General features: G+C 47.3%; 3 protein-coding genes and 2 pseudogenes across 5 annotated transcripts; 2 read left to right on the forward strand and 3 right to left on the reverse strand.

Moving 5' to 3' along the window:
* Nucleotides 1–20946: 20946 nt before the first annotated feature.
* LOC117861227 (protein FAR1-RELATED SEQUENCE 5-like) lies at nucleotides 20947–24395 on the reverse strand. Of its 3 annotated transcripts, none has more exons than XM_034744750.2 (3): nucleotides 24083–24395; nucleotides 23438–23805; nucleotides 20947–23251 (listed from the first exon to the last, which is right to left on the reverse strand). In XM_034744750.2, exons 2-3 carry the CDS (start codon nucleotides 23476–23478, stop codon nucleotides 21298–21300), a joined length of 1995 nt encoding a protein of 664 aa, XP_034600641.1. In that variant the 5' UTR covers nucleotides 23479–23805; nucleotides 24083–24395; the 3' UTR covers nucleotides 20947–21297. The 3 variants fall into 3 exon arrangements, with proteins under 3 accessions (XP_034600641.1, XP_034600642.1, XP_034600643.1); XM_034744751.2 differs by having other exon boundaries at nucleotides 23438–23816; XM_034744752.2 differs by lacking the exon at nucleotides 24083–24395 and having other exon boundaries at nucleotides 23438–24058.
* Nucleotides 24396–27183: 2788 nt separating this feature from the next.
* Nucleotides 27184–36655, reverse strand: LOC117861850 (disease resistance protein RGA5). The gene is made up of 6 exons (XM_034745377.2): nucleotides 35890–36655; nucleotides 35469–35517; nucleotides 33013–34074; nucleotides 32706–32716; nucleotides 30343–30459; nucleotides 27184–27281 (listed from the first exon to the last, which is right to left on the reverse strand). The coding sequence occupies exons 1-6, from the start codon at nucleotides 36653–36655 to the stop codon at nucleotides 27184–27186; spliced, it is 2103 nt and encodes a 700-aa protein (XP_034601268.2).
* Nucleotides 36656–38476: 1821 nt separating this feature from the next.
* LOC140223225 (uncharacterized) lies at nucleotides 38477–46228 on the forward strand (annotated as a pseudogene).
* Nucleotides 46229–47343: 1115 nt separating this feature from the next.
* On the reverse strand, nucleotides 47344–50276 carry LOC117859548 (uncharacterized; annotated as a pseudogene).
* A 549-nt stretch (nucleotides 50277–50825) lies between these two features.
* Nucleotides 50826–53811, forward strand: LOC117861382 (5'-adenylylsulfate reductase-like 4). Its single transcript, XM_034744924.2, has 4 exons — nucleotides 50826–51147; nucleotides 52269–52456; nucleotides 52539–52663; nucleotides 52920–53811. The coding sequence occupies exons 1-4, from the start codon at nucleotides 50962–50964 to the stop codon at nucleotides 53198–53200; spliced, it is 780 nt and encodes a 259-aa protein (XP_034600815.1). The 5' UTR covers nucleotides 50826–50961; the 3' UTR covers nucleotides 53201–53811.
* Nucleotides 53812–60251: the final 6440 nt, after the last annotated feature.

The raw sequence follows: 60251 nt of genomic DNA on the forward strand, positions 1-60251 counted from the left end.
TCTTTCATGGGTAGATTATTCAGGTGGTTCCTTGTGTTGAAGGATCTTCCGAAGAAACTAACTTTTTGTGAATCAAGGCAAGCCGCGGTGCATCTACACCTCTATAATTTTAGAAATTACTATTCATGTGTCCAAATTATTGGTTATTTCCTTATTATGCATTAAGTCTAGGAGTTGATTGAAACCTACTCTTGTGCATAATCCAACCTTGTTTGTAGGACATCTTTGCCACCTGTTCAAATACTTAGTAACCATCCTATGCTTAGTAATGCTTAGATTCACCTTTGAGTAACTTTGTTAGTCAACCACTTAAGGTTAATATTGTCATGCATGTTGATCACAGAAATGGCTTTGAATTTTGAAGTGGTGGACCAAAGCTAGAGATGGTAGTTTTGTCCACTAAGATTAATCTGTTTGAGGCCCTTCGTTGTTTTAACCGCTGATCAAGTGATATTACCTGGTTGCTTACTGCCATTGGGAACCAACAAGCCTGGTAGGTTAGTTGGCTCTCTGATTGGAAATATTCTTACCCGTGCTTAGTGTGTAGCAGAAAGGTAGGGGCGTAGCCTGAAACTCACATGGAGATCAGGCCAGACGTGGGGTCCCATGTGGGGGTGCGTCCCTGGGTTTGGGTAATTATATTTCCGATCTTTGGGTACGACTAATCGAAAGGTCGTTATGTGCAACCCGATCAGTTGTGCATGCCTGGTGATTAGGTATCTCCTGCAGGATTTAAATCGGTCCGGATCGCCGCAATTCTCGGTTATGAATGCACTTGATCATTGCTTAAGCATTGTAGAGTAAACAAGTTGAATATAATATTTTCCTTGAATTAATATTGTTGTATGATGTTTAGTCCAACTTGAGTGAACAAAATATTGTATTCACCTTGACTGGTTAGGTAAGAACTAACCATGATTAAAATAATAAAACTAAGGTTCCACAAGTAGTAAGCTTTCTGCAAAAATGTGAGTCAGCTAGTACACTCAAAAGCTATCATATTACTTGCAACATTATTTTCAATCTACCTATACTGGTTACACGGGTCAGTCTTGCTGAGTACCTTCGTACTCAGGGGATCCCTTGTTGTTGTTTTCAGACGTGCAGCAGGGGTCTACTGAAGAGGAAGGCCTGAAGAACTAGGGTATTTTACAGGTTTCGTAATACCCTAGAGTTAAACCTAGTTGTTTAATTACCTTACTCCTCAGACTTGTGTTATATCTGAAACTCTTAGAACGGTCTAACTTGCACTCTAAGTTTATTTCAATCTATGGGTTGTAATAATTCGTACCTCCGGTATGTATGTAAAAATGTAATATTTGTTGATGCTTTCCCTTTGTGGAAGCGATCTTGATGTATGGCTGAGATTCAAGTCGTGGATGATTCGAGGCGTCCTAGGGACACTTGACGGAGTACCGGATTTAAACTGTTTTAAGTGCATTTTGAATAATTGTTGTTCCGATAGCGATTAGGCGCACTTAAGCTAGTTTAAGTCGAATGGTTCCGCCACACACTAAGCCCTAGGCCCCGTCTGTGGCAACCATCTCCCCCACTGAAGCCTCATCTGGGGCTGTAACTAACGACTCCTTGAGACAATCGCTGCTGACGTGGAGAAGCTCAAGGAGTGGCTGGAGGCAGAGATCCACGGCGGAAAGTAGAAGGAGCCAGCCCTGCCACTACCAGCACCTCTTCGCCCAGAGTTCCAAGTGAAAAAGAGCACACTGTGAGTATGGACGTGGTGTCATTTATTATTGGAAGTTTGTTTGTATACTACTTTGCTCCATGTGTGTGCCGCACTGACCGAGCAGGAAGGCAGTGACGGAGGATGAGCCAAGTTTGCAGGATGCAGGTGTTGGAAATTAGGCGGGAGGTCAGGTTCCTGAGGCGGCCCTGGGGGCTGCATCTGCTTCTTCTATCCAGGCCGGACACGATGGCCACCTGGTGGTGGAGCCTGAGAGGCCTGACCAGAAGTCTCTACCGTGCCAAGATGCTGCAGGAGATGTCGCCGCATCCGCGCCTAGGGCCGCAGATGCCAGGGTCGAGGTGCAGATGGAGGAGACCCCCAGGGATGCACTGGTTGACACTGAGACGGCAAGCTACGATGCTGACGTCGGTGCCCGTGTGAAAGATGATCACACCACGCTGGACTTCGCTGGGATGGCCTTGGCACAGGATGTTGCAGATGACAACAAGGACCTTTCCATCCTTAAGAAAGCTTCGGCCAAGGTCGGAGGTGTTATACATAAGTTGGCTGACTTATCTTGATGTTTACTTTTGTCCCTATCTTCCTTCTTTGAATTGTTGCAGTAACTTTTGTACAGAATCTGGCCGAGTGTGCGCACAAGAGGACGGATGCTATCCACCGTGTCGAGGAGTATCGCCTCATGGCTGAGCACTAGGAGGTTGAACTCAAGAACGTCAAGGAAGATGCCACATAGCAGCTCCGACAAAGAGATCGGGAGATCGAGGAGCAGAAGAAAATCACCAAGGAGGTCCAGGGAGACTTTGATGCCATGCTAAAGGGTATGTAGGTAGCTTATTCGTGATGGCCCCGATTTGGGAGGGTAATGTTGATTCTTCTATTCTTGATGTGTGCCTTGCAGATGCCGAAAAGAGGGAGGCAAGCCTTAAGAAAGACCTCAAGGAGTGTGAACCTACCAATGCCCGACTACAGCAAGACCGTGACATTGTCGTGCACCATGAGTATGTCATGTCACAAAAACATGCCTATGAGACTGGCTTGCGCAAGGATATGGACCGGTGCTTGATTGCAGCAATGCATAGTCTTCAGCGTGATCAGGTGGGCATTGCAGGGTTGAAGGTGGAGCTGGAAGACCTACGATCGGCCGCGGGTTATGTGATGAACATGGTTCAGCCCGAGGCCAACCCTGCCAAGCCGACGCTACTGCTCGACCATCTGAGCAATGCTCCTAGTCAGCTAAGAGCCTTAATGAAGGAGATCGCCATGGAATGCGCAAAGAATGTCATAGCGCTTCTGAAGATGCATTACCCCTGGCTGGCCGTGGAGCACGTTGGAGCGGGGGTTGCCAAGGACTTCGATCCTAGTAACCTTCTGGAGCTGGCCGACCAGTATCAGCAGGTTGCAAAGGATGTAGTCAAAGAGCTGGACCTGTAATGGAAAAACTATGATGTGTATCAATCTGTGTCATGAGACAAGTAAACTAGTCAATTAACGTATGCGAGTAGAAAGCCTCTATCCCTCCTTTGGTGTATATGACTAGAAATCGTGTAGCTTAGGTCTGTAGCCACTAAGCACCCATCCTTGCCTGGCTAGCACTCTGCTGAGGACGGATCTTGAGCTTGTAGAGGGGGTGAACGCAAGGTTATCTGGGTTTCGTGAGCTAGAACGTTGTCCACACGAGTTAGTTGTACTTGCCGTGAGAGGGGTAGGAGAAGAGGTGAGACCCAGATGTCGTCGCGTAATGGGGAAAGCCCCTGAGCGTGGCGACAAGCGTGTGGTCTGTCGATCAGGTCGGGCAGCCGTAAGAGCTCGGGTAAGAAAGCAAGAAGGTAGTAGGTATGCAAAGAACCTCTGAGGTTTTATTTATTCAATGTAAAATGTAAAGAGAGTACATAGCTTTAATGTCCTCAGGGTAGAAGCGTTGCAGGTGTTGGATGTTCCATGGGTTGGGGACGCTTGAGCCGCCTGCCCACTGTAACCGATATGTGTCGGGCTGGATAACCACTTTGACAATGAACGGGTCCTCCCAGGGGGCCGATAGCTTGTGCATGTCTTTGGTGAATTGGATCTGGCGGAGCATGAGGTTGCCAATGTTGAATGAGAGTTCTTGGACGTTCCTGTCATGGTAGCATCGGATCTGCTGCTCATGCCGCGCATGATGGATGAGGGCCGCCACGTGATGCTCTTCCTGGTTGTAAATGTCGACCTGCTGACTCTTTTCTGCTTCACCCTCCTCATAGTATTGGATCGGGGCGCCAAATGCCATATCTGTCGGCAACACAGCCTCGGAGTCGTATACCAGGAAGAAGGGAGTATAGCCGGTAGCCTGACTTTTTTGGGTTTGGAGGCCCTAGGGTAACTCGTGGAGCCATCTGGTAGCATATTTGGATACGTTGTCGAAGATGCGAGACTTGATTGACTAGAAGACCATCCCATTCGCATGTTCCAATTTGCCATTGCTGCATGGGTGAGCTACTGAAGAGTAGTACACGTCGATTAGATTGTCTTGGCAAAAATCCCAGAATTCGGATCTTGTGAATTGCTTGCCGAGGTCGGTGATGATCCTATTGGGGACCCCAAAGCAATTTGTGAGTTCTTCAATAAATTGGGAGCTTTGGCCAACTCTGTGCTGGTGACAACCTTAACCGAGATCCACTTGGTGAATTTGTCAACTGCCACAAAGATGTGGGTGTATCCGCCCGGAGCAGTCTTGAATGGGCCAACCATATCCAGCCCCTAGCATGCGAAGGGCCATGATGGTGCGTAGAGCTTGGGCTGGAAGGTGCTGCTGCTTGTAGAAGAACTAGCATCCTTTGCACCTTTGGATGAGCTCTTATGCATCGGCGATAGCGGTTGGCCAGTAAAAGCGTGAGTGGAACACTTTCCTGACTAGACTACCCAAGGCGGCATGGTTCCCGCACAAACCTGAGTGAATTTCATGGAGGAGTTCGAGGCCTTCATATCAGAGGATGCACTTCATTAGGATGCCCGTGGATGCAGCCTTCCTATACGATTCCCTGCTGATCACAACGTAGTTGGTGCTGAGTTGTGCGAGTTTTTTCGTGCTCGGCTTTGTCCTTTAGGGGACATGTTGTTGGTAATAAATATAATGAAGGGTGCTCGCCAGTCTTCCTCCGTCTCGATCATCAGGTCATCAGCGGACACTGGATCGGCCTGAGGCTGGGCGTTGCTGTCAGCCTGGTCTGGGTCAAGGATCTTGATGGAGGGTTTTCTGAGGTCCTGGACAAACACGCCGACCGGAACTTGGGCACGATTCAAGCCAAGCTTGGATAGGACATCGGCGGTGACGCTGTCTTCCCTGGTGACATGATGGAATTCAAGGCCATCCCTGGGGACATGATGGAATTCAAGGCCATCGAAGTGAGCCTCAAGTTTGCGGACCTCAGCATAGTAGGCATCTGTGGTGTGCTTGGTGCATTCCCAGGACTTGTTGACCTGCTCGATGACAACCTTGGAGTCGCCATATGTGAGGATGCGCTTGATGTCGAGAGAGGCGGTGATGCGGAGCCTGTGTATGAGGGCCTTGTACTCAGCGCCATTGTTGATAGCCTTGTGGTGGATCTGGAGGATGTACTTGAGCTGCTTGCCTATCGGGGATATGAAGAGGATCCCAGCACCAGCTCCTTCAAGGTTGAGGGCACCGTCAAAGTACATCGTCCAGTGCTCCGGCCTCTCCAGTCCATTCAGCGATGAAGTCAGCTTGGATCTGGGACTTGATCGCATGACGTGGGCAGAAGTTGATGTCGAATTCCTCGAGTTCCACGGACCATTTGACGACTCGGCCGTGGACATCCCTATTTTGTAGGATTTCACCAATTGGGTAGGAGGAAACCACTCGAATCTTGTGCGCTTGGAAGTAGTGGCGTAGTTTACGGGAGGTGATCAGGATTTCTGCACCTGCGCGTAATGGACCTTAGATTCACTTAGGACCTCGCTGACGTAATATACTAGCCTCTGCACCATGTGGGCGTGGCCAGGTTCTTCGTGTTCTACAACTAGCACCGTACTCACGACGTGTGTTGTCGCTAAAATGTACAGCTGCAGCGTTTCTTGGTCGGTCGGGGCCATCAAGACGGGAGGGGTGGAGAGGAATGTTTTGAGTTCCTCGAGAGTCTTGCGAGCCTTGTCATCCCACTCGAACTTGTCCGCCTTCTTGAGCAGCTTGACGAAGGGAAGTCCCTTTTCACCAAGCTTGCTGATGAAACGGCTGAGGGCCGCCATCATGCTTGTGAGCTTGATGACGTCCTTCTTGCCGGTGGGCTGCACCATGTTCCTGATGGCGTCTACTTTGATAGGGTTTGTTTCGATGCCGTGTTGGCTGACCATGAAGCCCAGGAGCATTCCAGACGGAACACTGAAGACGCATTTGCCCAGGTTGAGTTTCCATCGATAGACCTGGAGGCTGTCGAAGGTTTGGACAAGATCAGCAATGAAGTTTTCTTCGTCCTTGTCCTTGACGACCACATTGTCGACGTAGGCCTCTACATTTTTGCCAAGTTGTTTCTTGAGGCAACCCTGGATTGCCTTCTGGTAGGTGGCGCCGGTGTTTTTTAACCCAAAGGTCATCGTGTTGTAGTAGTAGATTCCACAGGGCGTTATGAACCTAGTCCTATCTTGGTCAGCGGGGTTGAGCGCGATGTGGTGATAGCTCGAGCAGCAATCGAGGAAGCATAGCAGGGTGCAGCCGGCCGTGGAGTCCACAACTTGGTCAATGCGAGGAAGAGGGAAGGGGTCCTTACGGTAGTGCCTGTTCAGATTGGTGTAATTGATACACATTCTCCATTCACCAGTTTTCTTTTTTACAAGGACTCGATTTGCTAACCAGTCGGGGTGCTTACATTCACAGATGAAACCAACTGCTAAGAGCTTATTTAATTCTACCCTAATGGCCTCCTTGCGATCTTAAGCGAAATAGAGAAGCTTCTACTTAACTGGCCTTGCTGTCTTGCTCAACTCCATGGAGTGCTCAGCCAGCTCCCGCGAGATGCTGGGCATATCGGATGGTTTCTATGCGAATATGTCCGAGTTATCCCGAAGGAAGCTGGTGAGAGTATATTCCTATTTGGGGGAGAGGCCGATCCCATTGAGGGCCGTCTTGGAGGGTTCTTCCAGGCTGAGGATGATCTTCTTGACTTGCGGGTCAGGCTGTAGCGCCAGGGGCATCAGGTCTGCCTATGGGATCATCAACTGGTTCTGGTCCACCTTCTTGGACTCGGCGAGCATCATGGTGGCATTGGCCGACTTTAGGGTCTCAGCAAGCTGCACAGCCTCCGTGTCACACTTGTAGGATGTCTCGACATCGCCGTAGATAGAGAGGGCACCGTTTGGAGCTGGCATCTTGAGGATGAGGTAGGTGTGGTTGGGAATCGCCATGAACCTATCCATCATTAGCCAACTGAAGATGGCATGGTAGGACATCTTGAAGTTGGCTCGGTGTGGTAGTTGTTGGGGGTGTCGAACATGACTAGCAGGACGACTCTCCCGATAGGATAGGATCCTTTGTCGGGTACGCTGCTGTAGAATGGGTCTTCACAGGGAAGGAGCCGGTCAAAGTTGAAGTTCATGCCCTTCCCTGCTCTGCAGCTTGTACTTGCGCCTACTATAGAAAGCCTTGGGGCCACCGTTGATGATGTTGACCTCCTGCTCAGCACGCTAAAACTCACCATTATCGTTTTCGACAACCTGGTTGGCGTCAAGGTTGTGCTGGTCACGGTGCTCTTCTCTGCATTAGTCATCACGGTCGTCACGGCAGCCGTTGTCATCGCGGCAATTGTTGTTATGGTCGTCATGGTGGCCGTTGTCGCAACGGTTGTCGTGGTGGTCATCCCGGTGTGGCCGCTTGTATTCTACTGGAGCACCGAGTTCTTTCTTCAGGACCAAGAAATCGAAGAGATTGTGGCATGCATCCTTGTGGAAGGGGCATAGAGCATTCAGCATATCATCGAACTCTTCCTGAAGGAAGGTTATTTGCCTTGCGGGGTCGGATTCAGCGGTGAGGACCTCAGGGGCCCTCTTCTGAGGTTGGGAAGGCTCCAGCCTGGATTGGCATTAGTAGTCTTGATGGCTCGACGGTTCGTCATCATCATTGTGGCGGTGTTTGCCATCATGGAATTGGACGTGCTCGGCCTCATCTGTGTCGGTGTGAAGGTTGACGATCTGCATCAAGTGTACGACCGTCTTTGGATCGACTTGGAACATGGTGCGGAACATTGATCTATTCTTGAGGTCGGTACGAAAGTACCAGATGACGTCGCGGTCTTCAATGCCGGCCAGCCTGTTGCGGTTGTTGAAGAAGCGATTGACGTACTCGCGGAGAGTTTAGTTTCTCCACTGGCGGACTTGGCCGAGGTCTTGCGTGCTACCAAGTCTGGCGTATGTAGCCTGATAGTTTTGGGTGAAGGCTTTGGCAAGCTGGCCCCATGTGTGGATGCAGCCTCGTGGGAGGCCTTCCAACCATAGGAGAGCTGCACTTCCCATCATCACCGGGAAGTAGGTTGCCATCTGGTCGTAGTGTCGTGCGTAGCCTTGACCGTAGTGCAGTATGTCTTCAGCCAGATCTTCGGGTCGGAGTGACCATCGTACATCTCATTGATGGCTGGCTTGAAGGTGGGTGGCCACTAGATAGCCCAGAGGCGAGGGGTGAATGCAGCCAACCCGTCGATGTCCATGTCGTCGTTTTCCATGAGACGGTAATGTATCGGCAGGGCCCTGGTTCATACGTTGTTTTCATGCTAGGGTGGGTTATTGAGAGACCAAGTTGAGAAGTGCCTTGGTCTATTTATGATGAGTGATTGACAAAATAATTTGAGGGTTTACCAGTTGAGTTCATATTTCATATGTGCATGATTATGCTAACGGCTAATCGGATGTGTTGCGTTGTGTGAGTTGTGTTGTGGTGTTTGAGTCATATGTTGTGTGTTGTGTCTCTTGGCTTGTGATGTGCAGGTGTAGGATGCGACATGGCGGTTGACAGCATGAGGTGAAGGTCAAGCCCAAAAGGTCCATGCCAATGTACTAGGGCTGTGAAGGGTGGACATGAGTAGGCTTGGATTGAGGGACTCGAGGAGTCCGGGTAGAGTCATGGGCGATCCACATGATACATGGAAGAGAAAGAGTACACGGATGGGATGGAGACGGCGTCGGTCGAGTCAAGTGGGACGGAGGCGAGTCGACTAGGCGGTCTGGGAGCCAGGAGTGAAAGACTTGGAGGCGTCGAAGGCTTGGCGGAGGCTGGAATCGCGTCGACATCGGTGAGTCACGCCTTGCGGGGCGTGCAAGAGGGTTTGACCGGTTTGACCTCAAAACCAGGGGTGAGTCACGCTAGGAGGGTGTGTAGAGGGTTTCACCTCAAAATCGGAGGTGAGTCACGCTAGGTGGGTGTGCAGAGGGTTTGGGTGGTTTGGGCCTCAAAACCACCGCGCAGTCAGATTTGCCAGTTTGGGCCACAAAACTTGGGGCGAGTTCGGTATGGCCGGACGGCGTCGAGTCGGAGGACGCGTGGCACCACCGCGAAGCTTGCGTTAAGGCGAACCGAAGTCGTGAAGGCGTCGGGTCCATCCGATGAACGAAGAAAAAGTTGGACGACTTTACCCCTAGGGGGTATTTGGGTTGTGTGCTTAATGAAAGGGCATTTTGGACATGTGCCAAATGCCTATATATGTATAGGAGGGCTGTTTGGGGTAGCCATCCCTTCGGTTGTTTTGGTGGGGGTTTTCTCATTTATTTTGTGAGAGCCTTTGGTAGAGGGAGAGAAGGAGAGAGGAGGGATATTTATGTTGATGTTTTTGCCGTCCTAACTTGGATTGTGCTCACGAGTAGCTTATAACCAGACTTGGTGAGGTAATCCAAGAATCAATTTCATGCTCAATTGCTTCTCCTTCTCAAGATCTGAAATTTATCTTTTTTCCTATTTTTGGAGCATTTTTTGGTGAATTTTTGGATCTCATGATTGGCAGTGTTTTGAGGTGTTTTTCTTGGGGCAAATTGGTTCTAGGACATGTGCAAGAACACCTAGGATGATCCTCTAGCAAATTCATGCACGAGCACCTTGGATTTTGAGATTTTCCGAAAATCCCCTTCTTGTGCCCTTCTCCAAATTTATGGAATCTTGTGACCAATTCATGAGCTTTTCGACTTGAAACTTTGGGAACACCTTTGGAATGTTGTTGTGAGGCTATGTTTCAAATTTCGTGATTTTTGGATGTCGTTTGATTGAGTTTCGGATTTTTCTTTCCTCCTCACGCAGGCTATTTTGGGATTCCGGAAATCTCCGGACCTAATTCCGGAAATCTCCAGGCCTCCAGAAATTTCCAAAGGTTTCTCCGGAAATCTCCGCACGTCTGGAATTTTTCAAAGGTTCTTCTAGATTTTTCCGCACAGAGGTGTTAGTTTTCAAATTTCCTCTTCCGAAGCTTGTTTGGACTCTTTCTTGCTTCCGCTTGTATCAAATTGGGTTCCTAGCATCATTCCTAGATCCATTGGCTCATTTATATCTAAGTGGACTTGATTTTGCTAGAAGAGAGGTTGGAGGATTTTAGTTGAGGTTTTTGAAGAAACTTTGAATTGGCTCCCATTCAAACCCCCCTCTGGTTGCCTTTCCGGTCCTTCAGTTGTACACGTGGCAAGGGATGCCGTAGCGACGGTCATACTCATCGCGGCAGCGTAGCTCCTCCTCCTGGCAGTTGCAAGCCTCTTGCTCCGCATCGTGGTTTGGATGGTTGCCAACCCCTGGAGCGCCAAAGTCGTGGTCGTACTGGCCACGTCGGTGGAGCTCCGCCTCGTCCCACTCCTGGTGGCAGTTGTTGAGCTCGCCATGGAGGTCGTGGTGGTCGCGGAGATTGTCGCGGAGCTGCATTCGTTGTCTCCTCTTCCGTCGTGGCAACGGTTGTCACGGTGGTGGTTATCTAGTCGGCGGTCCTCGTCATCAGGGTGGTGGTCTTTACTTTGGGACTGCTCCACCTCCTCCTCTTGAATGGGTTCCAGCCGATCTCCCCAGCGACGACCGTGATCAGCTCGGCTGCGATCAGATCTACTTTGAGTAGATCGGCTCCGGGAGTGCCAGGTAGATGTAGATCTAGAGTGTGACGACCGGCTTCTTGAGCGTGCTGGGGCCTGGGCCCTCTCCTGGATCTAGGCGTTGGCAACACGGATGCACGCCCGGATTCGCTGCAATTGCTCCGAGTTCGGTAGGTTCTTGAGTTCGATGAAAACAGCTCCAAGGTTGGCCTGGGGTGTGGCGAAAACGTCGTGGCCATTTTCCTCGAAGTCGTTCTGGAGGTTGCGTGCCCGCATGGGGTTAGGGCGCCTGCATCGACCTCCTACGTCATCCTGGTCCACATTGTCACCACCATTAGGTTGCACTAGCGGGATGAGTGGTTCCTAGTGTTGCGGCCTTCCTCCTGGGAGGAAGTTTCACCATCTTGTGGAGGTTCGTCGTTGGAGATGAAGACTTCCCGATCTTGCGAGGTGAAGCTTCCATCCTCACCCTCGCCGTAGGAGTTTGGAGTTAAGGTGAAGGGAAGGACCTGGAACTCACCGCAGTCCAGAAATTGGGTGGGTTCGGGTGGGTCATCGGATTAGATCTGGAATAACTATGCGAGTTTTTTGGAAAGCACGGCAGCCGAGTTCTTGCGAGTTTTTTGGAAAGCACGGCAGCCGAGTTCTTGAGGCCAAAAGGGGCATGAGAAGGGCCCTGGCCCGACCTCCCAGAGCGTAGAGCTAACTCGGGGAGGTTGATGCATTCAGCAATGGTGCTGCTGATACGATCTATCCCTGCGATTAGATTGGAGGGTGTGGGCGGGCGGGTTGCCACGAGGATGTGTGGGACCCTCTCCGTGAGAGAAAGGCCGCCAACCTGCTGGACGATCGGGGCGATGATCCTTGGGTGGAGACCTTGTGTTGCTGATGCAGATTCGACACAGGTCGAGCGGGCAGTGGACGCCGAGTCGGCGACGGAGGAGGAGTCAGAGTCCACCGGCATGCTTCCGAAGCAGAGCTGGATCGAATTGGCAAGGAAGTCCTTCATGCTCTCGGGAAAGATGACGCCAGGGTGAGACGCCATCAAGCTCGCTGGGGAGGATCTCACGATCACCACCCCTACCTAGTGCGCCAACTGTCGAATTTAGTGACCGACAATCCACCAGCGGTTACCCAAGTGGTAGATTTGACAAAGTGAATGTTAACTCAAGTTATGGCACAGTTAGTCTTTATGTATAGTTATTGAAATTAAACATCAAATCCTGGAGGTGATGCGGCAGCAGCAGCAGAGGCAGACTCAGCAGTGAAGGTGATACGTGACAGCAAAGGAGGATCGGCAAAAAGCCACAAACAACAACTATGCGGAGAGACCACGTGAGATCGTCGTTGGAGATGCATGGGTAGTTGGGTACCCCTCCACGCGGCGCACACCAGGTTGTTCCACATGTAGTACATCGATGGGTTGACTGGTGGTTCCACACGAATATCGATGGGTGACAGGTGCCGTTGTTGGAGAGGTACGCAAAGACAACGGTTGCAGGCGATGCGTACCGTCGTAGAACCAAATTTAAACATCGACCAGTAATCCTCGAGAGAGAGAGAAAATCGATCAATAGATGGGAAAAAAATAACTCTTGCATAGTTATTAGAACCGGATCGAACCAGCGGTCGGACCGGTAAAAGACCGAACCAAGCCTCCAGCGGCTTGGTTCACTTAAAAGACCATCTCCGCAATCGGATCGGTAAAACCAGACGAACCGGCCGGTTTTCTACTGAACTGGACGGTTTTGATTCGGTTCGAACCAAATGGCTTTTGGCCAGTGAGATGCGTTCCTATTTTAATCTGGTGGTCCCACGCGCTAACCTTATCTCTTTCTCTTTGACTTCTCACGGCAATCCTTCCCTTGAGCCTGGCAGCGTGGAGCAGGCGCCAATTCCTCTTCTTTGCCGATGCAAGCAAGGCGGCGGAGAGCGGCGCGACAGCACGGCCGTGAGCGGCGAAGGCAGCGGCGTGACGACGTGGCCGTGAGGAGCGAGTGAGGCAGCAGCCAGCGGCGCGACAAGCCGATGACGAGGCCCTGAGCAGTGAGTAGGGCTGCGGTGTGGCTGCTGCCATGAGTGGCAAGCGGGGCGCGGCATAGCAGCACTCGTGAGCAGGCATAGAAGGCAGTCTGCAGGCTGCAGCAGGGCCAGGCTGGGAATCGCTGCTGCGTGCTACCTACCTGACGCTACTGCTTTTTGCCAAGTTGCTATTGCTACAATGTAAATTCCATTTCCTGCTATCTGCTACGTATTTGTGATTGAAATTCCTACGATGATCTATAAATGGAATGCGTGTTATACTTGAAATTGCACGGGAATTGAATAATTTGCACTGAAAGATTTGAGACTTGATATAGCGGAGCTGTAAATCCTCAAGTGTTAAGAGAAAACAATTTTAGTTTACATGCGGACAGTGGTGTAAAGTGATTTCTTATAATCTACTGTTTTATTTGAGATTGACTATATAATGCTAATTGTTAACTGTATATATGCTCTGGTTCTTAAGTATTTGTGGGCGGTTCAATTAAACGGTCCAAGATTATTGAACCGGTGGTTCAACCGGCTCATAACAGTTGGACCAATGAACTAATGAACTGAAGCTCTCACCGGTTTGATGACCGATCCGGTTCTAATAACTATGCTCTAGGTAGCTGATCAATGCAATCGACAAAGCTAATCCTAGGTAATATGTATGTAGCCCCAAGATTATGGAGATCGATCTTCCTAGGAGTGCATGGAACCGAAGCGGCAAATGGCTAAATACAATGAAAAGGGACTAGAATTGGTTCAATGTGGTCAATATATTTCTTGAGTCCCATGGATTATATATGATGAATACATGCATAACTTGGAGGGAAAGGAGCCTCACCTAACAAAAGTTATCATGAGAATACAATCAATGCTAAACGAACCATATCTACTACATATGCCTAATTGTAACATCCTAACTTCTAGCCACATTTAAAATTACTAAAAATCTTTAACATTTTGAATTTTGGAACAAATCAAGAAAATGTGTCTATTTACTAAGTTTGGGAATAATTTAATATTTTCAAAATCAATCATTGCATTGGAAAAACACACATATGCTATGCCCATGCTTGCTCTAAATCCTAGCTAACCTAAACCTCCTTCAAATGTGAATAGAACCAGCCAATCAAAATAGTTTAAACATATAAAAAAATAGTTTCGGTTTGGACCAAATATATATCATCCCAGTTCCTGTAGGGGCTCCTATATAGCTTCAGCAAGCTAGCTAAGTCCCGTAACTTTAAAATCCATTAGACCTATCTAGCATAATCATTGCAGCCAATCGTTCTCCCTTCATGAATACTATTGAACATTTTCTTACAATTGATTCAACGATATGTTAACCCTATATATGTCAACATTTCGAATAGGTTAACTCAATATTGCACGGAAATCGGATATTATTTTTGACTCTCCCCCCACCTCACCCAATTTTTTCCACGTGTAATACACGCTTTAACATTTTCTTCCAACTGATTCAACAATCTGCAAACCCTGATTCAACATATTTCTAAGAGGTTAATTCAATATTTCATGTGGGTAATTCAACATTTCAAGGGATCTGATATGATTTATAGCTGCCTTGGGGGATAAGGTATTTATATATGGTTGGATTGCTCCCCACCTTATCTTAGTCATCCATCTACTGTAGCACAGATCTCAAACATGGGAAGTCATGTAACAAAAAAAAACTTGTGGTGGTTATATAGGTTTTCCGGTTCCTATACCCTTTTCTTAAGTTTTAGTCCTTTTCTTTTTGCCCAGACTGCTTCTGTTTCTAGCCTGTTTTGGCCCACCCAACAATCTTCCCCTTCCTCTCCTAGCCTTCCACCTCATTTTTCAGCCAATCATGGCTAGCTCACGTCACTTCCTCCCTGTACTATACATAAACATGGGGATTTTTTTTAAAAAAAGAATCCCACACAAATATACTTTAACAGTAACCTATGCCACTTTTTTTATAAATAACCTTTTCTATTCAAGAGGATGATCATCTTTGTGGTAAAAATATCTTTTACAAGAGTAATATTCTCGAGTATCACTATGAAGGGGTCGCACTAAGCATGTGTATGGTTCATGGGATGAAACACTACTAGAAAAACGACCTTTCATCCACTCCCTTTAATGAGGACATCATCTGCTCGGATACAACCACATTAGCAACTTTTGATTCAAAAGTGAAATAATTCTTTGTTATGATTGTATTTGATACATTTGATGAATTGATGTTGCACCATGATGTGTGTTCATTGTCATTTTTAGAAATACATACATGGATCAAAAAGAGTGTTAAACACACATGGAAGGCATGGAGGTCCAACGAAGATGATGGAACCAAGTCCAAGAATTCCCAGCATTCCCCACCAGGCCACACTAAATGAGAGGCCTTTAGACCCAGTTGGTTTTTCCAACCGGGACTAAACGCCCGCCCTATAAAAATCCCCTTCTTCCTCCCCGAGCCCGAGCCACTCATCAGACCGAGAGCTCGAGCTCTTTCTCCATGGCGATCAAACAAGCTTAGGGAGGTGCTGCCTGATTTTTTTTCTCATTTTCGTGGGGATTTCACTCATCCAAAGTGTTGTAAAGGCTAGCTACTTCATCCTCCCTTCATTTATTGTTATTATGCTTTGTTTTATGCTTTAGAAATAGAGAAAATTGAGATGAAAGTGCAATGGCACAAAGAAGAACGTAAGCAAGATGACATGCTGAGACACCCCGCTGATAGGGCCCAGTGGAGATCAGTTGATAGAGCATTTCCGGACTTTGAAAGCGATGCAAGAAATATAAGGTTTGGTTTAAGTACTGATGGATTCAATTCATTCGGTGAGTTGAGTAGTGGTCATAGTACTTGGCCTGTGACCCTATGTATGTGCAACCTTCCTCCTTGGTTGTGCATGAAATAGAAGTTCATTATGATGCCAGTGCTTATCCAAGACCCAAAATAACCCAACAACGACACTGACGTGTACTTAAGACCGTTGGTTGATGAACTTTTATTGCTATGGAAGGGAGAAGGTGTACGTGTGTGGGATGAGGATAAACAAGAGAGCTTTGACCTATGAACATTGTTGTTCATAACTATCAATGATTGGCCTGCACTGAGTAACCTTTCAGGACAGACAAACAAGGGATATTGGGCCTGCACCCACTGTTTAGACGATACAAACAACATGCATTTGAAACACTCTAGGAAGATCATGCATATAGATCATCATCAATTTCTTCTTACTAGCCACCCATTAAGAAAGAAAGGAATGCATTTCAAAGGGGCGGTAGACCATCATAAAAAACCTGCACACCGAGATGGAAAACGTGTATTTGAGATAATAAAGGATATAAGGGTAGTCTTTGGAAAGGGTCTTGTTAGCGAACCTGGTCCGAACGATGATAACGGGCATGCACCCATGTGGAAAAAAAAGTCTATATTTTGGGAGCTACCTTATTAGGAAATCCTAGAGGTCCGCAACGCAATTGACAGGATGCACCTAACGAAGAATATTTGCGTGAACGCGCTAGGCTTCCTAGGTTGTTATGGGAACTCAAAAGATACATTGGAAGCACGACAGGACTGAAGCAATGAGATGACCTACATTCAGAAAAGAGAGATAAAGGACAGCACTACTTACGTCCTGCCAGTTACACTCTCAGTAAGGAAGAAAATGATAGCATGTTTGATTGCATGAATAGTATCAAGGTTCCGTATGGGTACTCCTCGAATATAAAGGGAATAATTAATATAAAAAAAAAGTTCACAAATCTAAAGGTCTATGGCTGCTATATGTTGATGACCAATTGCTTCCGGTTGCACTTAGGTGTATTCTACCAGAGAATGTACGATTGGCGCTTGTAAAGCTATTATTTGATTGGTTGCACATGATTATTCGATCAACATAAACAACAATAAAAAGGTTAAAAAATATTATATGGTCAATATATTAACTTAATCACATAAGCTAATTGGATATATTTTTGTATGTTTAAAACATTGATTTTTTTTCATTTTTATTGATTAAGAAAAAGTATTAAATCAACTTAAAACATATTAGATTATAGTTTAGTATTTTTTTGATTACATCTTAAAACCAGTAATCTAAAAAATTTATTCAACATCTCATCTACTTTGGTACATTTATTTCATATTTATAAAATTTGTAGCATTTTGAGTAAACTGATTGTTGAAATAAAAGGGTGGAAATAATGGTTTGTGCGGGGAAGGTAAAGGGAAGGGACCCTTTAGTCCCGGTTGGAAATACCACCCTTTAGTCGCGCGCGCTGCCCCCCTTTAGTCCCGGGCGGGTGGTATTTCCAACCGGGACTAAAGGCCCCCCTACTCAAGGTTGGTAATACCACCTGGGACTAAACACTCTTTAGTCCAGGATGGTACTACCAACCGGGACTAAAAGGGTGGAAGTATAAATATCCAAGCCCTTTCCCCTCCTTGGGACATAACCGATTTCACGATCCTCGTCGCCTTCGTTGCCCGCACCGCCACCGGCGCCGCCGTCATCTCCTCTGTGGGCGTCCCCCTCGACCTCGTCGTTGCTCTGGCCGGCATCTTCTCCGCAGCACCACCCCGGTGCCTCCCTCGTCTCCTCGACGATGCTTCCAGTGCCCGCCAGCAGCAGCACCCCAGCCCTCCCCGCCGGCCACCGCTGCCGCCCCTTCTCCTATGCACCCTGGCTCCCCGGCAGCACCCTTCTCCTCTGCCCGACGTCGCAGAGAGTCGCCCGAACACCGCCGACCACCGTGCACCGCCGCCGGCCGAATCGAGCTCCATCGGCACCGTCCCACACACCGTCCCGCCGCACGCTGCCACGCTCATCCCCGGCGCCCCCCTTCCGACGAGGTATGGGTGCGCCGCATCCAACCGCAGCTTGCTGACGCAACCCGTGTTTTCAATTTCATAGAAAATTAGATAACTTAGAAGAATTGTATAAATTAGAATAAATCCATAGAAAATTAGTATAAATTATTTTAAATATTAAGAAAAACCATATAAATTAGTTAAATACTTAGAAAAATTGTATAAATTAGAAAAATAGTATAAATTAAGTATAAGTGCTTAGAAAAATGCTCAATATACTAGAATTAAAATTAGTGCAAATGCCCTAGACAATTAGTTGAAATTAGTGAAAGTGAGAAACTGCTATGGTTGGAATTTAAGGATATTTATGAAGTGTACCATCAAGATGCCCTTGATGTCTCTCTCATCAGTGCTTAGGTTCTGTAAGTGTGCGTTTATTTAGATGTTAATTTTGGCTCAAATAATTATTTTGTGTGTGTGTCATCCTACTAACTTTATCTTTTATTTTATTTTATGTAGGATGCAAATTCAGAGGTGCCGCTGAGAATCGTACTTCAATGGTGGCTTCATGGACCCAACACTTATTAACCAAGTCAGATTCGAGATCACCCAAAGGATACATTAGACGAATAGATAAATTGTTGGAGCAACAGAATTACAAGCAATACATACTACTGTATTACAACTTTAAGTAAGTGTGGGTACCGTCGATTTTTATTTTCCTTTTCCTTACCTAATTAATGTTAGTTAGTTCTAATATGAACATTTATGTATGCAGTTTCCACTGCATTCTCCTTATAATTATGATTGATTAAAGCAACGTTATTGTGTTTTCTTCATTGAGGAAACAAAGGACGAGTACCAAGACATTCAATACATGCTTAACTTGTAATAATTCTGGACCTTTATCTCTATGCAAAGTTTGATTCCTAAATTTTCACCTAACACTGTATCATTCATTATTTTAATTTGCAGCGCATGAAAATGATTCTGTAAGCATCACCGTGGTAATTTCAAAGAAAAACTTACATTTAGTACAATGTTCCCGATATGTATGAAGTTTGCACATTTTGTACATTCTATAACACGAATATTTCATAACTTATTTTTTTCACTAAAGTGCTTGAGATAGGAACAAGGGAATAATTTATGTGGATACTACGTATGTAAGCACATGTACCGTTTCATGAGGGACAAGGTGATATCGGACGATATAACTGTATGTAAAACAAACCTATTAATAATTAATCATTTTTTAGCTCCTTATATTTAATTGTTGGTGTAACATTCACATATTTTCAAATTACAGATGTGAGAAGAACTCTTGGAGAAGGAGAGACTTTTGGCAATCCAAGATGCTCCAATAGGATTTCTAGTGGACGAGGTGATAAATCCCATTGGAGAATTTTATTACGATGGACATTCAATAGCCGAACCAAGCAACACCACGACGGAAGGATCCTAAGAATGAACAGAACAAATTATTGTATATATAGTAATTGTATAAATACTAGTTTAATATGTATAAACTAGTAAGAATTGTATATATAGTAGTTATAATTAATATTATGCATATACTATCATGAAATATATATATATACGATATGCATACAATACGAGTGAATACATATAAGTAGTGTACGCTAAGTATGTATACGTATAACTATATATATAAGTGAAGCAACAATTAGCATTAATATGAAAAAGAATTTAGGGTAAAAAGAAAAAAAGTGCCACGTGACTAAAGGGACCACGTGAAGAGGGTCTTTAGTCTCGGGTGAGTGACCCGGGACTAAAGAGGGACCTTTAGTCTCGAAAAATTAGTCCCGGTTGGATATTCGAGATATATGAGGCTATCCAACCGGAACTTATGCTCACTTTTCCACCAGTGGAGATTATTTTGACGCATATTTTGCTGATCATGGCTGCTACTCCGTACTTAAACCATCATGTAAACCGTAGATGTAAGCAGTAGATACACTATAAATGGACTCTCTACTTAAACGCGCGCAAGAAACCAGTAGACTACTGCTCCAAATGTAAGGATGTGCTTGATGCATGCATCGATAATCCTGGATTGTGGGGTTCAACCAATTTACTTGTATCATACAGTTCACTCCTATTAGCAGAATAATGTATTAAAGTAGGATAGCTTCATCCTACATGGGATGGTGAATCATTTCAGACAGGAACCAAATGATACAAGCAAACCACGCTCTAAATAACAAGAAGTAACACACTCTAAATAACAAGAAGTAAACGGTACATGTAGCTACCGCAGACGCAGGTCACTAGAAGAAAGAATGAAGTGGAAGGAGTTTGTAATGATCCGATGCCTAATTAGGATTTTCCTCCTCCGAGGCTAAATCGCCTAAGGATATGCAAAAATCCATCAAGAAAGGAAGCCTATAAGCTCAGTCTTGCTTTTAACCCTTGGTTGGTTGAACTCATCAGCAGTTGAAAAGTTGAAACCGTCCCTGTTGACCCTGCCACGTCAGCCCCCGCTGACTTGGATCGACCATGATGGAGTATTCCTACAGGTTGGATTTAACTGGCACTTCCGACAGCAGGACAGAACTAATTGCAGGTCATTTTGATTGTCTGAAACGTCAACTGTATGTGTCAACTGGAGAAATAGGCAACCAAAGCGCGAATGTGCTGCTGACCTGGACTGATGGAAACTGGATACCAATCAGAGAAAGACTAAAGCAGTCAACGACACCTTTTAGCCTTACAGGTGATTCTGTCCTGAAAACCAAAGCAGAGTAGGGTGTTTGCAAATGGTTTCTGAAAAATTCTGAAACAGAATCCAACTTGTCAATAATCGTTGTCCGGCGGCCTATTTATACCTTGAAATAAAATGTGAAGAGTTAACAGATGCACATGAATGCGCGTAAAAGTACGAATATCTGACCATTTAACAGCGGAGAACTACTCCAAAAGAATTGAAAGCTCAATTTTCTTACAGTAGATTCGTATAAAAGAGGGGAGAGGGAAAGAGAGATGCTTCGATGGTGTTAAGTCACCTTACTTATGACTAGACAAATTCAAATATGATTGCAGGCTTGCAGCTAAACCTGAAGGGATCACGAGCGAAGATATTTGAACTGTCTGCACAGGTGAAGCTCTCTAAAAGAATAAATGTGGTGCCACCTAATCACTTTGAAACATTCCTATATTTCACCAACAACGGCGTGTAGTGCCATGCCACCCTCAGAACTAGCTTTACTGAATGTTCCGAACGTTAAATTGAAATTGTAAATTGAGATTATTCTAAATGCTCAAATAAATGCCTGAACGTTTATTGGATAGACTCTGAATGCAAATATTTATTGGATGGATTCTGAATGCTCAAACGAAGAATAAAAAATTCTGCAGGACAGTGAACACTGAATATTAGAATGTGCTGCTGCTACATTGAGCATTATTCTGAGATACTGCATAGCTATCAAAAATAAAGCTGAAAAGGGACCTGCAAAATGTGTAGCCATGCTCCCAGAATATTTGCATGCAGAACAGCAAAAGAAAGCTAAACTTATATACATCACTAAGTGCTGTCAATTTGAGGGTAGAACACTGAATGTTGTCAAATTGGTAATATAATTCTGGTGGCAAAAGAGAATGAGGTGTGGCATAATCCAGTGCCACCAGATGACCATGCTCCCAGCACTGAACAACAGAGTTGCATATTGCTCACTTGCAAAATGAGCTTTCGCTTGCTTCACCAGAACACAAGCTCTCCAGCAAAAAGGTCATCGGAGCGAACTGTGCATTCATTGATTTTGTCTTCAATTTGCTTACCAAGGATGTCAAGTGCACTATCTACTAAGACGAAGCATTCTGGAAAGGTGGCTGCTCGATGTGCCAAATTGAGAAATTTGTGAGACATAAATTTGTAGCGAAGCATAGCATCCATTGGATTCTCGGTTATATTTCTTCCTTGGTTGTCTTGTATAGTTTCCATCCATGCTTCCCATGTCCATCGCTTTAACACATATTGTGGTGGTAGTAATTTGATATTCATCAAATCAAGAACTTTAAGAGCATGGGCACATAATATCCCAGTTCTATCAAAGTGCCTGCAGCTGCATAAAACTGTTTGCTTCAAAGGATCACCAATAACTTTGTACTCCTCCTTAAAGGTAAAATCTCCTACTAGATATTCATTATCACCCTCCAATGCCTTGGTGCAAGCTGCCAAGGATTTTTCATATTCACCTTGAAAAGCTTCAAATATAATAGGTGTATACAGCTTGCTAGCCTGCACCAAAATAGGTGGTGGTCTCTTCATACATATTTTAGGCAAATTTTTCCTTGAATCAAATTCTGAATTCAATTCATTATCCCTTTTTCCTTGCACCACCCTTTCAAAATGCTTGAAAAACTTGATGATGTCAAAATCAGATTTGAAATGGATTTTCAAGTCATTGTTCAGACTCTCACTCTCATTCAACTGTGTTCTTCTCATTCCTAATGTGAATACATCCTTCATATAACATTCAGCCCATTTTTCTTTCAACTTGTATATACCATCCAACCAAGTTTGCTTGCTCACCTTTTTCCTCATGATGTCAAATTTATGTTCAAATTCTGCCATGTCCACATACTCGAACATGCATGCGCTAAAATCTGATAGAATACTTGTATCTTCATTCTTCTCTGCATGTAGATGTTTGGCAGCATTCTGCATAATGTGAAAGGTGCATAATCCATGCCATGCTTCCACAAACACTTCTGCAACTGCCTTTCCCATTGCAGAATCTTGATCCGTATAGATTGTTTTAGGTTGTTTCCCGTTATGAACTTTTAGAAAGGTCTCAAACAGCCACTTGAAGGACTCAAATGTTTCATCATACATAAGAGCAGCACCAAAAACTACAGTTTCTCTAAAATGATTGAATCCGACAAAGACACCAAAAGGCCTGTTCTCCTTGTCTGTTCCAAAAGTAGTGTCAAAACTAAAAACATCACCAAAATGTGCATAGTCCATTATCATTTTAGCATCAACCCAGAATATATTTGCTATTTGTTCTTCACAGTCCATTTGCAATACATATTGGAATGATGGGTTCTCAGCAATTTTGTCTTGAAAATACTTAAGCATGCTACCTGCTTGGCCATATGCCATCTCCCGTTGGCGCTTGGTCGGCAAATAGTTCGTGTGATCTTGAAGGGAGCTAAGACTGAGTGATCCACCAACTTGGCAACTAGCCAACTCATGTGCCACTTTCGGCCCAATTTCAGCATCATCTACCGCTTTCGGCTCAATTCTAGCATCACCTGCCACCTGTAAATCTGAAGTTTTCTTTTGTGACATCATCAAGCGTAAGATTTCTGGCAGGTGTAGTATGTGATTATGCTCCAAAACCAGCTCAGTCACTTTATAATTGCCCTTGTTCCGGTCCATTTTAAGACTCATGTGGACTTCACAATCAGTTCTAGTTTCAATTCGATGTCGCTTGATTAAATGATCCCTTTTGTCTTGCAATCGATGACCCTCCTTTGCACAAACAAATCTACATGATGTGACCGTGCCATCAGATGGCCTTTTGTTTGTATACCTTTTTCTCACCTCAAAGCCTTTCTGCCCACCATAACTAAGCCAAAATGCCCAAGCCTCATCTGAATTTCTAAACTCCATGCCAACATACGGTGCCAAACTAGGCAAGGTCTCACTGTATAAAAACCACAAAGTGTGAGACTAGTGCATAAATGCTTACCAAAAAAAATTATGTAATCTCTTACTAAAATTTGTGAGATCTCATGCCAGAGGGAACATCGAAGGAGTAGCAGTACTTAGGCACAACTAAAATTTGTCGGATGTTACTTAAGAAATAACAGGATGGGGTTGTATTACTTACATATTGGAATCATGGGGCACCGCTTTAACCTCCTCTTCCATCTCAGTAATACAGAAGTAAATTTGGCAGCAGCCAAGAACTTGATCTTCAACCAATTGCTTCTTCTTTACCTTTGGAAGTGCAAGGGAAAGCTAAAGGATCAGGGATATTGTTATTTTTTTGGCGAGAAAACCAGCAGCGATTGATGCTATTTTGTTGTCCCGCCATCAGCTACGCGTTTGCTGTAGTGCCAGCCAGGGCGCATCACGGCAGACAACTGACTGGGTACTCGCTGCTTCTGTGGGCGTTTGTTTCCTGCTGTCAGATGTTGAAAGAACGGCGATGCGGCATCAGACGTCCCCTCCGATGTAAATTCCCTATGTTTATGCCTATCCAAAAGCTCCAATACAGAATACAATAAAATCAATTCGGTAACACAAACTACAAAATTCTCCAACAATTAGGTATGTTGCAAGTATAAAATAATCAAAAGTACCACAATATATTCAAAAGTTCTCATAATATCTCGAACCAACAAATAGAAATATTGCCACATTCATATGTTAACGTACACACCAATTTCAGGGTAAGCTAAGCAAACCTGCACTTGAAATTGCCGAATTGGAGTAGACAGTAAAGTACAAGAGTAGTCTGTAGTCCACTCACCAGTCATGCAGAGAAGAGCAGGGCGCTGGACCGCTGGAGTTGGATGACAACGCGGGGGGTGCCGGTCGGGGAACAGGCGGCCAGTGCGGCCGCGACGGCGGCACGTCGGGCGGCGGCGGCCCGGCGCTCGGGCACTGCTGGAGGCTGGAGCCCTGGAGGAGTGGAGGACGGCTCCGCGGTGGGTGGCGGCCTGATGGCGCGGCTGGAGCCTGGATGCCGGGACTCGGGGTCGGGCGGGCGGCGCGTGGCGGCGTCGCCGTGGCTCCAGGCTGAGTTGGGGGACGGGGGCCTGGGCAGCGGCCGAGACGGCGAGTGTGGGGACGGGCGAACGGCACGGGCTGACGGGAGGATGTGCTATGTTAGTTTGAGCAGGCCGCTGCCGGGCCTATTCTTCGGTTTGGGCCTTCAAAATCTAAGCAGTAACAAAACTCAATAAATTCCAGGAGAGTACCCTGCCTGGGCCTATATGGACTACCTTCTTAGGCCACTGAAAGCAATTACACATGTTTACCACGCGATGAAAATTACCTAGGCTACTAGAGAAAACAGAACAATCAGCATCAAATGTAGGGGGAAAACCTAAGGCTTCACAGACCATGGCGTTGCAAGTAATTCGCTAGCATCCTCAGGCACCCTAAAAGTACTTATGAGTTCTTGCAACGATGGTGCCCATTCTTGACTCGCATAAAGGGAACAAGTAGTCGTTTCGTTTCTTGCTTTCGTTTTTACTCTTATCTCTTCTTCTTGTACAGTTCTTTGTACAGCTTCTTGTCCTATCCAAAGATTTAGGGTCTACTTGGTTTCTCTGCGAGGCTGGCCTTGCCTCGCCTTGCCTCGCAGGCACAAGCAACGAGGTTCTTGCCAAGCCAGGCTAGGCAAGTCGAAACGGCTCTCTTGCACTAGCAAGCCAATTCTTACCCGCAAGAGTATCCAGAGAATCTTGCTGCAAATCCAAACCCGTAGTCTCGTTGACTATTCTTAACAAGCAACGCCATACAGTGCTCAACAAAACATTATAGCCAAGACATCCAAGATATGACTTATGAGTGGTCAGCACTCAGCAGTCAGCACACATTATTCTGAAACATATTCTGAAACATGAAATCCATGGATGATCATGCCGTCAGGGATATGCTCCCAATCGGGAAGCGAGCGCGGTCCTATACTTGTCCCCTACGACCAAATTGTGCAAAGACGTCTGGCCGAGGGAGTCCAGCTTCGTGGCGCAGTGGTCGATCGCCGCCATGGCCTCACCGTACCCCCGGCCGAGGTGCGCGAACACGCAGCGGCCCAGCTGGCCCTCCACGGCGGCGACGGCCTCGTGCGCCCTGCGGAGGTCGCCATAGCAGCCGGACAGCATCGTCCTCTGCATGTTGGTTAGCGACCCGCCCTGCAGCAGGACGTTGACGGCCCTCGCCGTGCCGTCGCACGACAGAGCGGCCGCCTCGGCGGCGATGGCCGCGTAGGTCGAGACCTTGCTGTTGGGCGGCGAGGCGGTGCGCAGCGTCCGCAGGCAGAGGGCGTGCATGCGTGGGTCCGTGCTCGCCGCCGCGTGGCACGCGTCTTCGACGGACATCGATCGAACACCGTCGCAAGCGTCGCCGGTGGCGAAGAGCAACGCGGCGACAAGGGTCGCCGCAGCAAGGACAAGGGTGGCCGCTCTACAGTTCATGGTTCGTTTGTGCTAGTAGTATTTTTTTCTTTCTTTCTGTGGGATGGAAACTGCGCAAGTGACAACGAAGAGGGCGTGGCTTTTGTAGGGCATCTTCAATTTATGACAAGCTCGTAAATGCGATGAATCTCTCGTTCGGATATATCTTGCTCCATACATTAGTTTTCTATGGATGGGATTTTAATTACTTCTCCATAGGAATATAATGAATCGGGATACACTTTGTTGCGTTCAAACTTCTATGGATTTCATATGGTTCTTAAAAAATAGATGTGTTTTTAAACTGATGCTTCTATCTTTGGATTCGATATCTTGTTCATTTATCAGCAAATTAAGTGAGATCGGAGAGTAGAGGTAGCTAGGGTATATATCCATTTCGGATATCTCAGCGATGCTGAATTTCCATATAGGAAGAAGTCTATATTACCCCACACATCTCTTTAACGAGTCTAGAATTCAACCCTCGAACTACAAACCTGTCTAACTGACGCCCCCAAACTATGCAAAGTATGTGAACCCCTGAGCCCACTCCAAGCCAGTTTTGATCCATGTTAGTGTCCACATCGGCCAACACTCTGTCCACGTCGCCGCGGCCCACCCCCCCTCCGCACTCACCACGGCCACCAAGGGCCACCGCCAACGGGGCGCGTGCGCCGCCGCCGTTGCTCCTGATGTCGTCCACCGCCGCCATGGGCGGGCGGACGTGCGCTGCCGGCACTGCAGCCGCAGGGGCATGAGCGGGTGGGGGCTGCCGTCACTGCCTGCCGCAGCCGCAGGGGCGCTCGAGGCCGGACGCATTCCCTCTCCTCACTTCGTCGTGCTCGACTCCACGAGGCAGGCTGGCCGGCCGCAATGCCCCTCTTCAACTCCAACTTGTCGGCTCGGCTCCATGGGAGCCTAGGAGCTCGATTCACATCCCGTCGCCTCCCTGCTCCGGCCAGCAGAGGTCGATTTGCTGCTTGGTGAGGTCGATTTGTGGGAGGAGGAGCTCGATTTGCCTCTTCTCCACACACTCGCAGGAGCTGGAGCCACAAGAAGCCCTGCGGCTCCGGTGACGGCGTTGCGCGGGGGTGGTGAATCGAGGCGCAAGCGGGTGGCGCAGAGGGGGCGGTGCTCAATCGGCGTAGACCTTGGCGAGACGCGCGTCCCCGCGGAACACGGCGAGCCTGCCCTGCAACTTGTCCTGATCCTCGGCCGCCGCGTCCGGCCCGCCGACGGGAGGAAGAAGTAGGCCTGCCCAGACTACAGCTCCTCCCCGGTCGCCACGGGGGATCTTCTCCCTGATGAGCAGCGCGTCGGCGTGGCACACCAGGTGCCGCGGGTGCTGCTGCATCAGCTCCCGCGCCCTCACCGGCGGCGGGTACGCCCGCACCGGCTTGTCGCACCCTACCAGCCACACCACCCGCTGCTTCTGCTTCTCCTCCTGCTTCTACTGCTCCGGCGGAGAAGGAGGGAGGTCCTCCCGGGGCGGCGAGGGGCAGGGCGACGGCGACGGCGGCTGCGGGAAGCAGGATGCCGCGGAGGGGGCTGAGAGTGAGAAACAGAGACAGGGGAGTCAGACAGAGAGAGAAACAGCGTGAAGGCCTTTGCTGGCGTGGAAGGACGGTGGGTCGACGTGGACGCCAGCGCGGGTTGAAACCGGTGTGGAGCGGGCTCGGGGGGTTTGTGCGCGTGGTTTGCACAGTTCGGGCGCAATGTTGATCCTACACGCGCGTGCTACTTTTCAAACCAACCATCGATCCGCCCGCCCGCTCGCAGAACGGCAGCGCGCGCTTTTCAAACTAACCATAGATCCGCCCGCCCGCCCGCATAACGGCAGCGCCCATGTGTGCGTGTCGCACACCAGTGAAGAGCCCAGGTATTAATTACTTTCCCTTTTCATTTTCCTTTCTGTTTTTTCTTCACATTCTGTAATACCAAGTTTTATCTTTTTTCGGTTGTTTACCTTTTTCTGATGATGTAGGGTGAACTTATGTATAAAGTTGTACAATAAGTCTTTTCTAAAAATGTTCTTATGAAAATTATGCTCAAAAGTTATCATACGATAAGGTGTTTGAAAAAAATTATGCATAAAAGTTGTAAGTATCGTGAAGTTTATGCTAAAAAATTATCATATAAAAACTCCACTAGAAGAAGTTATGTGCAAAAGTTATACTTATTGCGAAAGTTGTGTTAATAAATTATCCTATAAGAAATTATCTTAAAAAATTATACGTACAAGTTATGTGTATCACGAAAGTTGTGTCAAAGAGTTGTTCTATTGAGATCTGAAAAAAATTATACATAAAATTATATATATAAGTTATAGCTTTCAAAATGTAGAAAGTTGTGGGAAATTTATTTTACTATAAAGGGAAAGTTGTTGGCTGTGTGAGATCGCACGTTGGCTGATCCCCTGGCGAACGCGTGTGGACTAGCGATCCCCCAGTTTGGGAGGAGGGGTCAATTAGACGGATTAGTAGTTCGAGGTGTAATCTAGAACTTCTTGGTAGCCTACCACTATAGTTAGTTTCCACTGGTTCTATCATGTTTCTATTGGTGAGTTCTTTTATGTAGTTTTCTGTAGTATCATCCAAACATTTCCCTCGTTGTTCAACAATAAATCATTCGCATTAGGGTGATAGCCATCATAATGCGACTGCCCACCTTCGCATTAGGTTCAATTGTGTGATAGCCATCGGATTTAATTTGTTATTAATTATCCACCTCCGTTATTATGAAAGGCACCTGAAGTAAACCCCAAAAACATGCATCTAAATTACACAAATATGCTATTATGAAACATAATTTATAGTAGCTCCCTTCATTTATGAAAAATTACCAAAACATAATAGCTCATCATTTGTGCAATATAAAAAACCTTAGCTACTATTTGTTTGACTGTTTCTCCTAACCCATTCCAGGACTAAAATTACTAGTCCATTTCTTTCATACATTTGCAAAGTAACGACTGTCAAGTAATACTCATGGATTTATCTGCACAGTACTTAATCATGTTTGATAGCTCATCGTGAAAAGAGTAGCAAGATGCTTTGCTCCCGCCATCATCCATCCATTTGCCGCCTCCTGGACACGAGCCATCACTGAGCTGCTGGATGATTCCTGTCGCTTAAAAACTCTTGCATCACGTTCTTTTCAAATTACCCACGTGGCAAGCACTATTAGGGAGCGTAGACCCTTCCTCATTGCACATGCCGATGTCGCTAAGTTGGACCACCAGTGGTGTACCGAGTCTGCTTGAGGCCATTCCCTTGGATGTATTGCCTGATTTGTCGCCCAAACCAAAATGTTCTCCCATATTCTTCTAGTGAATCTACATCCGGATCATTCTGAAACTTAATCACACACAGCATTGTTTGGTTTCTCAAGAAAGAGGTAAGGCCAACGCATAACATGTTCCAGAATAGAGAGCATGCACTTTGTCATGTAGAGTTGGAAATGCCGCAGAGAGCATGTTCATTTTCCCTTCTTTTTTCTCTTTTTTGTTTCTCTCAGAAAAATGAACAGATCAATCAACAACCCTGTTGATAACAAGGACATCATCGTGCTTCGGTTGTAACCTAAACAAGAGACTTAAGAAAAGTACAGAAAAATTAGTACAGCAGCAACAGGCATGTGTTAGAAGCTAGCACATCTCAAAAGGAAGAATATTAGAGGCGATGATAGCCTAAATATATATTACCTTGCAGTTAATGCTAAGTTCCAAAACTGCTGATCCGAATCTTCTTCTGCTTGCACCTGCTACCGTCCAGTTGTTGGGCAAGATGGTCTGTGCTATCTATATGCTCCTCCTGTACCATTGCTCCTTCATGTGCCCGAAAAATCCCTGGCAGTGGATGGTTGGGAAGGAGAGCAGCTGCATTTCTGATGGCAGCTTCAGCGGCATCCACCTCCCGAGGATTCACACCCCGGCAATTAATAAACACCCGCAAATGCCTGAGAGAAATGAGGTGGCTGATGCCGAAATCAAAGCTACCATGTGCAGCAAATCTAAAATGAAGCAGCTCAAGCCTTGGCATTGCCCCTGCTTCAAACGTAAGGCTCAATCTTTCCTTTCTGTTTCTTGGATTGAGAGAAGCCAAATTACCATCCAATGGGTAAAAACAGAGCTCCTTCAGAAACTGGAATCCAACAGGACTGATCCTGAGTGTTTCCTGTGGGGATTCTTTTAGGTAAATTCGGAGGCAGAGCAAGGAAGGAAAATCTCTGAGAACCTGCAGATCCCCTAATCTCAATTGTTCTATAAAAATCTCTAAGCAGGTGAGTTCGACAAGGGATGATATCCACTTGGGGAGTCTAAAGAAACTGGGGACAGTAAGACCGCACATGAACAGTGTCTGTAGATGACGTGGAGGAGGGCACCATGAATCAGCCAAGAAATCTACAGAAGAACCACTATTACTTGTAAAACTTAGAAACTGGAGGTTTCTTTCTCCTAGCCTGCACAACGATGAGATCAAAGATTGCTTGAACCTTCCTTTGTCGATAACTGATCCATCCAGATACCACACAATCCCAAGCACCTTCATTTTAGTTAGGTTCCCTAGCTCTAGCATAATTTCTGGGGAATTCCTACTGACATCTAAACCTGACAGCTCTTCTAGAGCTTCCAAATTACTGAAACCATTTGGGAGTCTAACACCAGTAGGCAGAAATAGGCGCACTAATTCGCGGAGTTCAGCAACAGTTGCTGGCAATTCTTCCACTGGTAGAGAATTGGCCTTTAGTCCCGGTTGGTAGGGTGCATATCTCTCAGATATCCATCCGGGATAAACCAACCGGGACAAAAGGGGGGGTCTTTAGTCCCGGGTCTTTTAACCGGGAGTAAAGGACCCCCTTTAGTCCCGGTTGGTGTCACCAACCGGGACTAAAAGGCCTGCCACGCCAGGCGCGGGACAGGCCCTTTAGTCCCGGTTGGTGACACCAACCGGGACTAAAGGGGTCCCCTTTAGTCCCGGCTCGATTCCAACCGGGACTAAAGGGGTCCCCTTTAGTCCCGGCTCGATTCCAACCGGGACTAAATGGCGCTTGCATGGCACTGCCGTGACGCCTGAATTTTTCATGCATGCATCACGTATACGTAGTACCGCGGCCCTTTTAATTTGTTAACCTTGTAGTTGAGATTTTTTTAGAACGAAATCAACTAGTATTTAAACGAATGGGATTTGTAATTATACAATTACTATATATATACACAATCCTTGTACACAATTCAACTAGCTTAGTACAAATCGATCATAATTAGCGCGTATTATATATACAAATAAATCAAAGTATCTTCCTACGATCTTCCCGTCGTGGTGTTGCTGATCGGAGTGTCTAATTGTCGTCCATCGTAATAAAATTCTCCTCTTGGATTTACCACCTCGTCCATTATGAATCCAATGAGACCTTCACATATTGCCGCTACTCTTTCTTCCTTCAAGAGTCCTTGTTGAATATTTAACATCTATAATTTGGAAATTTGTGAATGTTACATGAACAAATACATATAAGGAGCTAGAAAATAATTAACTAGTAATATATTTATTTTACGTACTTTAAAGTTGTGCGGCGTCATCTTCGGTCCCTTGGGTCCCAAAAAACTGTGCATGTGCTCACAGATATAGTAGCCACATAGATTATTCCCGGGTTCCTGTCTTAAGCACTTCAGTGCGGAAAAAAATAAGTTATGAAATATTCGTGTTATACAATGTAATAAATGTGCAAACTGCATACGTACCGGGAAGTCTGTGTTCCATGTAAGATTTTCTTTGAATGAAGTCTGTGTTCCATGCGCTGCGGATTAGAATAATGAATGACATAGTGTAACAGGGGTTAGATGCTACGGAAAAGGGGACACGGTCACGATGTCCGTATCCACTCTTTCTCGTAGAATCGAACCTCCTTTTTGACATACGTTGCTGCTCGGCGGAGAACATCCTCGGCGAGATGAACACGGTATGCAAGTTCAACAAGTAGCAGAAGTCATCTATGTACAAAAATTCTTTCCTTACCACTACAGAAGTTGTTGAACTTGAAGACCGTGTTCATTTCGCGAGGATGTCCTCAGCTGGGCGGCACCGCACTTCGTCATGAAAGAGGTTAGATGCTACGGAAAAGGGGACACGGTCACGATGTCCGTATCCACTCTTTCTCGTAGAATCGAACCTCCTTCTTGACATACGTTGCTACTCGGTGGAGAACATCTTAGCAGAAATGAACACGGTATGCAAGTTCAACAAGTAGCAGAAGTCATCTATGTACAAAAATTCTTTCATTACCACTACAGAAGTTGTTGAACTTGAAGACCATGTTCATTTCGCGAGGATGTCCTCAGCTGGGCGGCACCGCACTTCGTCATGAAAGAGGTTAGATGCTACGGAAAAGGGGACACGGTCACGATGTCCGTATCCACTCTTTCTCGTAGAATCGAACCTCCTTCTTGACATACGTTGCTGCTCGGCGGAGAACATTCTCGCCGAAATGAACACGGTATGCAAGTTCAACAAGTATATGGATTTAAAAAACCATATTGAATTTGATAAGATAAACCATCTAGACAAGGTAGCATCATTTTTAAACCACTGAAATAATGCATACTATATATGACACATCAATCTCCCTCACATTCTAGCTCAAAATACCTCTCCATTTTTCTACTTCATCATCACATTGTAGCAAATAATCTTTCCATCTCCAAAGCATAAATCAAAGCATAACACGAGGATGAAGTAGCAAACCTTCGCAACACTTGTGTTGGCTGAGTCAAATTCCCACGAAAATGAGGGAAAAAACTTCGGGCAGCACCTCCCTTGCTTTGGCACCACCGGAGAGTAGGTGAAGCTCAGCTCTCTATCAATGTGCTGGACTGGCTCGGGCTGGAGGAAGAAGAAAGTCTCTGTCTCGGGATATAGTGGGGGATGAGTTTTTATCCCGGTTAAAAACTCCAACCGAGACAAAAGGAAACACCTTTTGTCCCGGTTGGAAGTTTAGTCCCGGTTGGTGCCTCCAACCGGGATAAAAGGGTCCCTTTTATCCCGGTTGGAGGATCCAACCGGGATAAAAGGGTCCCGCCACCGACGCCCCCCAGCTAGCCGTTGCAACCGGGACTAAAGGGGGGCCTTTAGTCCCGGTTGCAATTACCAACCGGGAGTAATGCTCCCCTCCAATTTTCCCCACCCCGGCGCACCCCCTTTTGTCCCGGGCCAACTTTAAACCGGGACAAAAGAGGTCGGATCGAAAGCCAATTCTCTACTAGTGTTCTATTCTGGTACATCTCAGGTCCAGTGTCTGCAAATGTTGTAGCCTCTCAATTTGTCGTGGGACCTTGCTAATGTTACTATTGGAGAGACTTAGATACCTCAGATGGATTAAATTTCCAACATTCCCAATGTCTCCATCCTCCAAATTAGAGCAATCATGCAGATCTAAGACTCGTAAAACTTGAAAATCCATGATAGAGGGCATCTTCTTAACATCACCAAAGACACTAAATGACCGAACATGAGACAAGATGTTACTTCCCTGCCATAGATTTTGCTCTTCACAATTGCCCACGAGGGTGAGGCGTCGAATCTTGTAAGCCAAAGGTGATAGCTTATGATCATCTACTATGGTAGCAAAATTTTCTTTCAATGATATTGATATAATAAGATCATGCATTATATCATGTACCCGACAAGCTCTTGGTCTACCACTATAGTTAATGTCCACTGGTTGGATCATGTTTCTGTTGATAAGCTCATTGATGTAGTTTTCTCCGGTATCCTCCAAATATTGTCCTCGTTGATGAACAATAAATCCTTCAGCCATCCATATCCTGATCAAACGCAGTCGATCAATCTCATGATCCTCTGGGAACATGCTTAGATCCAACAAACATATCTTTAAATGGTGAGGTAGGTCGTAATAACTAAGAAGCAAAATCCTTTTTACCACTTCCAGCTCATGATGCTGTTTAAGTGCAGATAAAAGAGAATTCCGTACCTTCTCCCACTGTTTCTTTGAGGCTGGTATGGTTGCTAATAGACTAGCTATGTTAACTATAGCAAGTGGCAACCCATCACACTTTCTCAGTATATCATCAACAACTTCCTTCAATTCAAGAGGACAATCACCTTCACAAAAAACCCTTTTCAAGAACAATCTTCTTGAGTCATCATTGTCAAGGGGCTTCATCAGATAAACATAATTTCTGTGTGGAGAGCTACAGTTCTCAGCAACATCTTGAATTCGTGTGGTTGTTATTATTCTACTCGCACTATTATTGTGGGGGAAAGCACATTCGATGTCTTTCCAAGCTTGTTTGCTCCATATGTCATCGATTATGACAAAGTACCTATTAAACAATTTGTGAACAAACTTGAAGTAAAATAAAATGAATTATGTACCCAAGAAATATTTCATACATGAGAATCCAACGACAAACTGGGCTTTCTTCTAAAACCTTAACAACAGAGCATTCATATAGGTAGAGGTAGGGATGGCAATCGGGCGGGGCTGGACCCGAGACCTGCGGGTTTCAGACCCAACGGGGCGAGGGCAGGTCCGGAATTCCCCCCGCGGGTCTCGGGTTCGGGAACCCGACACATGGTGGGTGCAGGGCTGGGTTAAAAATTTCCCCTGCGGGGGCCCATGGAGCCCCGAATTTGGCCCACAAAGCACACCTCCCACACCTTAGCTCAGCAGCCCTCCACCCGTCCACCATGCAACAGACGACTCCACCCCATCCCCACCTCCATCCACCCCATCCCCACATACCCACCCTGCCAGCCTCCATCCACCCCATCCACCCCATCCCCGGCGGCGGCGACCGCCTCGCTGCCGGGTCGCCCCTCGCCCTCGCCCTCACCCCTCGCCCTCGCCCTCGCCGGCGCCGAGTCGCCCCTCACCCTCGCCCTCGCCCTCGCCGGCACCGGGTCGCCCCTCGCTCTCACCACCGCTGACGACGGGGAGCTCGGGGGCGGCGCGGCCCCCACGAGCCGACGGCTCGGGTGTCGGGGGACCCACCGGGTTTCGAGCACCCGCGGGTTTCGGGGTCGGGGCAGGATTTCCACCGAATGGGGTTTCGGGTTCAGGGCGGGTTTACTGTTCGGGTTTCGGGGGTGGGTCCGCGGAAGCTTCACCTGGCCCCGACCTGCCCCGTTACCATCCCTACGTATAGTTCAATTTTTTGTTACTGTTATGATAGTTACAACATTGATGAGCAGATGCTGATCCAAAAACGTTCTGCATAATATGAGATATAATTCAATCTTAGTTATTAGCTCCCACAGGGAAGGGCAGGTCCCTGTTTTGAGTAAAATCTAGCAGATTAAGGAACTAAGTGCTAGGTGGTGTATATTAAATAACCCGCATCAAGCAAGAGCTTCATGAAAAAAAGAAAATCAGTATAGACACTAAATTCCCAATATATACAGTATATCTTACAATGTTTCAGATTATCAGACAATCAAAAGCAAATAAGTATTGGACAGGAATATTAGTTAGGTAATATCTATCATAAAGGAAGAAGATAATCAAAAGACAAATAGGATAGATTGTGTATCAGTGTCATACATCCAATAATTCACTTAAATTTGTCGATTTGAATTGCCACAAGTTCCTGATAAGGTGATAATGGTTTTATAACATCTAAAAATATGGTAAAGGTTGTGCTCCCTTCAAAACTGGCCCTGAAACTTTGCAGAATGTAGTCAAATTTAGTATGCCGGCATTTGCAGTGTTTCATACCTTTTATTTTGAAGATGCTCTCTAATCATGTTGACAAGTTCTAGATATCCTAATGTTCTGAGGGGGTGTTTGGGAGGAGGGGGCTAAATTTTAGCCCCCATCACATCGAATGTTTGGACACTAATTATGAGTATTAAATCTAGACTAATTACAAAACTAATTACACAACCCCTAGGCTAAATCGCGAGACGAATCTATTAAGCCTAATTAGTCCATGATTTGACATTGTGGTGCTACAGTAACCATTCACTAATGATGGATTAATTAGGCTTAATAGATTCGTCTTGCAATTTAGCCTAGGGGTTCTGCAATTAGTTTTATAATTAGCTTATATTTAGTCCTCCTAATTAGTATCCGAATATCCGATGTGACAGGGCTAAAGTTTAGCCCCCTCCTCCCAAACACCCCTTGAAATAGAGACCTTTATTTTGATCCTCTGTAATTGAGCTACTTCTCTTAAGAACTTGCAATAGCACATCTGCAAGGATCTTGTTAACGTTAGGACATCGGGATACAGACACAAAAGCCATGCAATCAAACTGACTTCTAATCCTTCGGAAGACACAATTAACAAGGGTTGTCTTTCCTAATCCGCCAAATCCAACAACTGAGACAACCTTGCGCTGCGGGTGTGAATCACTGCTATCAGTAAGCCACTTGACAAGTATGTCCCTTTGGCTGTCAATACCCACAAATGTATCTCCCTCTTCAAAGAGCGCAGGCAACCTGGGGTCAATTACCACAGACTTTGAACACTGGCCAGATAAATCGAGCTCATACCTTTTATGCCTATCGCTAACCTCCAATGCACGCTCCTTGAGCTCATTAATCTGATCACCTATCTGATAGCAAGCTTTCAAGGTGATGATCTTGCTTATCATCTTGTGGATGAAGCTGTTGCAGGCACCATCACGGTTGAGATGGTGCATGAAGATTTCGATGCAATCTTCAATATCGTAGGCCAGCTCTCTCAGCTGACACATCCACTCCTTCATCAGTGGATTTACTTCATCCGACTCTGAAACCATCGCCAGCACAGTGTTCATGCTGCTTAGCTCATCTCGCAGAAAGGCAATATTCTGGCTCACACCTTTGAGCTTGGCATGATCTTTCTGCAGCACTGCAGAGAGCTTGTCAAGGAGGGGGTCTATCACCCCCATCAAAGCGCTTGCCGTCACTTCAATCATATTGGTCTCTGGATGACCTAATCCTCTCAAAGTCTTCAGTGCTTCTCTGTTCTCACAAAATCTTCACTCTTCACTTAGGAGCCTCTTGTTGCCTCTCTATGACAGGACCGTCCTGTTCCTGGCAAGGAACCTGTTCAAGAACAAAAACATTGGATCCACAATTCAAAGATAATATTTTGATGGGGTGAAATCATTAGATAAGTTTGCCTCATTTCAACATACTTGCAACACCCGAGATATTAACAATATGAATCATTTTGACTATTTGTCTTCCATTTGAAAAGTATATAAAATTCTTCCACCGGATGTTAAGTGGAGCTACATTTCGGGTCAAGTGAAATGGTTAAAAAGCGAAGAGGGCTTTCCACAACATGTGTACACAAGTAAATCTACATATACAGAAGGAAGTCTAAAATTCCAATAGATGCTGCCTTGTATCTTTAACATTACTTGGATTTTTCTTAGCGAATTACAGTTGGTGAAAAAGAGGGCCGCAAAAAAAATATCCAACACATATGCTCTAGCTCATAGTGAAGAAAGCACATAGCTGATATTCGCGAGGTGTTTAACCATGTGTTGTGCCGTATTGCAGCTTGTACCAAATCTATTGCATATCTGCACCTACAGTCTTAGTATTTCCTAACAATATTACCCAAGCTTCAGGGCGGGCTTAATTAAGGTTTTGAGAATATCCAGTGCTGTGGAAAACTGCAGTTGGGCATAATTAGCAGGGGAAGCTAGTGACGTTGCAAGTGGTGATCTGAGGAGGGAACGACGGAGCCAGACGTTGCTAGGAAAACTAGGCCCTTGTTTACTTCCCTCCAAACTCCCAACTTTGACACTATGCAAAAAGAAGATTCCCCATCACATCAAACTTGCGGTACATGCATGGAGTACTAAATGTAGACGAAATCAAAAACTAATTGCACAGTTTTGTTGTACTTTTGCGAGACGAATCTTTTGAGCCTAATTAGTCAATATTTGGACAATAATTCACAAATACAAACGAAACGCTACAGTGTCGCATTTATGGCAAAATGTCAATTTGGCACCTCCCAACTTGGGAAGTAAACAAGGGCTAGAGGGGGAGCTTACACAGTTCGATCTTCGATGGAGTAGTACGCGCTCCGGCACGCCGCCCGCCTGCTGGCCTCACGCACTCCGGCCGTGTTCTGACGCGCTGCCCACGACTCGGATCTGGCCGGCGTTTGGGCGGAGAATGCGGTGTCGGCTAGAGAGTTTTTCTTGGATAAGGAGTGTCGGCCAGAGAGTTAGGTCTTGGGATGCGGTGAAGAGAGATGTGTCGCGGCCAGCGTTGCCCACTGAAAAAGGCTTTGACTTTCGACCCGGCCGTCCATAACTCGCCACTTGCCAGCATACGTGGAGTGCGGCAACCAAGGCCACCGGAACACATTTACCGGCGACGGAGTCCTCACCACTCCCCCGAGAAATTTGGAATTTTGCCATTTCGCCGGTTTACGCGTTTCGCTAGTTTTCCATTATATATTTTTCTCTCGATTTTGTATTTTTTTCCTCCACGATCTGGCTATGATACCCTTGAGGGCCTCTTCTCCTTATCCATTCTCCCGATCTCTCGTTTCCTCCCCGAGACTCTATCCACTGGTTTGCTCGGTTCTTCCCGTCGCCGCCCCTTCGCCGCCCCAAGCACCCGTCGCCGCCCCTTCGCCACCCCAAGCACCCGTCGCCACCCCTTCCTGTCCTAGCCACCAGCCGTCGCCCCTTCCTACCCTAGCCACCCGCCGCCGCCTCCTAGGTTCTATAGCAGCCGCCCAAGCCTGCTGCCACCATCCAAGTTCCCCGATGAACCATGCTCCTAGGGCACACCCTCCCATCCTATTCTGCCACCAGGAACTAGTTTTAGGCTTGGAAGAGGTCTGGTTCAAAGGGCATTGTGGATCTACGCCATGAACTGCGATTGGATTGATCTCCTTCTCGTGCTTGTCGTGATGCCATACACTATCCTAACTCGAATGCGCTGAACGTAGTTGGTTTCCCCATCTAACTGATTTTTTTTCATCGAGCCTGAGCTTAGTGTAGCAGTAGTAGAACCTCCTGAGGCTGTTGATGAAGCTTTACCTCATCCAGAAGTGGAAGTAGCACCAAATGTTGATTGGAATACGCTGCAAATCAACGAAATATATGTAGAGTATGAAGGAAGGTTAGAATTTATAGAGGACGAACATGTGTGGGAACTGTTGGGTTTGAAAGATGAGGAAGAGAAGGCTAGAAAAGTTGCAGGGGTAGCTGCTAAGTCTGCTGACAAAGGAAAAGGTCATGTTGAGAATACTGATGGTGCATCCCTACCTGTTGATGATAGCATACCAGGGGAAAGGGTGATAGTGTACGATCCAGACAAGCCATGCATGAATCTTGGATCTGTTTACCCTGACATGAAAGAATTCAGATTGGCTATGAGACAATTTGCCATAAATGAGGAGTTTGAACTAGACATCGAGAAAACTGACCCAACTAGATTTATAGGCAATTGTAAGGCAGAGGACTGCCCTTGGCACATTGTTGAGAGAAGACAACGCAATAAGAAGACTATTATGGTATTAACTTGGTAGCTAACAATGTCATATGTATTTGTTCAAAATATTTCTTATTATTGGCAGCTAACAATGTTACAGTATTGATTGATGAGCAGACGTGCATGTCCAGTAGTAGGAGAAGGGCTACTACACCAACACGTGCTTGGGTTGCTTCAAATGCAGTTCATATTCTCATGAAGAAGCCAATGGGTACTAAAAGAGTTGCTACTGAAATTGCAAGATGACCACAAATGCACAATTCATTATGACACAGTATGGAAGGGGAGACCTTGTTGGCAATGGCTGAGCTTACTCTCCAACACACACACACTTGAGCTAGAGATAGAAGAAGGTGAGAAAGAGCACAGCACACACACACAATTCTCTGTTGCTGCTGAACTACTTGTGTTGCAGCTGCTCATCCACTCTTTATAGAGCAAAAGTCAAAGTAGAGTACACAATCCTATGAGTGTATCTATCAATTACTAGTACTATATACATGACAGGGCTTACTGCCCACTACTCATGGTACTGCTGCCTCACACGGCGGACAGTGGCCATTCAGGCCATTCAGCCGGCCAAGGAGCTCTACCTGCTCCATTGACTTTGCAAAAGGAAGAGAGAAGCAAGGAGCTGAGCAATTAACTAACAATCCTTCCTCTAATTGTGATGCTCCTGCTTGATCTCCTCAACCCTAATCTTCTTCCTCAACTCCTGGAGCCGAAGATGCCCCACGGCTTGGTGAGGATGTCCCCGAGCTGTTGAGTGGTCTCAACATACTCGAGCTTGATGCGTCTTCCATCAGCACAGTCATAGATGAAGTGGAACTTGGTGTCGATGTGCTTGCTGCGGTTGTGGAGGATGGGATTCTTTGCCAATGCAATGGCAGACTTGTTGTCCACCAGAAGGACCGACGTGCGGAGCTCCTCGCTGATGAGCTCAAGCAGCAGTCTTCCTAGCCAAATCCCTTGGCAGCACGTGGTGGCGGCTGCTATATACTCTGCTTCACAGGTAGATAGCGCCACCACCTTCTGCTTCTGGGATTGCCAGGAGACTGGGCACGACCTGAGGAAGAAGATGATCCCCGTCGTGCTACACCGGCCGTCGATGTCACCCGTCATGTCACTGTCGCTGAACCCGGTCAGCTCCAGCTGCACTCCTCCCTGCCTAGGGTAGGTGATCCCAAGCTCTGTCGTCCCGACGATGTAGTGGAGGAGATGCTTGATCGCGGCGAGGTGGGCCTCCTGCGGATCCTCCATGAATCGGCTCACATAGCCCACAGCAAAGGAGATGTCTGGCCGCATGTGCATCAGGTACCTCAGCCCACCCATGATGCTCCGACATCGTGTGGCGTCGACCTTTGCCGTGGTGCTGTCCTTTGGCAGCTTTAGCTTCTCCTCCATTGGCGCCTGGCATGGCTTGTAATCCCCCATGTTGCTCTACTCCAGGAGCTTCCTCGCGTACGCGCTCTGGCATAGGGTGATGGCGCCGCTGCTCTGCTCTACCTCGATTCCAAGATAGTAGCTGAGCAAGCCCAAATCACTCATGCGAAACATCGCCGTCATCTCCCTCTTGAATGCGTCAATGTCTCCTTACTCCTGGCCGATGATGATTAGGTCGTCGACATAGACGTCGACGATCAGGGTCTTCCACGTCGTTCGCCGGATGTAGAGCGTGTGCTCGGTGGCGCACTTGGTGAAGCGGAGGGACATCCAGCTCTCATCGAGCTTGGTGTTCCAGGCATGTGGGGCCTGCCACAGGCCGTAGAGTGCCTTGCGCAGGCGGAGGACCTTGTGTTGTTCTCCGGCGATGGCAAACCTTGGCGGCGGCTGCACGTACACTTCTTCTTGGAGCTGGCTGCTTCACGTACACTTCTTCTTGGAGCTCGCCATTCAGGAAGGCGGACTTGACATCCATGTGGTGTACCCGCCAGTCCTTCGTTGCCGCCAACACCAACAGCAGCCGGACGGACTCCATGCACACCACCGGGGCAAAGACATCCCTGAAGTCGATCCCCTCGCGCTGCACAAATCCTTTGGCCACCAGCCTCACCTTGTGCTTCACGATGTTGCCCAGCTCGTCATGCTTCACCTTGTAGACCCATTTGAGCCTAATCGGCCAGCAATTTGCCGGTGAATCGACGAGCGCCCATGTCTCATTCTCCTTGAATGAGTTCATCTCCTAATCATCGCCCGCCACTACTGAGGGTCCTGCTCCGCCTCCTTGAATGTGGCTAGCTCCTCTACGCTGCCTAAGTGCAGCTCCTGCTCCCCCAGCTCACGCGCCGCCAAGCCAAGAGCTTCTGTGCCACCGATGTAGTTGTCCAGGGAGCGGAACCGGAGCGGCTCGCCGTCGTAGCTAGCATTGACGTGCGGGGACACCACGGGCGGAGTGACGTATTGTGCTCCTTCGGCGGGTGTTGCCGGCGAGGCGCCTCCCTCCACCTACCCTCCTGCAACTTCCCCTTCTCCTGGAACAGGGGATCCTCCCGCCGGGGAAGGTGGCGGCGTGGCTTCCCCTACTCCCGGAACAGGGGATCCTCCTACTTGATCTTCCGCCGCCACTCCTTCACCGCCGACGTGGTATTCTTCATACTCTATGGTGAAGTGGCTGCCTCCGCTGCCCACCACTCCTTCTCCTCCATTGGACTCCCAGTCCCAGCTAGCTGCCTCGTCGAAGACCATGTCCCGTGACACCACAACCCGCCGTGCTCGCGGACTGTAGAGCATGTAGGCCTTGCTGCCCTACTCATGGCCTAGGAAGACCATCAGCTTGCTCCTATCATCGAGCTTCTTCAACCCCGGCCTTGTCTCCTTCACGTGCCTGACGCAGCTGAAGTTCCGGAGGAAGGACATGTCCGGCTTGCGCCCATGCCATGCTTCAAACGGCGTCGTCCCCTTCAAGATTTTTGTCGGCAAGTGGTTCAAGATGAACACCACCGTGCTCACTGCCTCACCCCAGAACGCCACCGGCATCTTCTTGGCCTTGAGCATGCTGCGCGTCGTCCCCACAATGGTCTGGTTCCTCCTCTCCACCACAACATTCTGCTAAGGGGAGTATGGCGCGGTGAGGTGGTGCTGGACGCCTTGTTCTGCACAGTAGAGGCCAAACTCGATGGAGTTGAACTCCCCGCCATGATTCGTCCTTAGCACGCGAAGCTTCTTCCCGGTCTCCGCCTCAACGCGTACCTTGAAGTGCTTGATCGCTGTTGCCGCCTCGTCTTTGCTCCTCAGGAGGTGCAGCCACATGTAGCGGCTGTAATCATCGACCAGGAGGAGGAAGAAGCGCCGCTCGCCGTGCGCCGCCGGCGAGATTGGTCCACAGAGGTCCCCATGGACTAGCTGCAGAAGGTCCTCGGCGTGGAAGTTGGTCATCTTGGGGAAGGCACTCCTCCTCTGCTTTCCGGCGAGGCAGCTGTCGTAGAGCTCGCCGGTGTGCTCGAAACTAGGTAGGCCACGCACCATCTCCTGGCACACCAACCACGCCAGCGTGTCAAAGCTCAGGTGCCCTAAGCGGGCATGCCAGAGCCACGCCTGGTCATTGTGGTGCGCCACTAGGTAGACGAGCCGCCCAATCTTAAGGTCCAATGTGTAGAGGCGGTTTGAGGATCTCTTCACCTTGGCGAGGAGGCGACGATCGCGGTCACGGATTCGTAGGATGCCGCCTCAGGATGAAGTAGACGTCGGTGAGGGTGCGGTGCTTGCCATTCTAGCACTTGAAGATGACCATGCCGCGCTCGTGAATCTCCACGCGCGAGCCGTCGCCAAACTTGACTGTTCCGACGACGCCCGTGTCAAGCTCGGAGAAGGCCTCGCTGTCCCCCGCCATGTGGTTGCTAGCAATGGAGTCCAGGTACCACCGCTGCTTCTCCTCTCTGCTGTCGCCGCCTTCCTTCCCGAGGTGGACTTGCGCTCGTGTCTCATTGAGTCGCACAAGGGCGCGCGGTGCGTCTTCTTCCTCAGTGTCGTTGAGAGCGTACACCTATGCCATTAGGAGGACGGGCTTGTCGTCCTCACCTTGTGCGAGGTGCGCCTGCTCCTGGCGATGCGGGGCCTTGCAATCCTGGGCCCAATGCTCGGTCCTGCCACAATTGTGGCATTTGTCCTTGGCTGAGGCACGGCCGCCATTGCCAATGCCGCCACCGCCGCGCTTCTTCCTAGTCCTGCTGCGCCCCCTTCCTCTTCCGCCAACGCCACTGCCGCTCGTGACAGAGGGTCACTCCCCTGTCTTCCGCTCCCGTGCTCGTGCCGCCCACTGCTCCTCAATGAGCAGTAGTTGGCCACCGGCGGATGCATGCACCGGCGTGTCCACGACGCGGTCCTCCACCACCTTCAGCCATCCCGCGATGTCCTCAATTGTGAGCTCGCTCAATTCGAGTAGAGTCCCAATGGACATCGCGATTTGGGCGAAGCGCGAGGGAACGACATGGAGAAACTTGGCGATGGCCTCCTCCTCGGTGATAGTGTCACCCAGCGACCCTAATTGGCTCACCATCGTTGTGAGCTGAAGCGCGAAGTCCTCGATTGCCTTGCCGTCGCGGAAGGTGATGGCCTCGTATTCCCGGCGGAGCTGCTACGCCTTCGCCTTGCGCACGCGGTCGTTGCCGAGGCGCATCGTCTTCAAGCTGTCCCACGCCTCCTTCACCGTCTCCTTGGAGCCAAGCGAGACGGAGAACTCCGGCGGGACGCCCTTCAGGATGGCCTCCATGGCCATCTGGTCCTCCTGCTCGTCGTCGGTGCTGACACTCACAGACAGCCAAAGGCCCCTGGCATAGTTGCTGCGGGTGAGGAGGGGGTACAGCACGCCGCCGATGTCCAGCACCATCTTCTTCACCATGAATGTTGCCCCGCGGTGTTCCGGTGACAGAGATAGACGGCGCCCTCATCCTCACTCAGCCATCGCCGCTGCTGATCGCTCAACCACGGCTCCCCCCCCCCCCCCCACACACACACACTCGAGCTAGAGGTAGAAGAAGGTGAGAAAGAGCACAGCCCAGAAACACAATTCTCTGTTGCTGCTGAACTACTTGTGCTGCAGCTGCTCATCCACTCTTTATAGAGCAAAAGTCAAAGTAGAGTACACAATGCTATGAGTGTATCTACCAACTACTAGTACTATATACATGACAGGGCTTACTGCCCACTACTCATGGCACTACTGCCTCACACGGCAGACAGTGGCCATTCAGGCCATTCAGCCGGCCAAGGAGCTCTACTTGCTCCATTGACTTTGCAAAAGGAAGAGAGAAGCAAGGAGCTGAGCAATTAACTAACAGACAAAAGGCTCTGACACGGTTGTATGGAACCTGGGAAGAGAGTTTTCAGCTGCTATTCAGATGGAAGGAAGAGGTTCTGAAGCGGACACCAGGTAGTGTTATTGAGATTGACACCAAGGTTGTTGATGGTCAGGTGTACTTTCATAGGTTTTTTGTGCATTAAGTCCTTGCATTGAAGGTTTCAAAGAGGGATGTAGGCCATATCTTAGTGTAGATTCGACTGCACTTAATGGTAGGTGGAATGGGCATTTAGCTGCAGCCATAGCACTTGATGGTCACAATTAGATGTATCCTGTTGCCTTTGGATTTATAGATGCTGAAACAACTGACAATTGGATTTTGTTTATGGAGATGCTACATAAGGCTGTAGGAGATTTGCCTACTCTTGCTGTTTGTACAGATGCATGCAAAGGGTTGGAGAATGCTGTGAAGGCTATGTTCCCTCAAGCTTAACAAAGGGAATGCTTTAGGCATCTCATGCAAAACTATATCAAGAAGTTTGGTAGTGACACTCATTCTAAGATGTACCCTGCAGCAAGAGCATATCGACAGGAAGTGTTTCAGCAGCACATGAAGCCAATTGTGGAGGCATCCAGGGAAGTGTTAGAATGGCTGCATAATTATCATTTCTTGAAGTGGATGAGATGTGCCTTCAACCAAGATATTAAGTGTGATTATATCACTAACAATCTTGCAGAATGTTTTAATAATTGGATCAAAGAGATAAAGGACCTACCTGTTTGTGAGCTAGCAGACAAGCTGAGAGAAATGATAATGGTGCTCTGGGACAAAAGGAGAAGTATTGGTTAAAGGTTGACTGGCAAGATCCTACCAGCTATCATACAACAACTAAAAGCAAAGACTAAGGGATTAGGATACTTGACAGTTGTGAAAGGTGACTGTGTTCAAGGTGAGATATGGAACAATAGTAGTGGGTCCAGGAATGTTGTTAAGGCAAATTTGCACGATTGTACATGCCTGGAGTGGCAGCACACAGGTAAGCCGTGCCATCATGCTTTGGCATTGCTAACAGCACAACAGAATGGTGATGTCAACCTAGAGGACTATGTTCATGAGTACTACTCTGTGGAGAGGTTTCAGAATGCATACAAGAGGCTGATCGAGCCACTGCCTGACAAGTCACACTGGCCACATGTGGTTGCAGCACCACTTGTTCCAGGAGGTGTAGGAAGGCAAAGAAAGTTGAGGATCAAAAGCTTCCTTGAAGGTGGTAGTGGCAAATCTAAGGCAAAATCTGATGCTAACAGTTCTGAACAAGCTGGTGACAATGACAAGGTTAAGAAACAGACGATCAGAGGCAAAAGGAAGTGCCAAAGATGTGGAGAGTTGGGCCATGGTGAAACCAGCTATAAATGTGCACTGAATGGAACAAAGAAAAGGAAGAGAAAGCCAAGAAAGAATACTACAAAGGAGTCTACCAAGAAAGATGCAAAGAAAAATACTAAGAAAATTACCAAGGAGACAAAACTGCAGAACAGTCCTGTTAGAGTGACTAGAAGGTAAAAAAAAATTAATTGTAACTAAAGTAGCTATAATTGCTCTGTTGCTCATGATGCATCTTTTTTTGTTTGCAGCCGACTTGCTATGCTGTTGGGAGAAGGTACCAGTTCCCAGGCCATGGAAGACTCACCCACCAGGAACCTTCAGACCATGCCTCATGCTGTCCCTGCTGTCAAAACAACACCTCCAAGGAAGCTGACACCTAAAAGGCTGAAGACCAATTGAATTGTGACCTCCAAATTTATGTATCTCTGAACCATGTCATGTAACTGAGATGTGAACTCAGTATCTTTGAACCTATCATGTGTTTGCCATGTTTTATGTAACTGAGATGAGAACTCATTACCTCTGAACCTATCAGTGATTTTGATCCTGTCATGAATTTGCCTTTTTTAATTGATATGAACATGTCATAAATTTGCTATGTTATATTGGTCTAAATCTGAATTTTCATTTGTTAAACATCTGGATGCTTGGAAGGGCCGCGGGAAGGGCCGGCGAGGGCAGAGCCGAGTGAGCTGGCGGAGGAAACGAGACAACGAGAGAATGGATAAGGAGAAGAGACCCTCAAGGGCATTATGGTCAGATCATGAAGGAAAAAACATAAAATCTAGGGGAAAATGGTGAAAAGGCATTGTAGCGGCGCGCCACCGTTTCACAATGGTAAACTAGCGAAACCCATTTGCGGGATGGCAAACTGGCGAAACCCACTTTTGAGAATGGCAGAATTCTAAATTTCTCCCAATCCTAGAGGTGGCATGAATACACACCCACTTTTGAGAATGGCAGAATTCCAAATTTCTTCCAATCCCAGAGGCAGCATGAATGCGTTCCTGCTCCCTAGATCAGCCCCGTGCAGACGTGGGGGACGACTCCACCGTCCTAAATTAAAATTAAAATTAATCAGATGGTACCGTCCTAAATTAAAATTAGAGAGGGCTCTCAATATAGTTTTTCTGGTTGACTTTATATCTGTTAAAATTGCGCAAACTTGATCACCGAATGCCAATTTGCACCTAGTAAGTAGAGGGAATTTAGAGGCATGAACGTGCTTCTACCATTTTTTATACCAGAATAAAATCCAAGGAGTATCGATCATGACTTCAATCTGATTCATGGACAGGCGCGCAGCAATAGCGTAAATTAGAACCTATGGAACCTTTTAAGGTTTAAATTAATTAAGAAGCATACATTGCAAACAAATGTTCCCATTGCGCTTTCATGCGCGTAACATTGTGTCAATGTGCCATTCATTAAAGCAGCTAGCAAAACCAAGTGCATAGTTAATTGCCGTCCCCTCAGATCTACAATTAACTGATCTTGCTTAACTGTCCTGTAAGCTACTGATCCTCATCAAAATTGTTCTTTTTTGCTGCAGGCTGATTGCTCCCTAACTGTGTACAATCAAGAAAACAATACATGATTAGCATCCAGGGAGAATCTATCGCATCTGCCACGAACTAATAAAAAATAACTCCAGAAATGGCCATATTTTCTATTTGCAATTTATAAGAAACCTAGAACATATGGCAAATAGCATCGAGTTTATATCATTTTTGTGCCTCAAAGTTGCGTATGGGTTCTAGGCATATGATTTATCAGGTGACTTTCAGCATTTCTCAGGGGTGTCCCTCTTTATTGCAGTTGTGCCACCCAACAATTGGCTTTGGATAGATCAGAAATCATGTGCCCTGCTTTGGCCCTAAATTTGTAATCACCAAATCATAGTGAAATAATTTGGAATTCAGAACCAGTAAGTGCCGAAATCACATCATCGTATCAGGGACATAGATCCATTAAGAGATTACAATCTCATTTAGTCACTCCACAAAGTGCTACAGTTGCTAACAATCAAGTCAATCTGCTACTTAGTTAACAAAAAACCTTTTTCACCTGTTTCGTGTGAGTGGGAGCAAGAATCTACACGAAAAAAATTCTGTTTGCCTAATAGAGTTTGTGTGGGCAATTAATGTCGAGCATACGATGATGCCACCCATTTTCATTTCGTGAAAGTCCTCGGCAGAGGAAAGGGTTGTAGGTGATGGCGTTTTTCCAGCGATATGTACATATCTAAGTAATTAGCGTTTTGTCAGACCATAATGAAAACACAATTTTTATTTTTCTTGAAGACTAATATGATATTGCTCTTTTTTGATGAGGGGTCTTCCCCGTAAAGATAGATTAGTACTGGAAGGTTCAGATGAAGGAAGGGCTGAAACAAGGCAAAAACATTAAAATGGGGTAAATAAATATGAGCCGGGGCCCGTTGGAAAGTATGCATTAGATAGCTAGGTGGCACGTATCCTATAAAAGCTGTCACAATCATTAATAGGAATAAGATAACTCCGAGACACCCTATTTTTACTGCTACTAAGGTTCCGGATCACATTTAGGTCACAACGTGCCTCACTCTGACTAGGGTTTTCCAAAACCATCAGTAGGAATGATATGGACAAGGAGATTCAGATAAGTTGGTGAAAGAAAGAAGAATGGGTTTTCCTAATTCTCCTAGTCAATTATGAAACAATTTTCCTTAACCAACTTTCCATCTGAGAGTCAAAAGCCAAAACTAGCACATACGAGTAACACAAAAGCATCATATTTGTATCTCTAATAAATAGATGTCACAAATTAACTGAGTAAAGGTTTACTTACAAGTCCTGGGCACTCGTATTCAATACCAGCAGCCTTGATTCTTTTGCGATGCTTTTCATCCCGATTTACAATTCCTTCAACCATCTTTTTGTGCTCTTCTGTAGTTTTATCCTGGTAACAACACATATATTTAGTACAATGCACATAATATGCTGCAGCTGTAGTTAGCAATGATTTACCTTGTTGTGTCTCTTCCGTCAATTGCTACTCGATCAATTGGCATGAATCCCAGTAGCACCCCTTTCCATCTGAACAAAATTCATAATAAGACATGAAAATTGCACATTACATTCCCATTTTAATCAAAAAACAAGAAACTGACAGTATGCACAACTACTGAGCTACTGATACAGCACACATAGACAGCTACAAACGCTTTACTGATAACGACTAAAGCGTGAGTTCCCTGTCAAGCACATAAAAGAACAAGGATACAACTATAAAAGAACACTGTTTCTTAACAATTCAAGAGATTATGCCCTCGGCCTAAGATCTTTCTGGGCAAGTTTTTATTTCAAGTTGCATTGCCCTTGACCTAAACATGTGAAGTCCATTTTCAATACAAATACATCACCAACTCACCAAGTCCTTACAAAGTTACAACCCAAACACATGATCTGTGCACTAACCATGCAAAGGCATAAATTCAGTGTAACAAATTCAACCTTAATTATATTAAGTAAAATAGAACTATTAACAATGGTTCTCATCATTTCAATAAATTCTTATTTCAGCACACTGATGCGTGCTTATTGAAACAGTTAAAAGTCACTTTTCATATACAATCATAGATCAGGTCAGGTGTATTTTTGTTCACAGCCATAAAATTTTCAAGCATGTGACGCATATGTGCTAATTAAAAATCCAGACTACTTGGAATATCATAGCTACTTTTCCTTTCTTCTAACAAGTGTGACGGCAAACAGAATCAGTGGAACATCTAATAGGCAGCATGTTTGTATAGGCTTACAATTTTGGATGAACTTTCTCTGGTGGAACAAGTGCAACTCGCAAGGTGTGCTCAAACAATAGATAGTTATTCATCTCATCGGCTACAACCTTCGCGACGTGATACACTAAAGCACATCCCAAAACCGTAAGCAACAGGCAAACAACATACATTGCTGCAGTGGTACCTAAAAAAAAAACTTACAGCAGGGCTCTTAAATTCAATGAATCCATAGTGCTACTGCTTCAACTTTCATGTCTGAAAATATCACCAAACCACAAGTTAGAGGCTTACAAACAATGCACAGTATACAATATACCTTGCAGTTCCGAGCAATCCTAAGCCTCTTAATATCCCCCAAACTGCTTAAAGAATCCTGCAACAACACCAAAGAGAACACTAAAACAACGGCACTTGCATCCAGTGAACTTTATTGTCCCCAAATTCAATTGATGCCTCATCATCGTCGCACGGAAACACACCTTGCATCTGCTCCTCGTAGAAGCCATGGGGGATGTGCCCGGTGTAGACAACAGTGGCGGTGTTCTCCGGCTCCTCAGGCTGCTGCAGCTGCTTCGGGATCCTCTTTCCCCGCCCGGCTTCCAGCGGCTGCACCGAATCGCAGCACGACAAAACAACACCAGGCTTATCCGGGCTCTTGACCCCCATGGGACGCGCCGGACTCACCAAAATCAGGCAGAGCTGCGGCGGAGGCTTTGGGCCTTGGCCCAATACTAGAAAGGCCTACCTGGGCCATTTACACCAGCAGCGTTCCAATGAAGGCCCATATGTCGTATGCTGTCTGCTTACGCAGCTCTGAATATACAAGTTTTTTCAACTGTGTTACGTACTTACGTTAGCTATTCGTGCTGTAGTTAGTGTCATGTGTTCTTCAACAGGTTAGGATTTTCAATATGTTTAGTTGAAATTTGCTCTAATCTTCCATTACCATGGGTGCCCCTCCTCCAAAACAAGCTACTAGAGGTGTTTGACTTTTTCTAAATTGCCCTCCATTTGATTTTCCTAGTACACGAACACCATGACGTGGCATCTAGAAGGTTGAGACTAGAGAGAGACCGGGCAAAGATAGCGAGAGACAAAAATGGGGAAAACAAACGGCGACACGGGAAGAGCGAGAAACGGGGGCGACCACCTTCCCAACTTCCAACAGCAGCGAGCGACCCAGCCAGGCGCCCGCTCGCCGCCGCTCCCGCTCCTCTTCCCCCTACCCTCCTCCTCCCTTCCCGAGGGCGGCTGGTCGGCATCGCCGGCGGCTCCACGTCTCTCTACCCTGCCCGGCGAGCGCGCGTGCCCGCTCGCGATCTGCTAGGGTTCCCTCCGGCGGGGCCCACCCATGTCGGCTTCGGCGGCGGCGGCCTCCGCGGCGGCGCTCCTCCTGCTTCCCCTCCTCGCCGCCGCGGGCGAGGGGTCGGTATGCCCGAGGCCGCCCGCCGCCGCAGCGGTCCTGCGCCACGCGCCCGCCTCCTGCACGGCGGTGGACGCCTCGGGGCCCCGGCGTCGCCACGCCGGCGTCGTGGAGGTGAGCTCGGCCCTCTCGTTCAATTCCGCTATCCTGGCTGAAATTGGCTTCCCGTTGCTTGCGCTGCTGGGTTGCCGCGCGGGAATTTTAATGTCGTTTTGCTTCTATTTACCGTTGTGATTTGGCTCCTGAAGGAGTGGATTGCATGCTAGTGCTCGATCTAATCTGCGCCCAAGATGAATTCATAGAGTATTGTAACTTCACAAGTTGTCCTGTCCGTGATGATACTCGGTAATCGGTAGTTCAATTTGATGGCAGAATTGACAGAGCTTGTGTTCATGACAATGTGCCTGACTGTTGGGTTGATTTTTTTTAACCGTTATTTTAATTCGAATGGAGAGCAGAAACAGGGACCCTTGATTTGAAACATAAAAACACGTGGTGTCTCTGCAACTGCTTCTTAGGATGTGATGGGTATCTTAGGTATTGATTGATGATTATGTTGTGGGTATGGAGTAATTTGAGGACACCAGGGATGAGCTGTAGCTGTTTGACTGTGCGCCAGATAGTCTTTTTGTTAGCTATATCTATATGAATATGTGCATGCTGGTTCAACTGGACTCTTGTGTTGTTTTTTTAGACCACTCTTGTGTTGTATATGTCCTGACTGATTGTCAGAGGTATGGACAATTGGGAGTTACTGGTAGTGGTTTTAAATGAGTAGCATTTCTTTAATTTCTTCTGAACCACCTTAGGATTTGCAATTGTGCAAAAGCTAGTCTGAACATGGATTCACTTTTCTTTTGTATGGACACACCATCCTGATAAATAGTACCTATTAGTTAAGTGCTTGTTTGCTTCTCTGTCGAACATCTATAATTTTGATTGCCATCAGCTGTCCAAAAGTGAAATTAAATTACACAGTCTGAATTGTCTTAAGGACTTGTTTTGATTATCTGCTGCATAGAGTAGTGCATGATACTTTTCAGAGAGTAGCAATATTAGGTTAGTGTCCATTTTATATTGATACCTTGACAGTACATTGAAAATATTCCTCCTTTGCTCCTTGTACATTCAGAGTTATGTGCACAAGTTGCGTCTCAGGCTTTTGGATTTTGTTCTGAAATCTTGGATGAGTACACTTGTCTCTTACTCCCATGCTCCATTTTTTGGTGCTCCAGGGTGATGATGGGGCTCTGCAAAAGGCAATTGCACTTGTGCTGCATAACAGGGAAGATTTTGTTGCTATTCTCTTTTATGCTTCGTGGTGTCCTTTTTCTAAAATTTTCAGGACTGATTTTCAAAAGCTATCGTCCTTTTTCCCGACAATTGCTCATTTTTCTTTTGAAGAATCTCATATCAAACCAAGGTGCGTCTTTCTAAAGGAAATAAACTTAACAGTTAGATTTGATTAAATCTTGGCACACAAATCACTTTTTTTATAATTGCAGAATATTGTCAAGGTATGGAGTTCGTGCCTTCCCGACTCTTTTCCTTGTGAACTCTACAATGCGTGTTCGCTATCATGGATCTCGGACGATGAATTCCCTTGCTATGTTTTATAAAGATGTTACAGGTACTGTTTCTCAATGTTCTGATATTGCGAAAGCAATGGTACACATCTTAATATTTACTGTTATTGACTAAGTTCAACAGAAAGGTTGATTATTCATTCAGATGTTATGTACTGCAGATTTAGCATGCATTTTGTCTATAAATGTAGATATGGTGGTATTTTAGTAGGATCCAGTTCCCAGTTTGAGCCACTCTAGCATTTATTCACCTGCCCATAAAGTTTTCCTATATTTCACCTTCCTTTTGAAATTATCAAGGTATGAATCCTGTGTCATTGGATGCATTATCCCTGGAGAGAGTGGAGGATACGGTAACTACAATTGATAATGACAAAAAGAGCGAAATGGAAGATTCTCTGTTATCATGGGCAAGATCACCGGACAGGTTACTTCATCAAGATACATGTCTTGCGCTGGCTAGCTCTTTTGTCCTCTTGCGGTTGCTTCATTTCATTCTTCCCAAGCTCAATGCATGCATGAAGCAAGCCTGGAGGATGCGACTTTATGAATTGAATAGGTTGTTTCCTAGCTTGTCTTGAGGAAGGCAACGTGGACTTGGAAACTTGAATTGACTGTCTAAGCAAGGCAGCTTACACACAAGTGATGCATGCAGGAAACGAGATCATGAGGGGTCGGGGTTCTGTCAATGTCAGCTCAAAGGCTAATTAACATTTATGTCTCATGGCTGACTAGTGAAAAAGATAGTTCTAGCAGCTCTGTATCTGAAGGTCTCATCTATGTATGTAGCATATCCCCTCCATCTCAAATTCTGCGTGTTAAAATTATTTGGTCTTTCTTTGGGAGATGTCTTGATACAAGCTCAAGTGGCATTCTTGGAAATGCTGACGTAAATGGTGATCATCTGTACCAACAGTACCCTGTACCCATCGTCCTCTGTGCAAATTCAAATTTGTAACTTGTCATGTATTGTAAGAAAGATGGTTCTTTTAGGCTAGTCATAGGCATGGCATGATTAGTATGTTTGTGATTCACAAACTTGAGGGGATTCATACTGTCTTTATATTTCACAGGAACACAGCCCTGTTGACCAACTGGTTGTTCTAGTGAAGTTTACTGGATGTAAAGGAAATTACTGGGTCACATTGATGTTGACCAACTGGTTGTTCTAGTGAAGGAAATTGCCGGGTCACATCGACATAAAAGTTCCTTTTCTTTTCCTAGCATTTGAATTTGATGTAATCTTCTCTGATGCAGTTTCATAACCGATTCTCAGTGTTTGTACACTGTTCGACCATAATAAAGGTATTTGCTGCTTGGATTAGTCAATCTGTGACGGAGGAAAGGCGACGCAAGATCTAATACGAACCGTGTGCAGAAATTTAATTGTTCTTCTTGGGGCCAAATTCAATGCTCTCACATCTACATGGTGGAGTCTTGTGTACGTACAGGTTTTCCCCAAGCATAGTGGGGCTTGGCCCTGCTTCTCCGGCTTGAAATTTCAGTTATCCTACCAAACAAGAGCGCAATACAAAAATGTGATGGTGAACGTTTCCTTGACAGATTCCTTTGTTGCAAGATTGGGAGGGAGTAAGAAAGTGGAGCCTTCAGGCATCTACATGTCCTTCGCTCCCAAATGTTTCACCGGATCCTTAACTGTAAACAATGAGTTCTTAGATGGAGGCTATCACTTTGGGAGCTGAGAGAAATATGGAACAAAACCCCGCATAATTATCTGCATATGCACCTTGTCGACTAGCCACTGATCATCCCTCCCCCCTCCCCCCCCCCCCCCCCCCCCCCCCTGCATGACAAGGTGCACCTCGTCGACTGCCCCGTAATGGTGCAGCTGGCCGCTCTATACCCGCCAGTGGTGTCGCTTCCACCGGCCATGCCAGTGGCTCCTACTGAGGTGCCCGCTCCTGATGAAGAGGTACCTTCTCCGGCTGCTCTAGCCACACCTGGTCTCACTTGCTATGAAACCATCGAGATGGCGCTGCAGTCTTCCACTACGGCAGACGCGCGCCGCCGCAGCGCTCGCCTCCGAGCCACGGAGCGAGGCACGAGGGAGACAATCTCAGATGCTGCCACGCGCATCAAGAAGAGGAAGCTGGGGGACATCACACCTTCCTCCAACATGGCGCCGGTTGCTGCTGTTGATCTTGACGACGGCACCGATGATGATGACGGGGAGGTGGACACGGCTTCATCGACGCCCCTGCCTACTACCCTGATGCTGCCTCCTGCTCCTACTGCTCCGGCTTGGCGCGTGGAAGATCTCCAGCTGCTCGGTCGCGCCTGCAACATCCAGGAGCCCTGCCCGCTTGAATTGGAGCTCCGTTCGTCGACCTTCGAGACTGATGACGCCCAGCTTGGATCACCTGCTCCTCTACACCATTTGCTGCTTCAATTGCGACCCTGTCACCTCTCATGTAATGTATGGCCGTCAGCTTGAACTCTGCCTAGCCGCCGAATGAGCTAGCATAATTGTGCACTGCTGGAACTATCAGCTGTGGTTGCCACCAGGCACCATCATCAATCCTAGGAGCTGGATCCGCTTCTCCTACTTGTTTTCTTGCACGCTTTTTCTTCTCTCTTGGACTTACTCGCGATTCACTCAGGTGGTTTGCTGGTTCCTTGATGGCTAACGCTTTAAGGGTTGTATCCAGCTTGTCCTGGAACGTGCGTAGCCTAGGTGACAAGATTAAGTGTAACAACGTCCGACTTGCCCTCCCTTCTCGTAGCCCCTCCATCATTTGCCTACAAGAAACCAAACTTACCACCATTGACCGCTTCAAAGTGGCCACCTTTCTCCCAGCTCCACATTCAACCTCCTTCACCTTCCTTCCCTCCACTAGAGCTGCCGGCGGCCTCCTCACCGCTTGGGACCCCTCCTTCTCCCTTGGCCACTCCACCACCACCCCACACTCCTTAACCACCACCTTTCTAGCCACTACCACTAATATGCAGTTCACCATTGTTAACTGCTACAACCCTTGTGTTGGGGAGAAATATTAACGACCTCCTTATGTTCCTTAAAACAACAATCATAAAGGCCCGGGCCCGCCTGCGGTAACAGTAATCTCCGCGGACCCAGCGTAGGCAAGGAGCATTCCACTCCGTCTCGCCCGACCCAGGGCCCCGGTTTCGGACACGCCCGACCTCTTGCTGGCAGAACTCTGCCTCGCCCGACCCATGGTCCCAGGGTCGGACGCGCCCGACCCCTCGCCGCAAGGCTCCGCCTCACCCGACCCTAGGCGTAGAGGGTCGGACTCATCCGAGCCCACAAGACAAGGATCCGCCTCGGGCGCAGACCAGCAGACGAGGGCGCGGATCTCGTGGGCCCCCACCGATCTCGCCATAAATGTGACGCGGCTCTGGCGCGCAGAAAGGCGCCCGCGTTCCTCGACGTGACCCGCCACAAGTACCCGTGCGGTTCACTATAGCCACGACCGCACAGTCTACAGCGGCATTGCCCCGGTTTGCCGCCTCTCCTGTCCGTCACAGGTCACTCATTCCCTACGCCCCCAGCACAGGAGGGAGCGCCGCCCGGTTTCACGGACGGACCGTCGACAGAGGCGTATTGGCCGTGCCTCCCAGTCAACATGCAGGGCTACAAGAGACGGACGTCCCCACGACAAGCACAGTTGCCACAGCCGAACACCATCATCATGCTTGGCTACGACGGTCGCCCGGTGGATCGTCGACAGGATCCAAAGACAGCCGCCCTCCTCCGGTGGCCGTGCTGACAGGGGACGAAGGCCGGAGCGGAAGGCGGCGACCCCGTGACTTGGTCCTCTTCCTTGTCTTTTACTTTACTTAGCTTATCTCTTTTACTTCTCCACATGCCTGGCTCATCTGTAACCCCGGTACCCTCCCTGCGCTATAAAAGGAAAACCAAGGGCCCTGAGACCAGGAGGACTCTCAAGCCAACAGAACTCACACCCTCACCGAACGAGCATCAGTGCACACTCAAGAGATTTGGGACCGGCTCCCTCTCTCGCCTGTTTGTAACCCCGACTACGAACCCAGCATGAGTAACACGAGCAGCTCATCATACTGGATGTAGGGCTATTCCTGCCCAAACCAGTCTAACCCCGTGTCCTCTCACGCCACCATCCGAAGCCTTACGCGCATAAAAGAAATTTACTAGCCGTAGTCTTGATCCGCTAATCTCAACAACGACACCTTGCAACCGTCATGACAAATCGAGATTCCTTGATGAACTAATTTCTCTACATTCCGCAGCTATAGGTGCTTGGATGTTCTTAGGTGACTTCAACCTAGTACGCTTCCCTGACGAGCGCTCCAATGACAACTTTGATCACATCGAAGCTCTCCTCTTCAACACGGCCATTGACAGCATGGCCTTGCAAGAGCTCCACTCCTTGACCACTGCTTCACTTGGTCCAACCACCAGGAGCTACCGATCATGGTGAAACTGGACCTTTTCCTCGTCAGCACTAAGTGGAGCCTCCTACTGTCGGACTCCACGATAACCTTGGCGTCAGCTCCTATTTTTATCACTATCAACTACTACTCATGGTGACTTCCAAGGTTCCCAAATCCAACATTTTTAGATGCAACAATCATTGGACAAGGATCCCAAGATGCGCACCTGTCATTCAGGTCGCTTGGAGTAGCATCCACGAACGTTCTGGCACAGCCAAGCTCACTCTCAGCCTCAAGCATTGTCGGCCTGACCTCAAGGCTTGGCAACGGTCCTTGCGCTCACTGCACGACATCCTTCACAACTACAACTTGGTTATTGGAATGATGGATCTCCTTGAAGAGGTGTGGCCACTCTACTTGGCGGAGTTCTCTCTTCGCACCCTGGTCAGAGAAGCGGCTCAGGAGCAAGCAACCCAGCTCGCTCTCTACTGGCAGCAACAGGCCAAAGTGAGGACCTGCATCCTCAGTGATGGCAACACCAAATTCCATCACCTCACTACGACCATCCAAAGGCGACGCCACCAGATCAAGGTCCTCCAGTTGGAGAATAACACCCTCGTCACTGATCATAAGTCCAAAGCCGCTCACTTGCATGCTTTTTACCAGAAGCTCCTTGGACAGACGGACCAGTGCATTCCCCCGCATGACTTGGGTCATTTCTTCACCACCAGCTAGCTCTCCCCCACGCAAGCTGCTCTCCTTGTTAAACCATTCACAATGCCAGAAGTCAAGGCCATCCTTGCAACCATGCACAAGGACTGTGCTCCATGCCCGGATGGGTTCCTACCACTGTTCTATCAAGCAAATTGGGATCTCATGAAGGATGACTTGCTCTGCCTACTCACTAACTTCCACGATGGCGCTGCTGATCTCCTGCGTACCAACAAGGCATAGCTTGCCCTCTTGCCCAAGAAGCCTTCCTGCCTCTTGCCCAAGGATTACCACCCGATCTCATTGCATAATTGTGCAACCAAGCTGTGCACTAAAGGAATGACAATGCGCCTCCAGCTTTTGATGCCGCAACTAGTGCATGTTGATCAAACCAGCTTTCTCAAGGGCAGATGCATCGCTGAAAATTTCCTATATGCGACTGAAATTGTACAATGTTGCCACAAGCGCGGCGCCCCTGCTGTGGCCCTCAAACTAGACTTCCAGAAGGCATCTGATTTTGTTGATAGGATAGCAATGGAAGCCATCCTAACAGCTAAAGATTTCCCACTGCTATGGCGACACTGGATCCACCTCCTCAATGTCTCAAGCCAAACTACAATGGTGTTGAATGGTGTACCGGGAAAATGGATTCAGTGCAAGAAAGGATTGTGATAGGGGGATCCACTATCCCCGTATCTCTTCATTTTGGTTGCTGACCTCCTCCAACAGACCACCGCCTCAGCTCAAGACCACCTACACCACCCACTCATGCTAGATCTGCCGTGCCCGATCCTCCAATATGCTGATGACATGCTCATTGTACTCAAAGCCGATCATGGTCAGTTGCTCCACCTCAAAGCCATCTTGGATGAATTCTCTCCGATTACTGGCCCGCACATCAACTTTGACAAGAACCCCTTTGTCCCAATTGGTGTCACCCTCTCACAAGCAGATCTCATGGCTGCCACTCTCGGTTGCCCTGTTGCCACATTTCCTTAGACCTACCTGGGGCTGCCCCTCTCCATTCACAAGCTACAGCTCGCGGAGATGCAACCCTTGGTCTCTGCTGTGGAAGGTTACATCCCAGGCTGGTGTGGGAAGGTCCTCACTCCTAGTGGCTGCACCATTCTTGCCAATGTTGTCCTTGGCGCTCGAGCAGTCTATGCTATGTGCTCCACGCTGCTTCTCAAGGGAACCATTGAAGCTATCAACGCTCATCGCTAGGCATTCATTTGGACAGTGAATCTTCCTGCAATGGGGGACAATGTAAAGCTACTTGGGAGCTAGTCTGTTGGGATAAGCAACGCAGCGGCCTCAGTGTCAAAGACCTTGCAATCCAAAACCAGGGGCTGTTCTCCAAATTCCTCACCAAATTGCATCAACAACCATCGATCAATTGGCAGCGCTGGTTCCACCGCTTCTACGGCCCCCAGGCCAGTCGAGACTTGGGCCATGCCCACCGTCTTGACACACCTGTATGGTCCTCTTTGCTCCAACTCCTGCCGGACTTTCGATCGAGCACCCGTGTTCACCTGAGCAATGGCAAGTTCACAACATTCTAGTTGGATCACTGGATTGGTCCCCAACCTCTGGCGGAGACCATCCCCGTGCTCTACTCCCACTGCCAGCGCACCAACATGACAGTCTCGGATGCTTCGGATAGCGTTGCCTGGGTTCTACATCTTCACCAGCGCATCTTTGCCGTAGCAACGGCCAAACAAAACGTCCTGCAGCAAGCTCTACAAGTGGCTTACCTGGCTCCATTGACCCTGGACATTCGAGGCATCGGTGCTTCCATGATTCCCTTCTCCTCGTCCGCGTTCTATAACTACCATATGGAACAGCAACCGCTCGATCCATTTGTAGGCAACATCCGGTACAATGCCGCCATCCCACAATGTAAGCATTTCCTCTGGCTCGTCCACCACCAACGGCTCCCCTCGGCTGCTCTACTACACCACCGCAACATCGTTGATTCACCTCTATGCACATTCTGCAATAGCCACGAGGACCAGGAGCACATCCTGCTCCGATGTCCTCGCGCAGCAATGGTCTGCAACGCACTTGGATGGGACTGTACCCCGTATCTCACCTGTCAGTGAACTCCGGACTACGTCGCAGCTACTGGATGACCTCCCGACCAACCTTCGCTTAGAGATCATCACTACCATCACCTGGAATATCGTGTTCCAACGAAGCTTCATTCCACCGCTGGTGCTCGTTCACAATGCAGGGGTAGACCTGACCCTCCGGGCTCAACGTGTGCACCCACGCCCCTCATCGACATTGTCTTCTGCTGTGGAATAGTTTACTATGTAATACGTCCTAGTTAATTAAGCTCCTCAAAACCCTCCTTTCACAAATCGTGCATACACCACTTCATATATCAATATAATGTTCAGGCCGGCTCCTTGCCTGCCGTAGCCCCCTTCAAAAAAAATTCTCTGCATATGACGTGGAGGAGAGCTCCAAGAAATCCGTAATCTCAATTCTTAGAAACTTCGTACTGTAATCTGAATTCGCACAAAC

This window comes from Setaria viridis, chromosome 6 (assembly GCF_005286985.2).
Source record: "Setaria viridis chromosome 6, Setaria_viridis_v4.0, whole genome shotgun sequence".
Lineage (NCBI taxonomy): Eukaryota > Viridiplantae > Streptophyta > Magnoliopsida > Poales > Poaceae > Setaria > Setaria viridis.

What these genes read in the sequence shown, in the direction of transcription:
- LOC117861227 (XM_034744750.2), bottom strand. Translation starts at nt 23,478, where the DNA reads ATGGAAGAGGAGGTTAAAGCGGTGCCCCATGATTCCAATAT. An exon ending in GTGCCCCATGATTCCAATAT is followed by an intron (nt 23,252 to 23,437) that starts GTAAGTAATACA and finishes GTTTTTATACAG; the next exon opens with TGAGACCTTGCCTAGTTTGG.
- LOC117861850 (XM_034745377.2), bottom strand. Translation starts at nt 36,655, where the DNA reads ATGATTGAAGTGACGGCAAGCGCTTTGATGGGGGTGATAGACCCCCTC. An exon ending in TACAGAGGATCAAAATAAAG is followed by an intron (nt 35,518 to 35,889) that starts GTCTCTATTTCA and finishes TCAGAACATTAG; the next exon opens with GATATCTAGAACTTGTCAAC. An exon ending in AGCTCTAGAAGAGCTGTCAG is followed by an intron (nt 27,282 to 30,342) that starts GTTTAGATGTCA and finishes TCTCACTCTCAG; the next exon opens with CCCCCTCCGCGGCATCCTGC.
- LOC117861382 (XM_034744924.2), top strand. Translation starts at nt 50,962, where the DNA reads ATGTCGGCTTCGGCGGCGGCGGCCTCCGCGGCGGCGCTCCTCCTGCTT. An exon ending in GCCACGCCGGCGTCGTGGAG is followed by an intron (nt 51,148 to 52,268) that starts GTGAGCTCGGCC and finishes TTGGTGCTCCAG; the next exon opens with GGTGATGATGGGGCTCTGCA. An exon ending in GAATCTCATATCAAACCAAG is followed by an intron (nt 52,457 to 52,538) that starts GTGCGTCTTTCT and finishes TTATAATTGCAG; the next exon opens with AATATTGTCAAGGTATGGAG.